A 72,089-nucleotide genomic window follows, 5' to 3' on the forward strand; every position below is an offset into this window, starting at 1 on the left:
GTGGGAGAGAGCGAAGTACAGCTGAGGCGCTTGTGTTTTGGGTAGGTGGCTGCAGCACAGGTGCTGGAAAGAAGCGTGGGTTGGTGGCAACTGGAGGCCACCTATGGGTTGATAGGCACAGCTGGGGCGACTGGAGACTGCAGAGGGACGGCTGCTTTGTGTGTGGGGAAGAACCGCCTGGGGCAGAGGTGCCAGGGTGATCGTGAGAAAGCAGTGCTGCTGGCGAGCTGAACCAAAGGTGGCGCTACTGTGAAAAGCTGGCGGGCTGGTAAATGAGGGGTGTGCGCTCTGAATTAGTAGGAAGGAGGAGGGTGTACTCTCTGCAGAATGTACATAGAATGTGTATATTGATATTTTGCAAATAAACAGAGCTTTCAGAAGGCAGCGCTCTGTTTGACAGGAAAAAGGGTGTGTATACATCAATATATTCTTAGTAATGTGTGATGCTGGGCTAAAAGTAAGAAGATCCTCATGGTTTGTTGGTTTTCTTTATGTAAAGTTGTTTGTGAATGGTGCCTATGCTGGCTTTTGGTGAAATCTATGTGTAACTGGTATTGGATATTGTGAAAGTTCCAGCTTCTGCTGGTGAAGTCTCTTGAAGTTCAACTACATACTCTCACAGCCAGAAGCCTCGCGCTTTCCCAGCGACACCGCCCACGTCACGACAACGTGCGTGCGAGTGTGTGTGCCTTTATGTGTCAATAGTGTGTATGCACACATGTCTATGTGAGTGCACCCTAATCTACTCTCACTCACTCTCTCTCTCTCTCATTTTATCTCTACCGAAATCTTCTATCCTTGGCTTGGCTTCATCTATGTCTATCTTAGAGTAACCACCTCTTTTCTCCATCGGGTACTCTCTCTAACGCACTCTCTCTCTTTCTGTCTCTCTAGCTTTCTCTTTCTCTTGAAGTCTCTCTAACTCTCTCATTTTATCTCCACCGAAATCTTCTATCCTTGGCTTGGCTTCATCTATGTCTATCTTAGAGTAACCACCTCTTTTCTCCATCGGGTACTCTCTCTAACGCTCTCTCTCTCTCTCTCTCTCTCTCTCTCTCTCTCTCTCTCTCTCTCTCTCTCTCTCTCTCTCTCTCTCTCTCTCTCTCTCTCTCTCTCTCTCTAGCTTTCTCTTTCTCTTGAAGTCTCTCTAACTCTCTCTCTCTCTCTCTCTAATTCTGTGTAACTCTATACCTCTCTCTCTCTCTCTCTCTATCTCTATTTCTCTCAAATTGGCCAACTCTCTCTAGCGCGCACACACACACACACACACACACACTCTATTTCCCTCTCTCTCTCTCTCTCTAACTGTCTCTAGTTCTCTCGAATTGGCCAACTCTCTCTAGCAAACACACACACACACACTCTCTCTCTCCCTCTAATTCACTCTCTCTCTCTCTCTCTCTCTCTCTCTCTCTCTCTCTCTCTCTTATTCTCTCTCTCTCTTATTCTCTTTTTTTAACTCTCTAATTCTCTCTCTCTCTCTCTCTCTCTCTCTCTCTCTCTCTCTCTCTCTCTCTCTCTCTCTCTCTCTAGCTCTCTCTCTCCCTTTAACTCTCTCTATTTCCCTCGAACTAGCCAAAACTCTCTATAACTCTCTCTTTTTTCATAATAGAAGATATATTACCAAAATTACTTTACAAATGGCGACATGGTCGCCATGTGATGTACTAGCTTTCCCTCACTAATTACTATGAACCACGAGTGTAGCTTGGAGTACCCTCATCCAATATATGGCCGTGTCATTCTCTACTAAATGAGCTAACCACAAGGAAGAGACTTGCCACAATAGAAGCCCTTTTCTATGACCTATGTGAGCTGTAATACCAACTTTTGCATCGAATATGAAGGCATTCATAGTTAACCAGATATGTCACAAACCTATCCACCTAAAAAAATGATAGAAAACTGAATGTTCTGGGTTATCCGGCCCAGTCTTTAACCTTTACAGGCCTATCTACGGAGTCCATATGCGAGAAAGGAAATCCCACACCTTTGCCACCATCGAACATGAAATGAAAAGATGCGGGCATGTTTCCAAGCATGTAGTACAAAACATACTACAAGGAACCCTCAAACACTCAACACATTTGTGTTGAAGCAACTATAGGAAGTGCATAAGAATGGAGTTATGAAGATAGCGACACAGGGTACAAAGTTATTCACTCTAGAATATGTAGCTCAAGTATTCCAATTGCCATTGGAAGGAGCTGTGGATATTCCTGTAGCGATTGATGCAGACATGGAATTTTATTTTTATCACAGAGTAGGTAAAGAGTACAAGTTGGCAAATTGCAAGGATGCTCACACCAGGCTGCATTTCAAATTTATCATTGAAATGACAATCCTCACCCATAAGCTTACATACATGTCCAAGAGGGCAATGGGTATGTATTTGTATGCATCAGCAGGGGAAGCCTATTGCATGGGTATGTATTTGTATGCATCAGCAAGGGAAGCCTGTTGCATGGGCTCATATCCTTTTTCATTAATTATAAATAGAGATTAAGAGTGTAGGTCCTTAGTCAAAAACAAAAATAGACCTATACGTGCAATTTCTGCATAACGAAGTTCTTAATAGTCTGCCAAATCCACTCAGCCAATAGGGGCATAAGAGTTACTCCCATGAGAGAAGAAAATGAAGAAGATTCATGTGATAAATCAACCATGGATGTAGCCACTAGAACGGAAGAGGAGATCAAGAAAGAAGATCAAAAGGCTTCTGGAAATCTGGATAAGATCCATAATTCAGATATCTTGAAGAATCAGGATGGAATAGGCCCAGCCAGAACAATTGTTTTTCCAGATGTGGTGGAAGAGGTGGACACATAATTATTAAAGTGCCACCAAAACCACAGATGTGGTTGCAACTCTAACATCGCATAAAGATGCACTATAGAATGAATTGAATTTATCTAAAGCTAAGCTACAACATACTAAAGAGTTAACAATGCTCTCTGCAATTCAGCAGAAAGTGTAAACCTTGGAGGCAGAACATGTACACTTAAATAAAATCATTCAAACTCTCATTACTGAAGTAACTTATGTTAATCAGGATAAAGCCAAGATGCAAGAGCAGATAACATAGCTTCAAATAGATTAAGAACTCAAAATCCAACATTTGTTAACTCAACATATATGAGCATGAAAAGGCAAGACAAGAATATAGAGCTAATCTTTAAGTTTTGCAAAATTGGATTAATACACTAGCTCTGCTAATGAAGACTTCGAGATTTATTAATTGTCTACTAAATGATGTGGATAATTATAAAGCCAAAATTTGGGAACTGATGGAAAGTGTTTGTGCTCGCTACATAAAATGATTCCAATACATTATCGATCATGCATGCTGCCCAGATAAACTTAGGCATAACAAGTCGGATGATCAGTTCAAAGGAGGTGGTGGATATGGAGCGGGTGGATCTGGAGGAGGTGGATCCCATAGGACCAACTAGAGGAACTAAGGATATCATAGGCCAGGTGAGAGACCAATCCTCTGATAGTAAGATGAAAGCTTTCTAAATCTTCAAAGAGAATGTATTATTTTCAAAGAGCATGCTCGAGCTTTCACCATAACTTGGAGCAATTCAAAAATGAAGTTGAAGCCTTAAGGATAACCAATCAAGAACTGGAGAAGAGGAATGCTAAACTTGATGATTAGAGAGTTCGAGATTTGGTAAGGATTAACAAATTACGAGAAAAGTTATTACTCCTAGAGAATTGCGAGATGCAATCAAAAAGCTTGATGAGTATGAGGAAGAAATCCAAAGGCTTCAAAGTCATCGTGTAGAGTATTCAAATCTCATGGAAAATAAAGGAAAACTTTTGGAAACACAAGCAAGTGAATTGAAAAAATATGTTCATGTCTTAGAGAGGGACCTGGAAAGGTGCACCTATATTCTGTAAGCAATGGGCAGTTGCCAATTCTGGCTAATTAGCATATTGTTCAACATATTGTAGCACACTTTAGGAAGTTTCACCATTAGATCGGCAACCATCTTCCCATGCTCGGGAGGATCATCATCAGAATCCATCACGCTTCAAAAGCAAGACCTCCGGCAGCTCAAAGAGGTTCTTTATCAACTCACACTCGCTCCTAAAGAAGAGGTGTCATTACTTGACTATATGGTTCTTTATCAACTCACACTCGCTCCTAAAAGAAGAGGTTTCATTACTTGACTATATGGTTAGAGTAACAATCCGGATGATGCTAAGTAGAATGAAGAAAATCTATAGTCAAAAAATTCAAAACAGAATAATTTTTTTCTAGATTATTTACTATCTACATTTAATTCTTACAAACAAGTCGATCCCTTAGCCCATATTATAGATATAGATTTGAGGGTTGAGGACACATATGATTGCCCTTATGAAACACTTGGGTGTTGGAATTAGCTCTTTATTTTTCTTTGCATTCGTTCGTTTCGAATAGAAAGGAACTAGAACTTGGTTTTTTGTGAAGAAGCTTCCTAAATGGGCTCCTTTAGGAGGTGGTACTCTTGCTTGCACTATGCATGCTTGTGGATGGCTTGTGGATTGCCTTCCCTCCTTAGGGCTACAAAAGAGATGTCATGATTGTCGCAACAATGATGGTTGTGGGAGTGTTTGTTGTTGGCCGTGGCCAACAGGGCAAGCCCACAACTCGGGGTTGACACTAAAAGTTTGAAAAAGTGTGGCATCGTCCAACATGGTTTGAGCACTTCCGATTGGAGCAAACCTAATGGTCCTAGTCCTGGTCCTGCTTCCTTACTAAAGCTTTGTCCAAAGATGGGGCTGTTCTTCAATGCCCTACTCACAAAGTTTATGGCATTATTCACTAAGCTTTTTGGTGAATCTGGGCTTGAAGGAGCATGGCATCTCCTGTTTCTAGGGTTTTGCAATTCCTCCACCCACGTATGTTTCTATTTGGCTCATCTCTTCCCAAAACTCCTCACTTGAGGTAGATTCAAAGGAGTCTAGCCTTCTTAAACACAGGGAGGCATTGTGTTGAGTACTGGCTATTTGATGGAATTGAAGACTAGGTGGGTTTAAGGAAATATAGTTACTTTGATATTGGCCAATATCAAAGTGATCCTTTAGTGCTCTGGTGGGCTAAAGGAGTAGGATCAATACCAATGTTATTTGGAAATAAAGTGGTAAGGAGATTCTACAACTCTTATATTGGCCACTCAAGGAGGTGGGTACTACACAAATTGCAAAAAATGTTTTTTTGGGAGGCTTTTTAATTAATTGGATCTCTCTTTGTTTCTTTTTGAATCTCTCTTTGTTTCTTTTTGCTCACATGACATCTAGTTGACTCACATCACGTTTAGACATCACGTCTAGTCGGGCTTACGTGGATTGAAGCAACTTGTCACTCGAATTTGGGTGGCTCATGTCACAAAAAAATGTGACTTGCTAGGCTGACACAGGTTTGGTGACCTGGGCTCACATAGTTTTGACATACTAAGCTTACACTAATTTGGTGAGCTTTGCTCACGTTATGCCTTATATGGGCTCACTTCATGCTTGCTCGGTTCACCTAGATTTAGTGAGCTTGGCTCACATCACGCCTCATGGATCCACATAAATTTGGATAAAATAAGCTCATGGGTCTGGTAGGCTCACATGGGTTTTTTTTTTGGCTTAGCTTACGTCATGCCTTGTGGACTCACATCATTCATGTAGATTTGGTGCGCTTGGTTCACATCACACCTCATGGGTTCGATTTGGATGAAATAGTCTCTCACGGGTTTGGTGAGACATCACGCTTCGGTAGGCTCACGTTTGGTGGGCCTCACGACTTGTATGCTTACATCATCGCTAGCTGGTTCACATCTCACAGCTAGTTGGACTCATGGATTTTTCATGAAATAGAGTCACTGATTTTATTTTAATGAAATAGGTGCACTTGGGTATAGATTCCAAGTGTGGTGTGTGGGGCTTCAGGCCTATATTAGGGTTGGTGAATAATAATTAGCCTTAACACTCTAATAATTAAAAAGGACAAGAATTTTCCTTGAAATAGAATGTATGACATGAAGATCTTTTGAAGACATGAGCATGTGTGTCTTTTGCAAGTCTTTAAGGTAATTTTAATTGATTGGTACACTATTAGGTTCAACTTCCCCTAGGCTCATGTCATGTCTTCGTGGTATAAAAGGAAAATATTTTTAGGACATGAGCAAGTATAAAGTTGTTGATTCAAAATATTATGTTTAATATAAAGGTCAATCAAATTCTAAAGTCACCTTTTTTAAAAATAATGCAGAGAAAGTTATTGACCGTGATTGTGTTTTATAAAATGGTAACCCAAATTGTACCACATAACATACATATGGTGCTAATTTCATTGGTTTGTGGGTATGCCTGGTTCTAAGCTTTTCTTTGAATTTAAACATATATACATGCCATTGAAAAAAAAAACAAGGGTGTTATTGTCAGTTTATACATGACATTCATACATTGGTTTGTGGGTATGCATGGTTCTAAGCTTTTCATTGAATATAACCATGTACACATGCCATTGAAAAAAACCGTCCTTGCACAAATACGAGCAAAATTTTGAAAAAAAAAGAAAAAAAAACCGTACCGTACGATATCGTACAGTATCGTGCCGTACGAACCGTACGATACGAATACCGGTACGAGAAACAACTATGATCTGTCATGGAAACAGTATGGGTGATGAAGTGTTTTGTGTGCGAGTGTTTGTTTCACTGCCCATCAGATTTCTGAAGGCCGGTTTCAGCCTCTGCATACACTGACGCAAGCCTTCGACACCGACCACCTCACGGAGTGCCTTTGCCTCACATCGACGCAAGCCTTCGTCCCTCACCGTGCTGCAGCTCCGACATCATCTTTGCTTCTACACCGGTCTTCTTCACAGAGTCTCCTCACATTAGAGGTCACTCACCATGTTATCCATTGAATATAAACATGTACACATGCCATTGAAAAAACAAGGGTGTTATTTATACATGATGCCATATGCAACCTTTAAAATAAGATGACTAATTATAATAGTTGTAGCTCAAAAAATGTACACATAACTTTGAGCAATTATAACAATCATAGCTCAAACTATGTGCACATAAGATGAGCAATTATAATAGTTGTAGCTCAAAATATGTACATAATAACTTAGTAATTTTACTAACCATTTGTGCAAATGCAAAAGTTGTACTTCTCACAAATGGAAAAACCTAACTAGATTTTAGTACACTGGAGAAAATTCCAAGTCGTGTGCTTCTTCTAACTCAATAATTTTTATTTTGGGTATGAAATTTGTTACGATGTCTTATAATGCTTTTCCGATCCATTTAATAACATGGAGTGATATCACCTTGATCACCTTAATTGCCTTGATCATCTTCTTGTTGTTCCAATGCCCAACTAATATCGTTTCAATGAGACGAATACCAGAATGCAAAGGCCAACAACATATTAAGGTTTACTTTCAATATTTAGAAACCACCTACCCTCCATTCATACAATACTTTTTCTAAAATATTATCTCTTATTGATTGGAATTGAGGTGACTTCTTTTGAAACTCATATTGTTCCTTTTATTTGGTTTAATCTTGATTCATATGTCAAATTGTTCATAGTTGTTTTGAAAATATGCAAAATAATAAGTAAGTGTAAGTTGTTACAAAAAGTAATAAGCAAGTGTAAGTTGTTACAAAATAATAAGCAAGTGTAGGTTGTTACATCAATCTCCATTAATATAAGAAAAGTAACTTCTACATGTAGGTATAAATATTTGCTTGCTAAGAGGGAGTAAGGTCCTCTTTAATGACAAGCTTAAAACTATTTAGGTATTCCCTCCTCACATTGAGAGGGGCCCTATGAGGAGAAATTTCACTAATAAAGGAAATCATCATCCTGTGTTTCCCTTCAAGCGTGCCATGCAATCTTTATGACTAGCCTTAGCCCAAAACTTTGCTTATATATATTATGGTTGTCTCGGTTGATCTCTTTTGGCATCTCATGTTGTAAATAACTTTAGAGGCTCTTATTTCTTTCTTTTGTTTTTCTTATTACATAAGGTTGTGCATATTTCTTGTTTATTGGAAACTAAAAAGAAAACAATGTGCTTGGTTCGGACTTGGTTTGAAATTGACTTGTGGATGATTTTGAAAAAAATGGCTACTTGAGTTGTCCCAAGTTGTACATTTGAAAGGGGAACTATGAAATTGTGACACCCAATATGTGATGATGTCATAAAGACAAGTGGCTACATGCATTTGTATAGTTGCATGGTTGTGGTCACATGGATTTAGGTCACGACAATGTGGAATTGTGGTGCCATATTGCCATGTGTTGTAATCTTCAAAGTGTGGTAAACACTTCCTTATACAGCATTGACACAAAAAAGGTTGCATGTAAGGTGTGCTTTGACGTGCAAGGATTATCATATCATAGAAAAGGCATGCATATGGCCATAAGATGTGTTACTAAGCCACGCGTAAACTAACACTCATGAGCTCATGTTGAGGTTGGGATGCTAGGAGATAAAGCTAGCATTCAACAGATGCGGGCTAGCGATGTCTTTCAACATGGCTAGTCTTTAAATATGCATTATTCATGATTGAGCTTAAGGCATAAGAAGTGGGAGAGAAGTTTAGAACTTATGAAGGTATCTAGAGTGTACCTTAATACCCATTTTTGATGTAAAATAAGGTTCAACTAGGACCTTAATAAAACCACTTTAATTGTAATCTTAGCCGAGCCTTAGGTTATTCTCTCACAAGGGTCTATAAAAGGGTCCATGATACTCTTGCGTGGCTACATAGGGAGGGGAGAGGTTGTTGCGGTTTCGTTTCTGGGAAGAAGGAGAGGCATGCAGCAGCGAAAAGACCAACCCTAATTTGATCCTAATCTCTTCCTCTTCCGATTAGACTCTGATCCGCGTCAGGGTCTCTGTTGCCAGGGCTAGCTGATCGCAGCAGCAGCAGAACATCAAACAAGCAAACCCTCCCCCTCCCCTCCCCTCCCCTCCCCTCGTGTACGACCTCCCTGACATACATGACAGGCCACCATTCCCTACACTCAAATTACCAGAGAGCCAACAGTTGAGCTGATTGTCACGGAACCCTCATCAACGGTTGTGTGGCGATCGCTTGGCTGTTTCAAAGAAACAAAGGGAACTCTGCAGCAGCAAGGACCTTGCCTGTGGGTTTACTTCTTTGCATCGGGAAAAACTCTAGTTTTCCATAGGATGCCTGCCTTCTTTTCCTCCATGTGCCCCCATCTAGCAAGAGGGGAAAATCGTCAGGAGAGCCGGGTTTAGATGCATTGACATGATACAAGAGTGCGGGCAGAGTTCCTGTTCGCTTACTCCGTGTTGGCATTCTCTACCATTCGTATCGTTTGGAGTGGCTGGTGGTGGTGTTGTGCAAGTCAGTTACCATCTGCAGAGAGGCTTGGTGCCATGTCTCGCTGTTATCCATACCCACGTCCGGGATATGAAAAGAAGGCTCCTGTGGAGCTAGGGTTGTCACCTAAGGTTTGTTCATTCTCAGTAAACCCTAATTGCATCATGCTTATGATTGCATCTTTACATTATGGATGTGGCATGCCAAGTTTATGTGGAGTTAGGGTTTTAGTGCTTTTTTAGTTGCCTTCAGCTCAATGAATGCGTTATAAATCACGACTTCATGGCTGTTACATGTGGAGGAAGGGTTGTCGCACAGCCTAGTTGCCTTGAGTGCCAGCAATATTTCACAATTTTGGCCTTGATCACCACATTATGGATGTAACGTGTCTGCTTGCAATGTTCTTTTGGTTTGAGTGGTGGTTGAAGTAGCTTCATATGTGAATTTTAGAACCTTTGGCTAACAACTTATTATAAGTTGCAGTTAGGGTCTAGTATTTCAAGGTAAAGAGTCCTATTTCACTTACTATGTAGTGCCAACCTGTAAATCAACTTGCTGTCCTTGCCTGTCTCTGTCTGTAGTATGTACTCGTGTTTTTTTATTTTCCTTGTTTCTTGCAAAGATCTTATATCTACCTTGATAAGGGGTTTGCATGCACTATACCCTTGCTTTTGCCTTGAACTTTAAAGGGACTTTCTATGTGCTAGTTAATTTGATCCGGACTTTTGTGTAAGCCTTGACTGTCACAAGTGGGATGAAGCACGTAGCCTTTCAGACACTAATACTGTAGGCAAGATGCATGTGATATACAAATCATGAAGCGTCTTGCAACAGCATTCCTCCCTTCGCGGATTATTAATCATTTGGCTAGTTTGGGCACGAGACCTAAGATATCTCCCATACCTTTAGACTTTATGGTATCTTTTATCCTCCCGTACCTTTAGACTTTATGGTCTGTTTTATCCTCTTGCTGGTGAGGGCTAGACAAGTCACACTTGAAGACATAGTGCTTATCATTGATCCTTGACTCCTCTTGGGGGTGATGTCGATTATAATCTTGCACCTCTTCTATGCATGGCTTGACTCCTCTTGGGGGTGATGTCGATTATAATCTTGCTGGTGAGGGCTAGACAAGTCACACTTGAAGAAGATGTAGTGCTCATCATTGATCCTTGACTCCTCTTGGGGGTGATGTCAATTATAATCTTGCACCTCTTCTATGCATGGTGCATCTGAAACTAACTAAAATCTGGCCCATTTCTATAAATTGCATGGGCTTTGCTCTGCCAGACTCATCAAAGAGGTTGTGTATTTTTTACAGCCCCCTCCAATAAAGAAAAGTTCTCGGCCTGTCTTCCACCAATGAGAAGACCTTATGCAGTGGGATTGCCCCTCAAGTATTGTTCCAAGAATGTATTTCCTGTATATTATTCAGGTAACAGTTGGAAGCAGCTGTTTTAGGCAGTTTATCAACTCAGTGACGAGAGGTGGGCCTTTGACTTCTTGTATTGAACTTATCCGACTAACTTCTCTTTCTACCACGTAGAAGGTTGAGAAGAGACTTTGTGCATGGTTGAGAAGTAGGCAAGAAGAGTGACAAAAAAATGCCACCTTGGGCTATTTTCATGAAGACATGCGCTAGTTGTAAGGCTGTTCAATATATTTTGCAATAACATACGTGTGCATTTGAGGTTGCCCTGTCCTCAAGTTTTTGAAGTTCTTGCATAGAAATAAGCTTTCATCATCTTTCTCTTTATTGATCATCTCCAAAGTAACCTCCATCTTCTCATACCTTCTAGCCTTGATTTTCAAAATGAGTTGAAGGTTTGTGTGTATAAACCAACTTCTCTGTGTTTGAGGTCTTCAACATGTTCCTTCTTTTTGTATGTATGAGAGAGAAAGTGCTCCAAATGCCTCCCACCACTTGACTACATGATGTATTCTTTTCTTCACTTTTGCACGAGAGAAGGCTTCAACTTGTTCCTTTTTTTTTTGTATGTATGAGAGATAAAGTACTCCAATTTCTCACATGTGCATTCTTTTCTTCACTTTTGCATGAGGGAAGCAACCCCCCTCCGATGTGTATACATCCAACTCGTTTGTGAAGACTCCTTGGTCTTCCACATTGTACCCACTATAGTGCTCTATGAGTATCATCCACCCATTTTGCACCTCCCCATTTGCCTCTTGTCCCTTTTCTCTACTTGTAACACGACACCTACAGCATGCAAGGGAGAGTGCATTATGTTCCATCAGTTAACACACAAATCCTTTCTCTCTTTAAGCTTATGAGCATCGACATCCTTCGTCTTTTGTATCTTCTCTATCATTGGATCTTTGAGCTTATAAATGAGTCCCATTATTGCTCCCTCCGTATCAGCCATGCGAAGAATCTTGAGGATGGTGCACAAAGTTTCATAATCAATTGCATCTTGCCCAAAAGAGCTTCCTAGTTTAGTCCTTGATACTTCCTTTGCGGATGGTGTGCGGGATCTCTTCGACGAACATTGCTGATCACAAACCACCAATCTTCTCAACCCATTGTACACCCTGTCATCCAACAAATTTGTCAGCACTATGAACATATACGCAAACCTGGCCTTAGGAGTTCCTTAGTGTCACTAACCCCTAATTTCTCGGATCATGTGGGACGTGATTATCTTGATTAATACTAAAGGCATGTCACATGCACTCTGCACTCTGGTGCATGGTGACAAGATGGCTCATCATCAGTACAACATTGTACATTATTAGTACCTTTTAGGATGATATTTGCCGTATGCCATGACCCCATTGTAATCCTCAGTCCATGATAAGTCAGGCACGAGCTATGTAGGTTATTCTTAGCCTTAGACAGTCAGTCAGTCAGTCCAAGTCCCTTAACCCACTTGAAGAGATGCATTCATGCATGTAGAGTCAGTAGAGAAGCCTTAGGGTTTGCATTAGAAAGCACTTTGCATAATGCATAGCATTCATCCACTGCATTTAGACCATTGCAGAAGCCTTCAGATATCATCTAGCATTCATTAGAATTTATCAAGTATTATTTCCATAATTTACAGCATTTATTGGGCATTTTTACATCATTTATATATCTTATCCAGGACAGATGCAGTCGGCCAGCTTTGTAGCTAGCCGACCAGCATCCTTTGTCCATATAAATAGCTGAGCATATAATCCATTCATCATTCATATCATAATCAGCATTGAAGAACTCAACGCTTGGAGCCTTCAGCACAAGGAGCATAAGCGATTGCAGAATTCAGCACATCAGCCTTCAGCATTTTCCTCATCAGCATATAGAAGCATCAACGCTTGAGCAATTCAGCCTTCCTTCAGTAAAACCTAGCATCTACAGCATTCAGCCTATACAACCCCTTGCGTTTTCAACATTCATACAGTTTTCAGCATCCTCATATGCATTGTTTTGCTACAGCCACTTGGTGAAGGTAAAACTCAGCATTCATACTCATTTTCAGCATTCATACATACCCCAGAATAGTCCCAATCAGCCCCTTCTGTCAGCCTCAGCATTCATACTCATTTTCAGCATTCATACATACCCCAGAATAGTCCCAATCAGCCCCTTCCTACATCCATTGGGAAGAGTGCATAGGCGTGAGATTGGTCATCATTGGTGCTTCTACAGCCGTGTACAGTTTAGCCCGACTCTTGGTCCTCAGAGATCTTGCGTTTGGCTTATCGTCAATCTCTTTAAAGTAATAAAGAAAATACTATTCCGGTAATGGGATAGGGGGTCCTTCAATGGGTAATTCGGGACCCCATATGGTGTATAGTTTCTCTCTCTCTCTCTCTCTCTCTCTCTCTCTCTCTCTCTCTCTCAAATCTCTTAAAGTTTGAAGTCTTAAAGTTGATTGCTAAACTCGCGAAACTTAGGATACAAAAGACGGTGTGAGCATTTGTTTGACAGGATCCTCAAATTACGAATACTTCCGTTGCATGTTACATTGGTATTCGATTCAGCTTGTCCACTCACATCGTATCCTAGCGTGAGAGCATCCTTCGATGGTCAGATTGCGTTCCGGCACGACCACCGACTTTAGCATCATGTCTACAGAGGAGAGTACCCATCAGCTGCTGCTGGAAGACGTTTCTCCCGAAGGAGACCTCTCTATTCTGACTATAGCAGACACCATAGCTCTACTCAGAGCTCAGAACTAGCTTCTCATGGAGTGTCTCCGACTCTTGGAGGTAACAGCAGCACGTCCTCCTCCGCCTCTAGTAACCCTCGACTACATCTCCCTCTTCTTTCAGATGGAACAACAAAGAAGAGAAGAGGAGGCTAGACGGAGAGAAGAAAAAGCAGAAGCTGAAGCAAGAAAGCAGTAAGAAAAAGCAGATAGACGGGACTACGTGGAAGGATCAAAGAAGATCAACATTAGGCTGAACATGCCGCTCGGGAGCACCAACGAGAACCTTATCGACAACGTATGTTACTCGAGCACCAAAGGAAAAAGGAGGCCATGCATCTTAGATTCCAGGACCTCTCTTCAGGTGCCAGCAGCTTGTGACATCGACTACCGTCATTCGAAGTCAACCGAATTTTAGTAAGTATGATGGTAAGTGTGATCATTTAGCAGTTAATTAGTTTATTCATCAATTTACTGCTCATTTTTCATTAGCTAGGATTACAGATCCTCAGGACAGAGTCCATGTAGCGGCTCCCCACCTTACGTGTGAGGCAGTCACTCGGTGGTGGCAGCATTGGTCTAGTCTTCATATAGACCACAGGTGTCACAGCTTTTAGGTGGGATATGTTTGTTCATGACCTAAAGACCAGATTCGTTCCGCCCCAGTATATAATCGGCATGGCACATGAGTTTTATGGACTCAAACAGAACGGGTCAGCAGTGCTTCAGTTTTCCGGAAAGGTTATTACTTTAGCATAACAATTAGGGCTATCTGAGTAGGCCAAGATGGATCAATTCATTCGTGGATTAGATCCAAACATCCGGTTCATAGTTCGCAACTTTGAACCCAATACATATGACTTGGCTTTGACTCTTGCTCAAAATGAAGAAATGAAGATGAACGGAGGCAAGCCCAAGCAGTCGTGACAGTCTAGTACCAAACCCGAGTAGTAGCAATCTACTGCACAGCTAGGGAAAGGTAATGCATCTTCTAAAGATGCTAAGAAGGACAACATTAATAGCTCTAGTTCAAGGGGTAAGAAGGATAAAGAATCTAAGCCTAAGAAAACCCACGAGGAAAAGGCTAAAGCAGGCATCACTGAAGGTTATCTTTCTCCAGAGAAGCAGAAGAAATACCAGTCAGAAAACAGGTGCTTTTTTTGTCATACCATAGGGCATGGTAAGAAGGATTGCCACAAATGGCAAGCGGAGCAAGCCTCCAAAGCTCCTTTTGCCACAGTTGCCACAGCATCTCCAGCTCCTCCAGCCCCGCCTACTACCACAAATGCGGTTCAGCTTTTACCTTCTATGCATCCTATGCCATCCGTAGTATTTGATGCTAAGCAGGAGGGTGAGAGCGATGCTGCACAGAAAAGCCTTGTCCAAGCTTATGGCTCTACTAAGGGCCGACAGTTTGTAGTCCTATTCGACATGGGCAGTTCTGAGAACGCCATCTCTCCCTTGTTGGCAAACAAGATGAGCTGCACATTAGTATCATATCATTTGGATGTGGACGGGTTCACACCTGGTCTCCGCACCCACATATCTCAGAAGGCACAATAGTTTGCCTTTGAAGTTCAGAAGGCCTTATTCCAACGAGATTTCATTGTCTTGCCTCTTTGGGGTGTGACATGATCTTAGAAATCCAGTGGTTTCGTCAATACGAGCCTATTCTCGACTGGGGGCATGACACTTTTACTATCTGTAAAGGTTAACTGAGCCTGTCATGATTCGTGGGGATAGAAGCCTTCTTGGTATCCCATTGATTTCTTACCTCCAGGCCCGACGAGCTATCCGCAAGGGAGCAGAAGGGGCACTACTTTATGTTCGTGCTCAGACAGCGTCTACCTCATCGATAGTACCTATCTCATCTTTAGTCCCACAATTAGCAGACCTCAAGTCCAGACATCAGGACATTATGCTTAGGGACGATCTTCCGCCCAGTCTCCCTCCATCACGTCCTGAGGACCATCATATCGATTTGGTCCCTGGATTAGAACCTCCTAGCAGGTTCCCCTATCGTCTTTCCAAGACTTTAGAGGGCGAGCTAGAAAGACAGTTATCTGAGCTCCTCCGAGCCGGATTCGTTCGGCCTTCTTCCTCACCATTTGCTGCAGCCATCCTATTTGTCCAAAAGAAGGACAAGTCTGCACGCCTTTGTGTAGACTACAAGGCATTGAATAAACTCACCATTAAGAATAAGTTTCCCATGCCAAGGATTGAGTACATTTTGGAGCGTTTAGACGTGCAAAATTTTTCACTAAGATCGACCTCAAGTGTCATGTGCATACAATGCCATGGACATTCTCAAGTGCTGGTCCAGAAGAGGCAGCCAGATAAAGAGTATGAACCAGATAGAGCTAGGACTTGGAGCACAAGGTGCAGTGTTGGACTGGAGAATGGACTTAGATCCCTGTCGGCTGTACCAGAAACCGAATAGGAGCTGTCGGTTGAGACTAGAAGGGCTGTTGGATGAACCAAGACAAAGGCGGCTACAGGCGCATGATGATTAATGAATTTTTGTCCAGTCAGCTGGCCGGCAGCAGTCGGCTAGCTCTCCATGAAGTTCAAGGAACTATATGTAGCAAGAGTTGCTCCTCATTCTTTTCATTCAACTCATTTAGGAGTTGGGTCTTTAGGGTCCCAGTTAGGGACAGATTTTGGTGATGTTCACCTTTTCCAAGAAGGCAGCCTAGGGCTGTGGACTGAGTACCTTTTTGTACTATGTTAATATACTGAATTTCCAGCATCTCTCTCTCTCTCTCTCTCTCTCTCTCTCTCTCTCTACTCTCTCTTCATGTTTGCGTTTTGCATCAGCATGCTTCCAGTAGTGTTTAGGGCTGAAAGAAGACTCCCAGAGCTTCCGCGTGTTACATTGGTATTAGAGCATCAGGCTCAGCAAAGCTAAACACTGATTCAATCCCATACGATGGTGTACAGGTCCAAGGTACAGGAAAGTACACGGGTACGAAGCCCAAGGCAAGGAACACAGGATCAGGAAGAGCTTCCAGGAGGTTTGTTGGTAGTGTTCCACAAAGCCAGAGGGGATAGCAGTCTTGTGAGCCAGATAGGTTCTCGGGCAACGATCTCAAGGGAGGATTATCCTCCAAGGGGTGATGTGAGAGTGCCAGACTCATTTCTCAGGAATGAAGACCAAGACAGTGTTCAGAACCTGGCCGATTGTTGCGGCCTGCGTGTACCAGCCCATGTGCAAATATGCAAAGGTACCTACCTGGCTGTGCGTACCAATGCTCTTGCATACTCTAACGCAGGTTCATGCAGCTGGCGTCCTCGTTCAGGTAGGCTGCAAAACTTTCAGGCACCACACGGCTATGTATGCGCAGCCACTTGTGCGCCACACCCACACAGACGATATAGCCATTAGAGCAAACAACCGGCGCTACTCTCTCTCTCTCTCTCTCTCTCTCTCTCTCTTACAAAAACACAGCCGACTGGCTTTCTCGTTTTCTCTCTCCAAACTGTTCAAACAGTTGCAAACATACAGCCCTTCTTCTTGCTAAGCAAACCAACCCTTTCTAGACCACAATCTCCATCATCACGGGCTCCTACGATGAAAAAGCAAAATACTGAATCTGAAAAGACAGTAGTATGCACAGAAAACAGCAAGCTTCTCGAACTCATACCTTTCTTAGACCTCATCTTCTCTACCTACCGACTTGCTTGTTCACGAGGCTTGCTCTGATACCACTGTCAAAACCCCAAAGGATCTCCTCGTAGAACGCTCCTAGTACAAGACTCAAAACCTGCAAACAAACGAAACGAACATGACGGGGGTGCAGGCCTGACTCACCTCCCAACCTTGACAGCCGTGGGCAAGCCCACAAGTCTTGGCTATCCCCACCGAGCCACGAGCTGAGCTAACTAGATAGACGTACCGACCAATCTCTACCTCGTGACGTCCCATACCGCCACGAAGTTACCCTTGCGGGCCTCGAGACTGCTGTCGGCCTCGGCTGCATGAAGCAGGTGCACGTCTGCACTAGATCCAGGCTCCTGACCATAGAGCTCTCACAAAGACACACGAGACTCTATATGACTAATGACTAATCTTGGCCACCCTTTTATAGGCTCTTGGCCGGTCATCGGGCGCCCGCCCGTTAGTCTATCCCTAACTCAGCTCGCCAATCAGCCTGCCTAGCTCCAAGCTTCCCCAACCTCGAACGAAGCTAGTCTTGTGTGTGTAGCACACGGTAGATACACACTGTGCACATGACAAGGAGGTCTGCACCACATTCAGCCTCGTGTCTCAAACTCACTCCCAGATTCGAGACGTCGCTTCGGAGTATTACCACACCCTACTCTCTCCCCCCCAGTGCAAGGTGGTCTGCCAAAGGGTCTGGCACCACATTCAGCCTCGTGTCCCAGACTCCCTCCGGGCATCATTGGATCTCCCTTTCTCCTTCAATGAGCTTCTGCTTGCCGTCGCAACACTCCTTCGCAACAAGAAGAGCCCTGAGGAGGATGGACTTCCAGTTTCTCTTCATGCAGCATTGGTACCTCTGGTACCTTATGAAGGCTGGCCTCCAGGCAACTTTCAACGAGGTCACGTAGTCTGGCACCCTACCCGAGTGCATGGTGGAGGGCCTGATTTGCCGATCTTGAAGGAAGGAGATGTCGGACTCCAGATTCACCAATGGAGACCCTTACCAACTTGGACATTTCCCAGTATGAAAGGGGTCTAGTGGACTCCAGGACATCTAAATATTTGGAAAGTACAAGCTTTGGGAATGGGGGATTATCCAATACAAAAGATCTAGCGCCTGAAGCTTGGTCTAGGTGCTCGAGATCGTTTCTTGGACATAGAAATGGGCATTCAAGCTCAAGTGGTGTCAAGCGAAAAGAATCTATGGCGAGCTCCTGAGGATTTGGGAGAGATCTAGTATTGAAACATGGTTCTACATGGTGCTCACATACATTTCCAATAAGGTGGAATACAAAGGATGACACTCCTAAAATCTAGAGGGATTACTATTTTTGGGCAACCCCCAATGGAAATTCCATTCGCGTCATTACGTCCGTAAGCTAGGCAAATGGGGGGGCTTGTTGAAGCACCTTTGACGTGATATTCTAGAGTTGAGATATTTTAGAGACGAAGTTAAATTGGGACATGTGGCAAGACAGTGGATCAAAGGGAGACAAGTGGCCTCACACTTGTCACCTCAGCTCTACACTTGTCGTTATAGCTTTTACTTTCCATTCTAGCTCATGGGCGGGACTTTGTTGAAGCACCTTTGGCAAAATGTCTACGACTTGAGATATTTTAGAGACGAAGTTAAATTGGGACATGTGGCCAGACAGTGGGTCAAAGGGAGACAAGTGACCTCACACTTGTCACCTCAACTCTACACTTGTCGTTATAGCTTTTACTTTCCATTCTAGCTCATGGGTGGCCCAAATCTATAAATTGGAGCCCTCTCTTCATTCTAAGCAAGGCAACAAGCTCTCTAGCCTCTAACATGTTGGCTGCCCATACACTATGATCAATGCTGTTTTTCTGTTGCAGCCACCTCTCCCTCACTATTGGCACCCTTTACGATGGTTTGTGACTCCAAATGTGCGATGGTTCTTTTCCAAGCCCCACTTGAGAGAGTCCAGCACAACAAGTTTGTAGCTGGATTCTTCCGCGCTTTACGTGATCTCAACCTAGCATTGATCCAGACTCCCCAATCCACCAAGGAGAAATAGTTCATTAACTTACCTCTAAGAAACAATAGGCAATATGTACCAAGGCTAGCTTTCAACTGGTATCTAAGTCTTTGCATCCTTAAGATTCTCTAGACATTTGGCAGCCATATGATCCTTGCTGCCATCAAAACACTTTCCATCTGGTATGAATACAATCAAACAAGATACCGTCTTTGGACCCTTCCGCCCTGCATAAGGAGTCCATAGAGAAGTGTCGGAAACTCTGGCAATCCATGTTCGAGAAGGATTCTTTACAAAGGCTCGAGTCTTCAAATAAGGATTCTTCACAAAGGCTCTTGCCACACTCTCACACACCAATGTATGGGCGATCTCGGGCAGGAAGCCTTCTTCACACAATCAAATGTCCCCAAATGCTTTTAGGAACCACGATCACAAATCTGATGTACAGCCTGTGTTAATGATTTTAGGGCGATATAATCCTTGAAAAAACAATTTATGCACTTTTCTAGGGTTTTGAACTGTCCGTACGGCCTTGCGATGGAGAGGGACAGAGATAGAGTCACTTCCTTGATGCATAGCAAACTTCCACGCCAACCTTAAGGTAAGCTTCCTTTTCCAAAGCTTTAATCCCCCAAAAGCTTTTAAGTTTTTGTCATGTGCAAGACATGTGCATGCTCATTGCAGGAGCTAATCTCTAATAGGCAACAAGAAAAGACAGAAGCTTAGGACATGAGCTTGGCTCAGTTGTGTGCAGGAGGAGAACCCCGGAAAGGAATAAAAGACTGTCAGCTAAAGTTGCCCAATCTAACCAAAGTTGTTGATCCTCCAACTGAGGAATATCACCAAACGGTGTAAGACCTACCCTCACCTTCTCCCATGACTATACATATCCACGTGGAGCCCGAAAATATTGACGGATTTTCTGAAAAGACAATAAGCGGCCTCTACATGGCAACAAAGCATCCATAATTCTCACTAGTCCCAATCAAAATTGAATTTTCACCGCTCAACAAGTTTGTCAGGCCACTCCAGAAGTCGTGAATAGCCAACACCTCACCTACCATAGAATTCAACTGCAACCGCTGATCTAAAGATTTCCATTTAGTGTGTGCCAAAACCTCCTTCCATGAGATCATCAAATGAGAAAGGAGAGGTGTAGCCACCACTCGAACCCTGTTAGGAACCATTCACTACATCCCACCATGTACCATCAATCCTAGTATTACCATGCACAAGTGCGACCTCCTCTATGAGGAGCTTGTCAAAATACGCAGCGGAGATGATAACCAAATCTGAGACCACAAGAGCAAGTAGAGTGCAGAAAATAGAAAGCACAAGAGAAGGAGAGAGATAGGCGTGTAACTCTTCTCTATACACAAGATTCCGCAATGAAAAGATGATACAATGATGTGGGGGCAATGGGGCCATTTTATATGGCCCCATAAATGCAGTCGGCCAGTGGAGAAGCAGGCCGCCAGCCTCACGATTGGGTCCCTCCAGTCGGCCAGCCAAAAAATCCTCCACGACCCCAACAGAAAAAGTCGGCCAGCTCCATATGCCTATGAGTGCAGTCGGCCGGCTCCATATGCATATGAGTGCAGTCGGCCAGCTTCTGTGTGATCCTGCCAGCATAGGGCAGCCACCCACACCATGGAGAAATGGAGAAAAATGGGGAAAAAATACGGGGAGTGAGGAAAAATGAGAAAACACCTATACAGGGCGGGCACACCCACAACAGAGGCCCTGGTGTCTGATAAAGACAGGAGATGACTTCTAACACCCCCTCTCAGCTCCTGGCTGTGAAACTAGGGAGCTGGAGTGCCGCCTGAGCGTAGCCTGAGGTAGAGACTTCGTGAAGAGGTCCGCCGCATTGTCCTCCGTCGAACAATAAGGTAGCAAGATGTCACCAGCCAAGATCTTCTCACGTACAAAGTGATATTGTATCTCTATGTGCTTGGTCCGGGCATGGAAGACCGGGTTCCGAGCAATAGCTATACAACTCTAGTTATCACACTAGATGACTATGGGCTCCTTCTGTGGAAACCCAATCTCGCCTAGCAGCCTCCGCAGCCACACAACCTCGCAAGCAGCACCACAAGCAGTCCGGTACTCTGCCTCTGTCGAAGATAGGACAATAGTTGGCTGCCTCTTACTGCTCCTGAGCCGAGGGTAAAATTGTAACCTGAAGTAGATCTTCTCATGTCTCTATCTCCTCCCCAATCTGAGTCACTCCAACCTTGGAGTCTGACTCCATCCCCTCCTGTGTAAGAGAGTCCTACATCCTTCGTACTCTACTGATACCGCAAGATCCGCAATCCTGCGTCCCACTAAGACTTCAATGGCGTCTGCATAAAAGAGCTCAACAGTCCCACGGAGAAGCTCAAGTCCAATCTGGTGTTCAGCAACCAGATCAATGAACCAACCAACTTCCGATACTGCGAGGCATCAACAGGCTCATAAGGATCATTAATAGTTAACTTTGTGTTTGGGTCCATCGGCGAAGTAATAGGCCCATTTGACGCATATTTGGTCTTAAAGACCCATTTGACACCAATGACTAACCGTTTCGATGGCCTCGGTACCAACTCCCATGTTTTGTTCTTCTCGATGGCATCAAGTTCCACTTGCATGGCTTTCCTCCAAGTATCCTGTGAAAGGGCTTCCTTAATGGAAGTGGGCTCCTTGTCCCGCATAATACGAGACATCAAAGCATAGTTTACCTGAAGAAGCTCGCGGACTCTGTGCGATCTTCGAGGGCCGTCCTCTGTGGTCCACTCGGAGGGTAACTCCGTGACACCTGACTCCCGAAGGGTGTCCAACAACCACCTCGGTACTCGAACAGATCGTGGAGCCTCCTGCCGTTGCGGCGGCTCTACTCCAGCTGCGGGCTCAACCTCCTGTACTGACTGAGGTTGATCAACTGGAACAATGGTGTGGGAATCATCATCAGACTCCTCTGGATCTCCAAGAAGTGGCGGCTCCTCAACAGTGGATACTGGAACATGCTCATCAAAGACCACATCCCGGCTAACAACAATCTCATTCCTCTCTGGATCATACAATCTGTATCCCCTGGAAAAATCTGGCTCAGCAGAGAGTAGGGTATGGTAAATTGGTAATACTCCGAAGTGACGTCCCGAATCTCATCAAGGATCGAATGCTCTCACTGCAGAAGTGGGGCCCAGTAATGGCGAAGAAATCCAATGATGTCCGGAGGGAGTCTGAGACACGAGGCTGAATGTGGTGCCAGATCCTTTGGCAGACCTCCTTGCACTGGGGGGTCTGGCTCAGCAGAGAGTAGGGTGGGTGGAGTGGGTAGGCACGATCGATCCATCTGGCCTTTTCAAGGAACGAATGCTCTCGCTGCAGAAGTGGGGCCCAGTAGTGGCAAAGAAATCCTGGGAGACTCTGTCCCCCGCCTGAGACCAAAAGGAGGCCCGAGCATGATATCTGTACTCCACTCTCTGCTCCTCCAAGGATGCAAGTGTGGTACAGGTGGTCTCAAGCTGAGCTCCCAACCCAAGGGCTATCTGGGGTCTGCTCCTGAAGGCGCTGAAGAGAGGTCTGCTCCTAATTGGTGCCTCAAGCTAAGCTCCAACCCAAGGACTATCTGGGGTCTGCTCCTGAAGGCGCTGAAGAGAGTCAAGGCTGTGGTGGAGGCCTCTCTCACTCTCTGAAAGCACTGAGCTGCTAGTGGGCTGCTGTATGGAGGAAATGGCTAACCTCCTGGAGGGCGCGGTCCAGGGTCTCTGCGGCACCTTTAGGGGGGAAGACTAAGTGGACCATTCTGCGGTTGAAAGAGGCAAGGCCAGAATTGCATATGTGCATGGGACTCACTAGAAATGTGAAGGGAGGCCTAGACCATAGCATGTCACAAAAGCACGATTGAAGGCAAAGCGTCTCAGACGAATGAAGATCATCATGCAATCCCAGTAGTTTGGTAAGATGAGGCCGAGAGCTGGCAAATGTAAGCCTTTTGGGTGACCATGCCCTATTCAGCGTGCTGCCAGAAGATGTGGATATGCTCCCTGCTACTATAGGCACATCATGGTCAGGCCAGAGTGGGGGTTTTTTTTTTTCGCGGGGGAGGGTGTGCGTGTGTGCGCGCAATAGGCTGAGAAGAGAAGCTCAAAGGCGGAGAAGTAGGAGGCAGTCCGGGGTGGTGGGGGTTAAGGGGGAGGGAATGGGGGGTGCTGGGGAAGGGGGTAGGGTGGGCAGCTTACCTATAGAACTTTTACTTCTAGCATAATTACTTAGTGCTGATTGTTTGAAGATTCCATTGTCTAGAACAAGCATTTGCAGCATAAAACAGAGTTCTCGAGCTGGCACATCCAAAATCTCTGCCCACAATGTCATATTATTCTCCACTTGAAACCTTTTGGTCATCCCGAAATGTTTGGTGTTTCTAAATTTTTTCTGTATGTGCTTTTTTGACCATGCCTGCAAGTTAAAGATGTTTATCGTCTTCGAAACTTCTTTTTGCAGTAGGTTTTGGCTTGAATTAAATTTTCCAGTGTGATTTTTCACCAGCAGGTGTATGGATTCTCTCTAAATCTCTTGTTCCTTGCTACATGCAAAGTTTTCTAATTTTTATGAACTTTGTAAGAGAGTACAGAAAGAGAAGCACAAACACAAGGACAAGAAAAAAAAGAGGAGAAAAGATAGTGAGACAAACGGTGACCCCCCACCACGTGGTGAGTTACAGAGCTATCCCCATTGTCATAAAGTAAGGAAACTTGTACTGGCATTTTCTTTGCTCCTCTTCACTCCACCATGCTCTGTATTAGCCAAGTGCATGATCAAATTGACCTTCTCTTTGATGTTTGATGGGTTAAAGGTTGGGAATTTGGGTTTATGTGCCTGTGCTGTGTCAGATAAGGACAAGCGATCCAAAAAGGTTCAACAAACTGGACTTGTCAATGAAGGGCTTATCTTGGCGAATGGAAGATTACCTGAGACAAAAGCCACCACTTCTGTCGCCGTGCATGAAAACACTATTCAAAGATTGCAAGCTGACAACACCAGAGATGAAGTGCTCTCAGCTGGTGTGCTGGCTATTAATAGTAAGGGACTTGAACCCAATAGTAAGGTCGGTAGTCAGCTTCCCTTGATATCAGTAAGGACTGCCTGTAATAGTAATGGTGCAGCTGCAAATGATCTAGCCCCTTCTACCAGAACCTCTTCAGAAATTGAGGTTGAGTTTAGGCATAGCCATGCCCAATTCATGCCCCATGTAGAGAAGGTTTGGTCTGCCGTTGATGATCAGGAGTGGCTGTTCCTCCACGATGATCAGCTTCAATCAGGGCCTAAGAAAAAGTTGGAAGAGGGTGAGACTCCACTGGTATGGGCAGAGGCAGTGCTTTTGCCGTCAGTTGGCATATATGCTTTGCCATACGTGGTTCCAGATTGATGAACCCATGTCTTCAATGCAGGTGTTAAGTGTAATCTTTCTTATCATGGTTCTACCTTTTTTGTTTTGGATCTGTTTGCACTTTATAAGCATGTTGTCATTTGATAAAGAGTGCTTTGCCTCAGGCATTTTTGCAGGTCGGCTGCTGTTCTGGTAGAGCTGAGTGGTTAGTGTGGCTATTTTTAATGAGTTCAAGGCCCCCAAGCAAATGCATACTGGTAGCTGCCTGGTCAGTGGCTTATATTTATGGAGTGTGATGCCTCAAAGCATATGCATGTTATGACGTCGGTGACTTTTCAGCCAGAGTCGGTTATGGTGAGATCAGCCAAGCTGATCACCACCTTTGGTGGGAGTGGCCATATCCCAACCTCTAGTTTTGTGTTTTTCGTGTGGCGGCTTTTCCACAGTTTGCAGGCACTGCCATGTGTATGCATTTGTCGGTGAGAATGGCATCTGTTTTCCCCCCCATCTGCGAATGCAGTTTCTGGGCCGTATCACGCTTGTAAGGCAGTTCATTGACAAAAGAAGCAACAAGCTAGTCGTCATGTCACCTCGAGTATTTTTTGATGTCATGCTACATCATCACCCAAAGATATTCCAACCACCAATGATGGAGTATTATCATGCTGTTTCAAGTGATCAAAGAGGCACTTGGAAGACTGTTGATTGTGCTGTTTTTCCAACAATGGAGCCAATGTATGTTGTTTTGAGGTGTCACAGAAACACTCAGAAGGCAGTGAACTGTGGTGTTCAGCTCTTTTCAACAATAGAGTAGATCTCTCGTTGTTTCAAGCAATCAAAGGACGTAAATATATTCCCACAATTATCCTTTTTGGATTGCTTTGAGATGCCCCTTGCTTGCCTTGTAAGCCAAGTGAGCGTTCATGATAGGAAAGGCACTTGGAAGACTTTATTTTATAGTTCTCCATGCCAAATCATGAAAATGAAGCAAAATTTCAACTTTTTCTTTTATACTTTTGGGTTTTTTTTCTTCTTCTTTTTTGTTGTTGGGGGGGGGGGGGAGACAAATATATGGACTGCTCTTGGAGCAAGAGGTTTGAAGGAATGCTTTGATGTTCAAGGGTGATTTGAACACTCATCATATGGACACTTTGTTCTAATTGATTGTTCATTCTTGTGTACAAAGGTTCCGTGTTTGAAAAGGCTCTAGACTAAGCAACCATGAACAGTTTGCTTTTTGTATGTACCTATGTGGGGCATTTTGTATTTTGTATCATGCATTTAGCAACGTGGGCCTCTTGGGATGGTTTGTAGTTTCCACCTCAAATGGTGGGTTAATGTGAAGAGAGTGCAACACTTCTGTGCATGATGTCTTTAGTATTCATGATTCAACTCACTTGACTTTAGATCTGTTGAATGCACGAAGCTTCCATGAAAAGTATTCTAATGAGGCAATTTCTTCCGTTCTCACATGATAGCAAGTCTAGCATCAACTCAATTTGCTAGCATTTAGTATAGATCATAAAATATTTAGGATATCATTGGAAGTTCTCTCTAGTGCATGCCTTTTTTTTTGTCAAGGGAAGTATCTCAACTAGGTGATGATTTCTATTCTCAGATGATAACAAGTGCAGCAATCGATGCATCCCAAGCAAGTATTAACATTTCTACCTGGCCTGTGCAAAGACAAACTTGCTTGATGATTGATTGAGAAAGTGGTTGGACAAATTAAGATGTAATGGCTGATGGCCCAATGCACAAAGATCATTGATTAGAATGTTTGGTGTGGACAATATATTATACACGCTTGTGAGTATGAAATTTAAGTTCATAACAAGAGGGGTAAAATGTGCCCTAAGTATATCATTCCACACCTTCATCAAAGAGAAGGAAAGTCTTGATTTATATGTTACTAAAAGAGCTCAGTTAGTAACATCTTTTGTCAATGGGCGTGCCCTTGTGTCTCCTTTCACTCCTTGTGAGCAAGAGTCCTTTTTGAGTAGTTAAACTTCTTTGGTTTTGGTACTCTCTTATCCTTTGCATTTGTGGAGAGAGTGCAGGTTCTCCATTGCAAATTTAAATAGTTGGTTTCTTCTTCCACTACAATGGAACTATACTCCTCAAAGTGGGTTTAGTATTCATCCCTTATGACATTTGCATGGTTTTGATATCTATGCCATTTGCATGGGTGTGAAATCGCCCCTAATACTCACATCTAATGTAGTAGGAATGACATGGGCTCACCCATGTTTGTTGGTTTATGATACTTGTTTTCTAACATGTTCTTTGTGCTCCATGCCATGTAGCAAGTTTACTTGGAGCTTCCTAGTATATTTTCACTTATCATCACACCAACAATTAGTTCCCCTTGCTTATGGGGCTTGATTTTTTTAACACCTACGTTCCCATCAAACAATCTTAAACTACTAGTTTTTCTTGTCTATTGGATGGTGGTAAGTAAGAGCCATTTCTCTTCGGCTTTATGGAGCGAATGCCAACTGGTGTTAGATATAACTAATGTACTTGGCATTGCCATACATCTCTATAATTTATTAATGATGGTTTTGAATGAGCACATGGGATAACCTTCAATGTAATGATTTATGTTCCATGATTGATCACGGTTGTTAAGGTGCAAAGCAATCAACATTTGAGCATATTGTTAATAATTCATTGATGTATGTTTTCATTGAAATGAAGTTTGTGTGATTTGTTTATGGGATTGGTGTGGAGGTTATCCACTCGACTGATTGATAGTGATGTTTTGTAGGTTACAACACACAATTTCGTGGTGCATTCTTGTAGTTGAGGAATTGTGGCACTTAGGATTGTTGTGTGAACTACACTAACCCAACTTGTTTCTCATACATGTTGTGGGATGACTACACAATCATAGTACTCTTTGTAGTTGGATTAGTTCGATAGTTTAGCACAAAACATCTCGTGTAATTCCTTGTTTGGGATTATATATTTGGATTATATTGCATAACCTTTTCTTTAAATATCATTATATATGATACCTTTGTGTAAAAACTTGTCATGATTAGGTGCCACAATACGCCTCTTCTACAATCCTGGATGTTACTTCGCTTCCAACTTAATAAATTGATACCTTGATTTTGCATGGGAGCTCCCATGTTAGTATATCTTTGATGATATATATCTTTAACCTTATCATTACACATAGGAGCACCCATGTTAGCATATACCTAGTTGTGTAGCCATATGCGGGTATTGAGAACATTTATTTGCTGGGGCTGAAGACTAGGTGGATTTGAGAAAGTGTGGTTTGATGCACTATAGTCGATTGTATTATCGTTTTTAATAATTAGTCTAGATTGCGTTTGTATCAAGGGTTTAACGGTCTCTAGTTCTTCATGAAATAGGTATGCAACTGATTTTAGATACATCTGTTCCGCTCAAGCTACAAAAATGATTTTTTTAAGTTTTGAGGTTTTGAACCTTTTTTTTCTTTTTTGTTGGGCTCACGTCTCTAGGTTCATGCCTCTAGACTCATGTGTCTAGGGTCACACCTACACGTTCATGTGTTTAGGCTCATGTCTACAGGCTCACGTTTGTAGGCTCATGCCTTTTTTGTATGAACTAGGCTTAGGTACTTTATTTTTATGAAAGAGGCCTACCTGGGTGTTTCTCGTTAATTTCCCTATCAGCGGAATGGCAAGACAACAGTCTGGTGTGACAGACTAGTCAGGCAATGCCGTGGGAGATGTGAAGACTCCCGCTAGAGGTTCTGGATTCAAACACCAACTCTCAAGTGGTCGTGTGGGGAAAGTACCAAACTTCTCTCTTGTGGGCAAGCTTAAGCAGCACAATGAATCCACCTCACTCTCTTCCTCACTCACTTCTCACTTATTAGAACATACGCATGAGCAGGAACATGTGTTCATTCACTACAGAGCAACATATGACACATAAGGGAAGAGTAACAACAAGTGTGCCTTTTGTTCCATTCCAGAAGCATTACAAAGTTACATAGAGGAGACCCAATACAATTCCCATTTGCTAGACTCTAACACATTAACAAGGTCCATGACATACCAGTCAATTAACATTGTGAGCTTATAAGACTACACTGTAGTACACAAACCGCGAGTTATCACACACATACCCTAGGACTCTCTCCTTATCCATCTCTCTTCTCTGTAATAGTTGATTGCTCTTTTAAATTGTGCCTTCTTGATCTTGGCAATGGCTCCATGGTGCCATACAAACCGCCGCCTTTACACGTGTGACACCGAGGTGGTGCTCACATCGTGTGTTGTGGGTTAATCGCTCCGCCAATTGCCACTGACCCTTCCGCTGCCATTGCACCGCCAGGTGCAACACCTGGCATGCTCGGTGTTAGAGCTTCTGCTTCTGGACCAGTTCCCTTGATAAATTTTTGCTTGAATTTTAAGAACATCTCTGGGGGAGTGTGATCCGGAATGTAAACTTCATCGGAGTAGGTGGCACTTTTTTGTATTTTCTTCATCTTTTCTGCACGTTCTTTAGAACAGCATAGACCCCTGTTGGTTGCATGTGATGGCTTTTGATCAAAGAGTCTCACCAACTGGTTTGAGTGGAGTTTTCCCCAGAACCTTTTTGGTCTACGATTGGTATGGGTCTCCATTCAACTTGGGCGGCCTCCTCATACTCTTCCGGGTTGTCTGATGATGGGCATTTTGCCTTTTCTGCCATTGCTTCTCCGGTGCCCCATTCCCATGTGTTGATGTTTGCTGGTGGTTGCATTCTGTGTGGAAGCATTCTCTTTCCCTCTGGTGTCTGTGAGAACAAAAATTGGGAGTACGGGTGTTCTAGGGGAAGAGGTTTCCTAGTGAGTATAGACTTTATTCTTTCTGCATTTCTAAAGTACTGCAACAATTCCATATTCGCCTTCAGCAATTCAAAAAACATTACATGACATGCTTCAAGGAATGGGTTATCTATGTTGGCCCATGGAGCTGAAGAATTGTTGACCAGACAGTCCTTTAGGCCTTCATTTTCTTTGAGTAAAGCTTGGTTGGCATCTTGCAGTTTTCGGACCTCAACCAACAATTCACCTATTTGCTTTCTGGGTACACCGACGTGATAGCATCTGTGCTCTGCATCTGCTCTTACTTTTGTAATCTCTGCTTGGAGTTTGGAGATCTCTTCCTTTGCTTCCCTCAGCTCTAATTTCCAATGTAATCTTGTTTTTTGGGTCTGCTGCATCCTTTCAGGTACTTGTCATGTTCTTCTATTTGTACCTCAAGGGCAGCTCTGTAATTCTCCCAATCTCGGAGTCCTTCCTTTTTGAGATGGCTTTCCTTCTCCATGCACTGCTGCAATTCTAGTTCTAGTACATTCAGCTCCTTGATGGTGTCCATTTCAAATTTTGTACTTCTTTCAAACTTTTGGGTTGTACTCCTCTGCGGTCTTTTGCCATGTCCCTTTCATAAAGTGCATCTCTTAATATGTCTCCATATTCCTTGGTAGGCATGGCCTCCTGCAACTGTTTTGCTGCAGTAACTTGTTCTTTTCCACCAACTTCTTTGCTTCCCTCTCCCAATGTTCTGCCTTCCAGGTGGTGGCCTTTAGTACCTGCATTAGACTCAGATCTTCATCTTCTTTTTGTTTTTCTTTTTGAGAGGTATTGGTGCTGGAATACTCATGGCCTACTAGCTGTTGGTGTTGCTGCTGTTGATGCTGTTGGTGTTGGTGTTGGTGTTGGTGTTGTTGTTGATGTGACTAATGTTGCTCCCCATCATTATCCTTGTCGTCCTCCAAGTCATGGATGGTTTGTTGGAGTTTGCATGACATTTGCTCCTGGATCTCCACTAGAGCTTGTAATGCTTGATCCCATACCTTGCTTAGTTTGGCCTTCGCTGTGCTAATTACTGCTACTTTGGCATCCAACTAAAGACACATACTTCTTCTTCTTCTAGGTTCTTCGGGGCTTGTACCTCTGACTGTGCTATGGCCAACGTTGTTGTGCTGTCTAGTACTTCGTCCTTCAAACCCTGAATTGTGTCGGCTCAGACTCTGGCGGCCTCTTCCAATTCCTCTTACAGCCTTCCTATCTGTGCTTTGAGTAATTGTCTGTCCCTGATCAGGGCTTTGATTTTTCCTTCACTTAGCCCCTGTTGGTCTACCAGTGACCTTTCTGCTAGGGCTATCTTCTTTTGCAGCTCCTCATTTTGTTGCGTCATTGACTGTAACTTGTGCTCTAGCTCCTTGGTTCTTCTTGTGGCACTCATCCAACAGACCATGCTACTTTTGATTAAGTGCACTTAGCAAGGTGATTGTACTCCGGGCCTTTGTTTCATATTCCTCTACTGTTGTAGAGAGAGTGTGTGAGAGGATCTTCTGGGCCATGGATAGTAGCCCTTTGTCTATGTGAAGTTGTTGGCTGTGCCCGATGACTCGGCCCTTCTTATGCCTTCTGTGCCAGTGCTATTACCCATGATTGCAGTTGCGTTGGTATAATGAGCTATGTCCTAGCACACATCTTCTCCTTTTGGGCTGCTTCTTCCCTCTTTTTCTGATGTTCCCCTTCTCTCCTCTTCTTGTCTACTTCCTCTTTCCTTTTCCTTTCTTATTCCTCCTTTCTTTTGTCTGCTTCTTCAGCTTTTTTCTTTCTTTCAGCTTCAGCAGCAACAACCTCTTGTTTCTTCTCCTCTAGTTCCTTTTTCTTTTCTTCTTCTTCAGCCTTCTGTTTCTTGACCTCTTCCAGGTTACGAAGCAGTTCTTCATTGACTCTGTTCTTCCTCTTTTTGCTCGCTTTCTGGACAATCTTTTGCCACTCCTCCTCATCGTCCACATCGTCCTCAAATGAGCTTAAAGTTACCTTGGGGGCTTTTGAATATCTTGTGGCTTCTTTGTGCTTCTGCTTGTCGGAGTTGTCTCCCGCGCTGGCGGTCTACCGATCTTGCCGCTTGGGCAATTTCCCTTAGGTGTGCATGAACTATAGTGGGATGTTTCTTGTTTGCCCAGGTGGCTGCCCTCTTGGCCAGATTCTCCTTATAAATTGCTGCCCAGTTTATCTTTTCTCCCGATTTCGCTACTCTGAGCAATCCGTAATTCTCGTTGGTGGACATGTCCTCCGGTTTTCCCATAAACATGATGTTTTGTAAGAAGAAGATAAACTTCTCCTGCCTGGTCTCGTCTGCTACGCCCTTCACTCGGTGCATGTTACTTGTCTTAGGAATCTCTTCTTCTACCCTGGGCTTCATGTTGGTGTCAAGAGCGCCATCCATAGGCAGAGCCAGCGCATGGTGCACTGCGTTTTCTGATATTTTTATTTGCTTCTTCCCCTCCCCATGCACAGTGTTTGTTTCCAGAAATTGATTAATGAGTTTTCCTCCATCTTCTCGGTCCTGCAACTCCTCCCATTGTTGGTCGAGAAGTTTTTTGAATCTACACCTTTTTGCCCATTCTTGATGCTCTTGCTTCCTCATGTCTAGTATGAACATGGGCATGCATAGGCCCTTCTCTATTTTTTTGTCAAACCTGAGTGTCTGGTTGATTTTTGGCATGGTGCTATTGTCTCTGAAGGAATGCTGCTTATGGGTGAGATTGTTTCAAGCGAGAGCGCAGAATGAGAACGCGAGTGTTTGTGTTCTTTTTGCTGGTGTTTCCTCTTCTTGGCTTCCTTTTTTGGGGTGTTGTCGTTTTCGGCTTCCCTATTTTCAATGTGATGTGACCTTTGATTTACATCATGGTGGCCGCTGCCTCGACTTAATGGAATTAAGGTGTTTTCGCCATTTTCTCGCCTTACCATTTGTGAGTGGAGATTTAATGATGCTATGACACTTGTCCTTCATGAAATTATCCACATGGCTCGAGCTGGCACATGTTTGGTCACTTGCTCTTTTGTCATTCTTTAGGCTCTGATTTGTTGCAATAACCAAGGATTTTGTGGTCTGATCATTTTTGTCCTACTGGCCACTCTTCTACAGTCTTGCGATTTGTGGGATCATCCGCATTGTCCTCCTCGACAAGTGAAATCATGCTATGTAGATGCTCCTGACTATATGTTGGTCTTTCGCTTCTTCTTTTTCCGATAGGACCTCCATCGGATGGCCCTTATCCTGAAGCCATTGACCATTTTTGGGAAGGCTGTACATCCAAGTTCTCTAGGGAAAAAGTATTTTGGCTGACCATGTCTTTCACTACTATGAATGGTCCTATCCACCTGATCTTGAATTTCCCCGGATGAGGTCCCACTTTGCATTGTAAACTAACATAGGGTTACCTTTTTTAAAAATTATGTGCTTGAGATGTCTATCTTTCCAAGCCTTCCTTCTTCGTTGCACTATTTCTGCTTTCATAGAGCTGATTTGTCTTTCTTCTTCTAAGGCTAGAAGTTCTTGTATTCTATACTCCAAGGATTCTTCCATTGGAAGCTTCTCTTGGATGGCTACTCTTAGACTGGGCACCACATACTCCATTGGCATGATTGCTTCCAAACCATAAACTAGTTTGAATGGTGTTTGCTTAGTTGCGACCTTGAATGATGTCCGGAATGCCCATAGGGCAGCATCTAACTTGTGGTCCCAATCATTTTTGCTTACATTTATGATTTTCTTCAAAATCTTGGCAAGCACCTTGTTGGTAGACTCCGCCGCTGGCCGTTGCATTGTGTGGATAGTAAGGTGAGGACTTCTTGTGATTGATCAGGTATTTCTCCATTAATCCCTTCATTACCTTGTTCATGAAATGCGACCCTTGATCAGGTATTTCTCCATTAATCCCTTCATTACCTTGTTCATGAAATGCGACCCTTGATCACTGACTATTTCTACTGGCAACCCGTGCCTTGCAATAATGTCTTTGAAAAGGAACTTCACCACCTCTTCTGTGGAATTGCTTCTAACAGCCTTGGCTTCTGGCCACTTGGTGAAGTAATCTGTTGTTGCTACAATGATGTACTCACATCTGCTGCCTTTTCTGGGTCCAATCCCCACTTCATAAATGGTGCTAGCGGTAGTATGGGTGTGATGGGCAATTTATCAAAATTTTCAGGCTGACCCATCCCTTGATAGACATCACAGTTCTTTGCTTTCATGTTGGCATCTCTCATTCCTATTGGCCACCATAAGCCTGCTTGTAAAATTTTTCGCGTTGTTATTTCACCACCCATGTGTCCTCTCGTAATGCCATGGTGTGCTTACCTTAGCACTGCTAATTGTTCATGATCCAGAACACATCTTCGAAGAATCTGATCTATGCTTCTTTTGTAGACTTGCTCGGCAATAATGGTGAAATTTTTGCTTCTCATGGCGATTCTCTTCTTCGTGTCAGAGCAATATACCCCTCCGGAAAAGACCCATCTTCCAAAATTTACATCACGTCATAATACCAGTCTTCTTCTACTCCGGATGATGCAATTGTGAACAAGTTGGCATCTGGAAGCTGATCCTCTACACCCTCCAAAGAAGGTTCTCCAGAATCTAGTCTGGATAGAAAGTCTGCCCCACTGCATTTTCTCTTCTAGGTGGTGAACTCAAGTTTCTGAAAGTAAGAGTATCCATCTTGCCATTTTCCCTACCAGGAAGGCTTTATTCACCAGGTAGATGAGAGCTTGACGATCCACATGGAAAACGAATTTGTTTCCCAAAAGGTAGTGCCAGAACTTGTTCACAATGAAGATCATGGAGAGGGCTTCTCGCTTTGTTGTACTATAGTTTCTTTCTGCTCTTGTGAGAGCCTTGCTGGCGTAATTGTATAGGCTGCATGTACCCTTTCTGTTTCTGCTGCATGAGTACATTGCCTGCTACTCTATCTGAAGCATTTACATAAACGTGAAATAGAAGATTCCATTCAGGATCATTACCGGTGTAGATGACACCATGCACTTTAGCCACCACCAGTGGAATGCCTTCTGATATTCGGGACTCCATTCATATTTGGCATCCTTTTTTGTAAGCGCATATATATAATGGATATGCTACATGAGCCAAGTATTTCTAAAACCTTGTATGCCACTTCACTTTGCCAAGAAATCTTTCAAGCTACTTTATGTTCTAGGGAGCAGACATTTTGGATATGGCCTTTGCCTTAGAGCCGGATCTATGGCCAATCCTTGGGCTGACACAATGTGTCCTAACAGTGTTCCGGATTTTACTACAAATGCACATTTGGTTTCAACCTTGTATTTCTACATCTCTGCAAACATAACCTTAAGTGATAGATGTGTTTAGCCTTATCCCCAGACACATTGAAATCATCCACAAAAGCTTTCATGAAATCTATCAGGTAGTCATAGAAGATTTCCTGCACCATTCTTTGGAAAGTTGCTGGTGCATTCTTCAAGCCAAACATCATGATAGTTGCCACAAAGACCCCCTATTCGGTGACGGAAGCAATATTTTTCCCGGTCTTCTGGAGCCATCTTCACTTGGTTGTATCCATTGAAACCATTTAAGAAGGAATACATCTCTTTTTCGACTACCTCATCTAGCAGGGGAATTCATGAAAGGGAGCGGAAAAGGATCTGAATTGGTTGTTGCATTCAGTTTGCGGCGCAATAGAAAAAGAATGAAACCTACCCTCAATGTCAATTTCTTCTTTTACTTGTTTGGCATAATTTGGGTTCATTCTATACCTGTGTTGCTTGACAGGTATAGCTCCTTATTTTAATTTAATGCTATGCTGGAAGAACTCAGGGGGGGTCGATTCCTTCCATGTCTTCATATGACCAAGCGAAGACATCTTGGTATTCCTTTAGCAGTGATACTAGCTCCTGCTTGAATTCATCTTCCAGTTCTAGGCTGATCTTTACATTTCTTTCTTCTATTCCACCCCCTAGATTTACTTTGTGTAGTTTCCGGGCTCACCTAGCTGCATTGCTTTCCTAGTTCTCTTTTTACTTTTTCACCCAATCCCGAATCTCCTGGATCTCTTCTTCTTGCTCCAAATTCTGAGCCCACTTAATTTCTTCCATTGCTTTCTCCTGCAAGGCTTTGCTTAGCTTTGAGCCTTCTGCTTTCCCAGGATTTGCTTCTAATTTCTTTGATTGATCATTAACTACCTTTGTGTTTCCGGCCTTTGTTTTTGTGTGTTGCCTTATTGCCTCATCCACATTTACCATGTACAACGGTATCAAGTTTGGGTGCTTCCCCATAGTAATTTGGTTTCCTCATCATCATCAAATCCTTCTGACATGTATGTTTCGGCATGGACTGGCCTCTGAGCAGATTTTAGTGGTTTCTTAGTCTCCTGTGAGATCCACGTACACCTTCTGCTTACCCTTTCTGATGATAATTCTGTTTCTACCCTAGTCTTGTTTTACCTTACCGTGTCTCAGCCAGGGTCTTCCTAGTAATACTTGGTAGGACCCGGTGTGATTTTTAGTAGTGATAACCACTAGATTGACCTTGAAGTCAACTTGTAGTGATTTTTAGTAGTGATAACCACTAGATTGACCTTGAAGTCAACTTGTAGTGATTTTTAGTAGTGATAACCACTAGATTGACCTTGAAGTCAACTTGTTTGATTCTCATTGAGACATTTTTGATAATTCCCTTTTGCACCACTATTCTGTTGTCAGCCATTCTTATGTTGAACTGAATGGGCTCCCACTTGAGTCTTAAACCTAATGCGGTTTCTTCTGTGACCACATTCACTCCAGATCCTCCATCCAGTACTGCATCATTAATAAGAACATTCTTGGCTTGAATCGTGACTTTAACCACTTTGTCATCTCTAGATGCTGCTAGTTCTTCTGCTTGCATATTGCTACATTCTGGGGTCTCTTCATTGTGTGCTTTAATTCCTGCTAACAAGATTTTGGCCTTGAACACCTTGGGCATAAATCCAGTACTTGTTTTAGCCAAACCCGTCTATCTAACAACAATGACATCACATTTGATTGCAAACAACGAGTCAGCATCTTTGTGGTTTTCTTCCGGGCATTCCTTGTTGTTGAAGTGCTCTGTAGGCTTGCTTCCGAAATATCTACAGGGATTTCTCTTGAGTCATCATTCTTTACTTGCCTTGCCTTCTTTCTATTTCTTTTGCAGTTTGGATTCTCACCTTTTCCTACTACTCTCCGAATCCACACCTACCTTTTTGTGGCTTTTGGGTGAGTCTTGAGACGAGCAATCGGGGTTATCTTTGCCTTAGATTTGATTGCCTTAGCCCTTGTTATGTCATGCACCTCCATTTTCATGTCTTCTACCTGCATCATGTTGGCACTTGGCAAATTCTCCTTAGAGCTGCATCAATTCTGCTTGCCTTTCTTCATCATGCTTTTTCTTCATGGCACATTCCACTTTGGTATGTTCGGGCTGTTGGCAATAATAGCATGTGAAGTTAGTGGTTCCTCCGGAGAGGAACATCCTTGGCCTCTTCTTGTAGAAAAATTTCAACAACCTTTGTTCCCAAACCTTCCCAATCTAGATCTTCTTTTCGCTCCTTCTATGTCGTTCACCATTCATAGGAGCTCCATTTTTCATGTTGTACATGCAGTTCTATGTATTGTGGTTGTACATGTTACAAATTGAACAAGTTGGAGGTATAATGCATTCCTCCTTTGAGGTGGCCTTCTTGTTTGCATCATTGTGAGCAGAACACATTTTTCTAGAAATCTACTCCTTTTCCCTTTTTCATTTCTTGTACTAGCTGCTTTACCTGTTGCATCAATTCTCTGGAACTTGCTTGTACCTTTTTGGACTTCTTCTTTTTGTCTTTCTTTTTTGCTACTGCCACTGGAGTGTCTTGCGAAGAGTCGCTTCAATCATCCTCTTCCGTGGTGATGCTCTTCTTGGGCTTCCTCTTTTGTCTCCTTTCTCAGCTTCTTTTTTCTACCCTTTTTACTACTTCCACCAATTCCTCAAACTCTTATTCAGTTTACGGTCACTTTGTGCTAACTCTGCTGCATGAATGTCTGGCTTAAGCCCTTCGACAAACCAGTCAGCAACAATTTGCATCGAGGGTCGAGTTCGCTCCGCCACTCTCTGCCTCAAACTTAATACCTTTGTTGCTTATGCTTCCACATCCATGTCCTCTTGATGGAGCTCTCTCATTTGATCACAGAGTTGAGTTGCAGATTTGATCTTGCGAAATCTTCCCAGAAAGGCGATCATGACTTCTTCATAGATCTGGAAGTGGTTGTCCTAGTATCTTGACACCCATTCTGTTGCTTTGTCCTTGAAGGTATTCATGAAGGCATCTCTGTGAATTTCACTCAGCTCTGGTTCTTCTAAATCCCGAGGTCTGGCCACTTTCCAGTATTGCTCAAACCTCCTTACATGCAGGTCTACATCTTCCCCTTTATTACCTGAGAACACCGAGAAATGTTGACGCCATGGCTTCTCCGGGGGTTTACTTGTGGTTGTCCTTCTTGGTTTGGTTGCTCCAGCCCTCTTGGATTTTTTAAACCTGGATTGTGTGCTACTTCTCTTTCTTGGCACTCCTTTTCTTGGCCCGGATTGTATCTGAGTTCTGAAGCTTCCTCTTGCTTGTGCAGGTTAGTAGATATTTCCACACTGTCTTCTTGACGATGCGAAGTATTCCCAGCTGGCGAGCTTCCTAGAGGGTCTCTTGAGAGGCATTACTTTTCACCTCTTCTAACTTCTTGCATATAAGAGCGGTATGCTTGAATGTGGTTGGGTTGTGCGGTGAGAAGCTCTTCCTGTTGAGTTTTCCAGAAAACTCCTTCCATACTGCAGTTTCACCATGTGTCTAATCCAAATGGGTGCCCTCTTACCCTTGCCTATTAGTGCGGATTGCCACCTAGAGTGATTTCTGTAGTCCCCATACTCTCCGGTAGTTCCCTAACAGGATCCCCAAGTGTTTCTTGCTAATTTTCCTATCAACTAAATGGCAAGACAATAGTCGTGTGACAGACTAGTCAGGCAATGCCGTGGGAGACGTGAAGACTCCCGCCCCACCACCACAGAGGTTCTTGATTTAAACACCAACTCTCAAGTGGTCGTGGGAAAAGTACCGGACTTCTTTCTTGTGTGGGCAAGCTTAAGCACAGTGAATCCACCTCACTCTCTTCCTCACTCACTTCTCACTTATTAGAACATACACATGAGTAGGAACACGTATTCCTTCACTACAGAGGTTCTTGATTTAAACACCAACTCTCAAGTGTTTCTTGCTAATTTTCCTATTAACTAAATGGCAAGACAATAGTCTAGTGTGACAGACTAGTCAGGCAATGCCGTGGGAGACGTGAAGACTCCCACCCCCCCCACAGAGGTTCTTGATTTAAACACCAACTCTCAAGTGGTCGTGGGGAAAGTACCGGACTTCTTTCTTGTGTGGGCAAGCTTAAGCATAGTGAATCCACCTCACTCTCTTCCTCACTCACTTCTCACTTATTAGAACATACACATGAGTAGGAACACGTATTCCTTCACTACAGAGAGCAATAGATGACACAATAGATCACACATAAGGGAAGAGCAACAGCAAGTGTGCCTTTTGTTCCATTCCACAAGCATTACAAAGTGACATAGAGGAGACACCCAATACAACTACCATTTGTCACACTCTAATACATTAACAAGCTTCATGACATACCAGCCAATCAACATTGTGAGCTTACAAGTCTACATTGCAGTACATAGACCACGAGTTATCACACACACACACACACACCCCAACACTCTCTCCTTATCCATCTCTCTCCTCTCTGTAGTAGTTGATTGCTCTTTTAAGTTGTACCTTCTTGATCTTGGCAACGGCTCCATGGTGCCATACATGCCGTCGCCTTTACACGTGTGACACTGAGGTGGTGCTCACATCGTGCATTGTGGGTTGACCTCTCTGCCAACAACCGCTTCTACTGCTGCCATTGCACTGCCTATTAATCCAATTCTAGGGTTAACAAGTGCTACCGCCATTATCTTACATCCAGGAGTCACGATAGATACACTAAAGGGTCATACATTCAAGATATGAAGCAATAGTGTCCAAAGCTACAACTTGGATGGGCGCCCGTAAATGGTGTGACGGTGTATTTATTGGCGATTCTTGCTTCAAAAGCATGTGGTAGCAAGTTAGGATGAAGTCCTAAGTGATGTACTTCATGGATATATTATGAGAGTAGTCATTGTAATAGCATTAGGCCTCTTATGAGCCTAAAGTACCCGCCACAGTTTAAGTGAGTGTGAACACTTATGGCCATGTATATAAGTGAATATCTCATAATACAATATACTCTCCCATTGTGCAATTGAGTCTTGCTCTTGCTAATCCTCTTGCTAATCCGTCTCCCTAATTCATGCTAGTGAGTATGTGTGAGTGAAGTGAGGTGAGAGGTAGTGCAACGTGGCGGTGTGATAATGCTTGTGGGAGGCGCGGTGTGGAATTAATTCTCAAGGAGTTGTAGAGCTTGGATACCTCAAGGGTTACAATCTTGGCCATTAAAAAGATCCTCACGACAGTTGCGGTTCACTAGGTAATCTCTTTTTGGATGTGTTTCAAGGAGGGTTGTTAGGGTGAGCCTAAACATTTTTGGCGCTGGGCCGGGGAGCCATCTCTTGGGTTTTTCCATCGTTTTTCCTCTAATCTATGCATTACCCATTGCCCATTATCTTGATTAATGGTTTCCCATGAAAAATATATGGATTTGATGGTGATTTGTGTGAGATTTAGTGTAGAATAGCTCTCTTTTTTGTTTTTGTAAAGAATGCCTTTTGCTTAATTTTTAGCTTAATTTGTTGTTTTTGGTTGTTGTTATTGTGGATTTTCATGTTCTTAGGGCTTGCACATAGTTTGTATCCATTGCATCAAACAATGCAGTAGAATGCAATTTTTAGTAAATGTTGTTTGTTTTGGTTGTTATTATTGTGGTTTGTCATGTTCTTAGGGCTTGCACATAGTTTGTATCCATTGCATCAAACAATGCAATAGAATGCAATTTTTAGTGAATGTTAGCTCTCTTAGTTTAAACATAGAACTAAGATCATTAATTTTAGTTTAAACATAGAACTTAGATCATTAATTTTAGTTTAATTGTTTGTTGTTGAAATTGTTTGGATTAGAGTGTTAGCATGCATTAGGAGTAGCTTAATCTTTCTAAAAAATTCTTAAAACCATCAAAAAACTCTTGAATCTGACTAGTTTTTTTTAATGGACTGGTTTTTGTCATTAAGGGTGATTAATCTTGTTCAAGAGGCAAAAATTTAGAAAATGTGTTAATTGGGGTCTAAATTGATCATACGAGTAGTCAAAATTGGTATTTTTGAGTATTTTGAGAGCATCTAGATGCAGTCAAAATTGATGTTTTTGAGTGTTTTGAGAGCATCTAGATGCATCAAAATACCTAATTACATCAATTTTTTCATTAATTGGAGAAATTTGACCCTCTTTTGCTTAATTTTATCTTAAAAGAGGAGACCATAATTAAGAGTCTAATTAATCTCCTATTTTAGATTAATTTACACATTTATTAATGCACAAAGATTAGTATTCCTTTGCTCTATCCAATGATGTGCTCAATCGTGTGAATTCATTAGGGATTAGTGATTAATTAGAGTTTTTGATTAGTGTAAAAGAGAGAAAGATTAGTGAAAAGATTAATCTTGGATTAATTCTTAATCTCTTTTTTAAAACATAACTCATTAAGGCTAATGAGCATTCAATGAGTAGATACTCATGAGTTGTTAAATTGTCCATTTTGGGGGTCATTTATGAAGGGTGTAAGGGGTGTCATAAAAAGGTTGCCTTTTTTAATTCTCATTTACCCAAAAATGTTATGGCTCACCCTAACCCTCCTTGAAACATATCCAAAAAGAGATTACCTAGTGAAACGCAACTGTCGTGAGAGGATCTTTCTAATGGCTGAGCTCGTAACCCTTGAGGCCTCCAAGCTCTACAACTCCTTGAGAAGCAATTCCACCCCGTCTCCCGGGCGAGCGTTGTCACACCGCCGTGTTGCACTACGGGTCCTCGTCCCTCCTCTCACCTCACTTCACTCACATACACTCACTAGCATGCATTAAGGAGAGAGATTAGCAAGAGCAAGTCTCGATTGCATAATGGGAGAGTATGTTGTATTATGAGAGAAATTCACTTATATACATGGCCATAAGTGTTCACACCTAGCCGGGTACTTTAGGCTCATAAGAGGCCTAATGCTATTACAATGACTACTCTCATAATATATCCATGAAGTACATCACTTATTAGGACTTCATCCTATCTTGCTACCACACGCTCTTTTGAAAGCGAGAATCGCCTATAAATACTTCGTCACACCATTACGAGCGCCCGTCCAAGTTGTAGCATTGGACACTATTGCTTGATATCTTGAATGTATGACCCTTTGGTGTATCTATCGTGACTCCTTGATGTAAGATAATGGGGGCAGCTCTTGTTAATCCTAGAATTGGATTAACATTCCCCCCTTCCTAATGATGATCGCGTCGTTGAAGACCTTTGGGTGGGGAGAATAAACAAGCTTTGTCGATGGCTTTGATGTTGAATGGCGTTCAATGGTCTTTGTTCCTTCGGGAAGGAATAAGAAAATCTAGTTAATGAATGAAGCGGTTAGTGGTGTATTGGGAATTCCTAATGGGGTGGGGGTTTTTGCGAATGATTGCATTTTTATGTTTGTGCATAGATATCCATTAAAGTTGGATCCTCTCCCTGGCAGTATGGTATTATCAACTTTTTGTCGCGTTGACCATCATGATGACTCTATCGATCCAGCAAAGCACAGTGGTGCTTGGGCAGCAACAATCCATTTATGCCCCAAGATTAAATCTACTTCCAACACATACTCAACCACGAAAAACTTGCAAGTGAGGGGATTAGTTTCAATATACATTGTATGTTCAAAGTATCCTAGACATGGCATGTTCAAGTCTTGTGTAAAGGTAATCCTTTCAGGATGTGCCGTGAGTGTTGGTTGTCCTAATAACAAATCCCATAGCTTGAGGGTCATGAGATTGTGTTCTTGTGTTGGATAAAGCTGTGCTTGAGCTGTGGTGATTTTATTTGCAAATTCCAATCCAACCAAAATCCTAGGGATCTTTTCAGTAAGATATGTTGGAAATTCTAGCTACTACAAGGTTTCTTCCTCCTGTAATTGTACATTGCATGCAGGAGTGTTCAAGGTGACTGTTTGCATGGATTCATCTAGTGAATACAATGATTCACTTATCCAAGGTCCGCCAATGATGACATCATACTCAAGGGAATCTAGGGTGACATGAAATGTAAATTCCATATCGCCCGATTGTTCGAGTAGTGTATCTAAAGTAGCCTGGAACTTCAATGTTTTGTTCATTGGTTCCTTTTGCAAGACTATTGCTTGTCGGGGTGAGTTTAGGTTGTCCCAATGACACCCAAGTGTTTATTGTCATGATGTTATGACTTGCTTGAGGGGCTAATCAATGCGCGTTTGCACTGAACATCATTGCCTGTAGTAGGGAAATCCAACCATACCATGATAGAATCTTCCAAAGGAACCATGGGTATTTTGGTTATTCTTTCAGCTTCAGATCCTGTGTCTGTTTCATATTCCCATTCACTTTCATCCTATGTTTGGGTCTCAGCTTTTTCAAGAGTACCCAATGCATACAATGGCACACTTGGCTCTCTATAATTCTTAATGAGGGCTATTTAGAGACTTGCGAATCCTAACAATCCTATTTTATGTAGTTCGTTATGTCCTTGTATAACTCAAGTTAAGCCATTAAAGGTGCAAGTAGTGATATGATGTTGGCTTTATCATGAGAGAAGAGCATTCCTCTCCGAATGAGGTTTTGAGAGACTGTTTTAATCTTGTAAGGGAATTATCGAATTCCTCACGTGCTTTCTCAAGCCTATAATTCATACAATCTGTCTCAAATGACTCTTATGTAGAGAGTATGTCTTCCTCTTGAAAGCGGTACTCCTCTAGGCTTTGAATCTTGGTTGCTCTATAATTCGTACAATCTGTCTCAAATGACTCTTATGTAGAGAGTATGTCTTCCTCTTGAAAGCGGTACTCTTCTAGGCTTTGAATCTTGGTTGCTCTTTTAGGATTGGCATTTTGAGGCTCAACCCTGTAAGACATTCAACCAAGCTAAGCATGCTCTCTTGAGCTTGCTTTTTGCATTCTACATATGTCATGTGATCATTAATTATCCGTTTGGGGTGGTTGGGTGGGTTCTAGTTTCTTGATTGGTCTATGTGGTGCACTGAATGAAGAACTTGTCTCATCCTCACTTAGTGATGTACTAGAACTTGTTTCATTCTCTGACTTTCTTTGGTTTGTCAGTTTTTCATTATGTTTACCGATGCGACGAGATCGAATTTCCTTTTGGGTTTTTGTATATTGTGTCGCACATATGGGTGGCGTTGAGGTTTGTGTGGTGGTCTTTGAGGTGGATGCTTCTGTATCATGTATAGCGTTTGGCTCTTTTGGGATTATGTTCTCTTTTGGGTTTACATCCTCTACATACTCCTTTTCCCTGTCTTTTAATTCGACCTTGGTTTCGATAATTTTTTGTAGTCCCTTGTTTTTCTTGGGTTTAGAAGGTTTTGTTTTCTCTTTTTTTTAGGTTCTATTTTAAAACATGTTCTTCTACCCATGTTGAGGTATTGTCTTTTACATTCCTTTTGACTGTTTGTCGTGCCTTGGCTTATAAGCGTGTAAGCACATTCAAGGGCACCGTGGACAATTGCCCGTTTTGTACACTTAAGATGTTAAGAGTTGTATTTTGTGAGACAAGTTGCATTGAAGCAACTCGTCTTGGGCAATCTTGGAACATGTGATCAATGCCACATCATTCACACATTGGTCGCAAGAGGGCGTCAGTGACTATGGACATGGAAGTTTTCCAAATTATGCAGTTTGCCACCTTGTGAGGTCCACGACAATAGAAACACTGAAGTGTCCGATTAATTGCTTCCTGAGCAGTTTCTACCCTTTGGACTGTTTCTGTTTGCATGGGAGATGGAGGTTTTGAGTCCATTGTGGATGAAGCGGGACACTTTTTAGTATCATGGTCAAAGGTTTTACAATATACGCAGTATAGAAGAACAGGTGCCTTGTATGCGCAATGAGGATTGGGATGGTCGTAGTGTAATACAAGGAATTTCGCTCGTCACTTTTATAGGCATTAAGGATGTTTGGTTTTGAAGGTTTTCATCCTCTCTTACAGATGTTGGCAGCTTCTGTAAGGTTTTAAACAAGGCTGCATAAAATTTTGGGAATGTCAATTCCGAGATCGATCTTTCTTTTGCCATTGCTTCACTGAGGAACATCTTGTAGCCTGATCATCTTCTAGCATGTTGTCATCTAAACGTATTGTTTCTTTACAACATTGATCGAATGTTTTTGAATTGGACACAATGATCAACTTGTGTAAGTTGTTATTCTTCAAGCCTATCATGAAACATCTCCTCAAATGGAACATCGTTTGATTTTTCCCATGACACAACGTGAGTCCAAGAGTTTAATCCGAAGGATAAAATCTCTAATGGATTCATTTGGTCGATGTTCAATTGAATAGAGTTTTGTAACTGCACTCCATCGATCACCTTATCTGGAAAAGCCATGTATAAAGGCTGATTTCAAGGTTTTGAAGTTGGTCTTGATTGTTGGCATCAATGCGATGAGCCATCGACTAGCTTTTCCCTCTAAGCATAAGTTCAACGCATGTACCTTAGTGGGACAGTTGGGATTTCCAAAGGCTTCACATCTTTGTTCAAACATTTGAATGAATTGAACAAGGTCTGTTGTTCCATCATATTTGCCCATAATTTTGAAAATTTGTACGGCCCTATTTCTGTATGAATCATTGAGGCCGTATGTGAGTGCTCTTGTTGGAAGAGACTCAGTGAGTTCTTGGGGCCACCCCCCTTCCTAGACTAGTCAGTATGTCCAAGGCGTGGGCATCCAGGAAAAGGGTTGGTACTTATAGGACTTGCAGGAATGTTAGGCAAGGGACCAAAGCCTGGTGGGATAGAAGTCATAGGGGGTGTAAAACCTGATGACACGCTTATTATAGGCATGGCCAATGGCATTGGGAGGTGAATTTGTGGCATGGATCTTAATGGCTCGAAGATGTCAGCCATTGGGTACCTCTGGCAATCCCTCCATTGTGGTCATGTCGGAGTGCCTAAATTCTCCTTAATGAGCAATCACCGTTTTTCTTTTGGCTGCTTTTTATACTTTCCCTTGGCCCGTTTTACAGCCTCAAGAAGCTTGGGGTACTCTTCGTTGGATCAAACGGGTGTCCATTTGCACTAATTAGCTTAGGCGCTATACGCACGTAAATGACAGAGGATATTTTTCTGAAAAAAACGTATGCTAAGATCTTCCCAGATGGAAGAGGAGGTCCTAAAACCTATTCTCCATCACTGTTTGAAGATGATTTTTTTTGATAATTTTTTCCCTGTCTCGCAACACATTTTTGAGAGTGTTCCAAAAGGAATTTTGAAAAACTCTGTATGAGGGATTTGTAGTATTTTTGGAGTACTACAACTTTGTCTCCTTGAGTCGTCCATGATTTTGTCATTTAGACCCTCAAAAAGTAGCCCGAATATGGCTCGTTGTCGTTTTCACGCTGTTTTTTATGATTTTTCGTGGTTTTTGGGCTGTTTCTTGCCTTGATTTTTGGGTTAAATTTTGAGGCTGTTGGTCGGAGGCCAAAATGGTCGATTTTGACTTCGGACAACCAAGTCCAAAGTCGAAGAGCTTTTTTTTCCCTACGTGAAATTGGTGTTTCATGCCATGAAACGGTTTTCACGTTGGACTTTACGAGAAATTTTAAATTTCTTTTTTTGGCCGCGTGAACTTGTGTTTCATGCCGTGAAATGGTTTTCACGTGGAAATTAAATTTCAAGATTTTTTTTTTTGGTGGCCGCGTGAACTGGTGTTTCATGCTATGAAACGGTTTTCACGCATGAATTAAACTTCACGTGGAAATTTAATTTTGTTTTTTTTACCGCGTGAACTAGTGTTTCACACTGTGAAATAGTTTTCACGCGTGAATCGGACTTCATGTGGAAATTAAATTTTGATTTTTTTTTGGTAGCCGTCTGAACTAGTGTTTCACGCCGTGAAATGGTTTTCATGTGTGAACCGGACTTTATGTGAAAATTAAATTTTGAATTTTTTTTTTGGTCGCGTGAATTGGTGTTTCACGCCTTGAAACGGTTTTTACACGCGTAAACGAGACTTCACGTGGAAATTAAATTTTGATTTTTTTTTGGTGGTGGCCGGGTGAACTGGTGTTTCACGTCGTGAAACGGTTTTCACGCGTGAACCGGATCTACTTCACGTGGAAATTAAATTTTGATTTTTTTAAAAACGGCGTGAACTTTTGTTTCCATGAAACGGTTTTCACGCATGAACCGGACTTCATGTGAAAATTATTATTATTATTATTTTGAGTCTAGTGAAAAATACGAATTTCGCTTTTGGGGAGGAATATTTTTTGAATTTAAAATGAAAGGGATATGGACATTTTTCCAAAAAAGATAAGTGGAATAAAAAAAATCAACCTTTTAATGACACCCCTTACACCCTTCATAAATGACCCCCAAAATGGACAAATTGACAACTCATGAGCATCTTCTCATTGAATGCTCATTAGCCTTACTGAGTTATGTAAAAAAGTGATTAAGAATTAACTTAAGATTAATCTTTTCACTAATCTTTACCTTTTTTTTATACTAATCAAGGACTCTAATTAATAATTAATCTCTAATTAATTTAAACAATTGAGCATATCATTGGATAGAGCAAGAAAAAGCTAATCTTTGTGTATCAACAATTGTGTAAATTAATTTAAATTAGGCGATTAATTAGACTCTTGATTATAGTCTCCTCTTTAAGGTAAAATTAAGTAAAGAGAGTCAAATTTCTCCAATTAATTAGACTCTTGATTATAGTCTCCTCTTTAAGGTAAAATTAAGTAAAGAGAGTCAAATTTCTCCAATTGATCAAAAGATTGATGTAATTAGGTATTTTGATGCATCTAGATGCTCTCAAAATACTCAAAAACTCCCATTTCGGCTACTTATATGATCCATTTAGACCCCAATTAACACATTTTCTAATGTTTTGGCCTCTTGAACAAGATTAATCACCCTTAATGACAAAAACCAGTCCATAAAGAGAAATTAGCCAAATTCAAGGGTTTTTTTATGGTTTTAAGTTTTTTTTTTAAAGATTAAGCTCCTCCTCCTCATGCTTGCTAACACTCTAATCCAAACAATTTCAACAATGAACATACAATTAAACTAAAATTATTGATCTTAGATCTATGTTTAAACTAAAGAGAGCTAACATTCACTAAGAAATGCATTCTCTTGCATTCTTTGATGCAATGGATGCAAACTAAGCCTAATACAAATATATGCAAGCCCTAAGAACATGAAAAACCATAAAAGCAACAAATTAATCTAAAAAGTAAGCAAAAATCATTCTTTTCAAAAACAAAAAAGAGAGCTATTCTACACCAAATCTCACACAAATCACCATCAAATCCACATCTTTTTCATGGGAAACCACTAATCAAGATAATGGCACCTGTTCTTCTATATTTCATATATTGTAAAACCTTTGACCATGTTACTAAAAAGTGTCCTGCTTCATTCACAATTGACTCAAAACCTCCATCTCCCGTACACCAAACAGAAACAGTCCAAAGGGTAGAAACTCCTTAGAAAGCAGTTAATTGAACACTTTAGTGTTTCTATTGTCGGGGACCTCACAAGGTGGCAGACTGCACAGTTTGGAATACTTCCATGTTCATAGTCATTGACACCTTGTGATGACCCATGTGTGAACAATGTGGCATTGATCACATGTTTCAATATTGCCCAAGACGAGTTGCTTCAATGCAACTTGCCTCACAAAATACAACTCTTAACATCTTAAGTGTACAAAACGGGCAATTGTCCATGGTACCCTTGAGTATGCTTACACGTTTACAAGCCAAGGCACAAGAAGCAGTAAAAAGAAACACAAAAAAATAATACCTCAACATGGGTAGAAGAACATGCTTTAAAACAAAACCCAAAATAGAAAACAAAACCTTCTAAAACCAAGAAAAACAAGGAACAAATAACTATTGAAACCAAGGTTGAATTAAAAGATAGGAAAAAGGAGCCTGTAGAGGACATAAACCCAAAAGGGGACATAATCCCAAAAGAGCCAAAAGCTATACATGATGCAGAAGCATCCACCTCAAAAGCCACCACACAAAACTTAAAACCCATATGTGTGACATAGGATACAAAAGCCCAAAAGAAAATTCAATCTTGTCGCATATGGGCAAACATAATGAAAAACTGACAATCCAAAGAAAGTCAGAAAAATGAAACAAGTTCTAGTACGTCACTAAGTGAGGATGAAACAAGTTCTGACTCTTCACTTAGTGCACCACATAGACCAATCAAGAAACTAGAACCCACCCAACTACCCTAAATGGATAATAATGATCACATGACATACGCGGAACGCAAAAAGCAAGCTCAAGAGAGCATGCTTAGCTTGGTTGAATGTCTTACAAGATCCCCGATTGTGATTGAGCCTCATAATTCCAATCCTAAAAAAGTAACCAAAATACAAAGCCCAAAGTGTTGCCATATATATAGGCAGTGATGTGTGTGAACACACTTAGGACCACCGGGGTACTTTTTCCCTCTTTAGGAGGTTTTTTTTCCCGTCTTATATATACGCCCATTATTCTAGGGCTAACTAATCTTTTGTACATTGACACAATCTAATACATTGTGTGTTGTGTGCATTCTTGCTTCTTCTTCTCCAAGCTTTGTGTGCTTTCCTGTAACTCTAATTCCAACAATTGGTATCAGAGGAGGCATCGGCTCGCAAGGCTATGCTGCTAGCATCCCTTCGACTCATGTTCTCCGATTGAGGTGAGCTTTCACGAGACGAGCACTTGCAGGTCCCTATACTCTGCAGATAAGCTCGTAGGGTAGTGCATTCTCAGAAATTGCATCTGAGGTCGTTTCGGGCTCCGTTTTTGCATTACAAGTTCTGTACAGGTGTTTTCGTCACTTTGTGTAGAAATTTTAACAGTGCAGTTTTTTGCAAAATAGGCATACGTATTCTATTGTGGACCGTGCTACATAGCACGAGTTGTTTTCTGTTCAGTCTTTGCTTCATTACTACAGGTAGCTTTTGCATCAGTTTCAGTCAATGTGGCCATGGCCGATAACAGCAATGATGATGATGACAAATTGGATGGAGACAGCAACTATCCCACTTTGGGCATATATGATGCAGTATGTTTTGGTTGCAAAAGAAGTGTGGAACATTGTGCAGGGTATGGATGTACGTCCAGGTTCTGTGGATGTAGGATCTGTTGAGGATGTTACAGATTCTAGCAGCTCTACTATTTGCTGCTGTTTTACCCATTGCTGAACAAGCTCGTTGGGATGGTAAAGATACGCAGGCTCATGCCTTGATTGCACTTTTTGTCAAACGTAACATCACTCCACATATTCGTTCAACTAAAACAGTAAAACAAGCTTGGGATATTCTAGCTGGTTTGTACGCAAGTCGTATAACGAGGCAGAAATCTTTTACCTGCGTAAAGAGTTAGAATCGAAGATTATGCAGGAAGATGATGACATGAATGTTTTTCTTGCTGAGATTAAAGATCTCAAGGAACAGTTGATTTCTACAGGTGAGATTATTCTTGATCATTCTCTTGTGCAGACTGTTCTTGATGCTTTACCTGAGTCATATCAGACTTTTGCTTCCACGTGGAGACTTGTTACTGAGGACAGACCTGATGTTGTCAAGTATGATACTTTAGTCAACAAGCTCTTGCAAGAAGCGTAGTCCAGGCAAAACACGGCTAGGCAGCGTGCAATTGATCAGGCAAAACACGGCTAGGCAGCGTGCAATCGATCAGGCATTTGTTGCTGCCTAGCAGAGAAGAAGTGGTAAGGCAACCCCTTCCATTGTTTCTTCTCCTATTAGTAGGTCTGCAACTTCTTCTCCTTCCACAGGTAGCAACAATAGGTCTGAGAAGGCTCTTGATAAAGGCAAGAAAAAAATCAGGTACAACTGTTGTAAGGCAATTGATCATGTCATTAAGAATTACCCTAAGCTAAAGGCTAAAGAGGCAAAGAAGAAAGAGTCAAATGCAGCCACAATAGCGGATGCTTCTACAAATGCAGATTCTGCAAATGTTGTGCAGGATACAGAATGGGCGTTTAGCATGTATTGCCAGTACGACCCATCTGTACACATGATGCATGTTTGGCAATTTTTGTTGACTCTGATGTATGGTATTTTGACAGTGGTGCTACAAAGCACATTACCTCGCATCGTGATATGTTCACTTGTCTTGAGGCCCTGTCCCTAATGGGAATACTGTCACATGTGCCAATAATGCTTCTTACCCAGTGAAGGGCGTTGGTAAAATTATGCTTACTACTGCAAATGCAGCGCTTTCACACTTTCAAATGCTTTGTATGTGCCATGGATAAAGAAGAATCTATTGTCTGTCTCTGCGCTTGCTAGACTTGGACTTGTAGTCAAATTTATAGATGACAGATGTACTGTTCATGATTTGACTTTTGGTGATACGATTATTGTATCTGGCACCTTGTTTCGTGGTCTGTATAGGCTCATCAATTCTTATGACAAGTGTGTGAAAGGTTCAGCAAATGCAGTTTCTGATGAAAAGGCAGTTTCAGATGCAAAACTATGGCATGCTCGTTTTGGTCATCTGAACTTTGCTAGTTTGCTGCGTTTGCAGAAATTTGATATGGTTGCTTCATTGCCCCCTCTAGAGGCACCATTGAAACATGTTTGTGAAGGCTGTATTGTGGGCAAAATGCAGCGTTCTACATTTCCAAAGGATGGTTCTGTGTGGGCCACTCGCAAATTGCAACTTGTACACATAGTGATGTATGTGGGCCTATGCAAACTTTGTCATTTGGTAAACACTTGTACTTCGTGACTTTCATTGATGATTACTCAAGGCATGCATGGGTATATCCACTGAAGGCAAAGTCTGAAGTGTTTTTGTGCTTCAAGCAGTTTTTACTTATGGGGTTGAAAATGTATCAAATTGTACTGTGCGCACCCTCCATTGTTCTGATCGAGGGAGGGAGTACATGTCTAAAGAGTTTGATGCATTTTTGGCTAGTCATGAGATAAATCTCCAATGTACAGTGCCGTATACCCCTCAACAAAATGGTGTTGCTGAGAGGAAAAACTTGTCACTTATGAGAGATGGCACGATGTATGGTCAAGAGCCAAGCTTTGCCACATGCGTTTTGGCTTGAGGCTGTCATGTGTGCTGCATATGTACTCGACAGGTGTCCCACTAAGGCCTTGCAGTCTGTTACTCCATACGAAGCTTGGCATGGTAGGAAGCCTTCTATTGGTCACTTGCATGTCTTTGGTTGCTTGGCCTATGCTTTAGTGCCTGTGCAACAACGTAGAAAATTGGATGATAAGGCTATCAAATGCATTTTTGTTGGTTACAGTGTGCTGAGAGCAAGGGTTACAGATTGTATCATCCACAGTCAAAGTGTATCTTGATTAGTCAAGATATTGTTTTTGTGGAAGATGCTGTGCAGCCTTTGTTATCATGTACCAAAGAGACAGGTGTGAGCTCACGGGATGTATTTGATACGTTGTTGCCTCTGTTTATAGGTGGGAATTCAAATGTAAGTCCTAATGAGGCAAATATTCAGCCTATGCAGATTTCAAACGACATCATAGATCAGCCTATTTCTGATGATGCAGATTTACAAGATGCAATTTATGAGGATAGGGCTGAAAATGAGCAGGCTAGAGGTATGCCTAAATGGCTGGTGCAAACCTTGCGTGATAGTAAAATTGATGCATCTATGTCTAGTCGTACTCGTTCAGGTTTTCAGCATGTCTCTTATGCATCAGATTGTTATGCTTTGGCTGTGTCTAGTATGTGTGAAGAGGAAGAACCTCTTTCATTTGATGAGGCACAAAAATCAAAAAATTGGTTGGCTGCAATGCAAAGTGAATATGATGTTATAATGAAGAATGGTATATGGTCTTTGTGTGATTTGCCTATTGGTAAAAAGGTCATTGGATGTAAGTGGGTTTTTAAGTTGAAACGAAAGCCAGATGGCAGTGTTGATCGCTCTATAAGGCTAGACTTGTTACAAAGGGTTATGCTCAAGAAAAGGGCATTGATTTTGATGAGACCTTTGCTCTCCCACTTATTGTATAACTACCATTCATAGCATTTATGCATTGGCAGCTCATAATGGTTGGAATGTACATCAGTTGGACATAAAAACGGCGTTCTTGAATGGAGATTTGCATGAGGAGGTGTATGTATCGCAGCCTCGTGGTTTTGTTCAAAGAGGGCAGGAAAACAAAGTGTGCAGGTTGAAAAAGGCTTTATATGGTTTAAAGCAAGCTACACGAGCTTGGTATGTACATGCATATTTAACTGCACATGGTTTTCAGAATAGTCCAACAGAAAGCACTTTGTATGTTAAACGTGTGGATGATGTACATCTAATCATTGCTCTCTATGTCGATGACATGCTGCTCACAGGACCAAATGAGAGTCATATTGCTGATTTTAAGGCTGATTTGAATGCCTCTTTTGAGATGTCAGATTTGGGGCATTTGCATCATTATTTGGGGATACAATTTAAGCAGTGTGATGGAGGTATTGCTTTGTGTCAGACAAAGTATATTGAGACATTGTTGCGGAGATTTGGCCTTGAAGACTGCAAGCCTATTGCTACTCCAATGGAGACAGGTTTGAAGTCGAGTCTTCATGATGCCGGAGATCACTTTGATGTCACACTCTATCAGACAACTGTTGGTTGCCTCATTTATGTATGCATTACGAGGCCGGAAATGAAAGTAAGTGCCAGGTCAATAAACATGAACGTCTTAAGGTTGGAGGACTACTCCATCCGCTGGAGATTCCTCAAGGGAAATGGGAAAGCATTTCTATGGATTTCATTATCGGTTTACCCAAGACGAGTCGAGGGAATGACTCGGTGTGGGTGGTATTGGACAAGTTAACTAAAATGGCAAAGTTTATCGCCACGAAGAAAACTGTTAAAACGCCAGAGTTGGCAAAACTCTTTATTGAACATCTCTACAAGCTATATGGCCTGCCCGCAGATATAGTGTCGGATAGAGATAGAAAGTTCAACAGTCATTTTTGGAGGAAAGTCTTCAAAAAGTTGGATACTACTCTGAGTATGAGTACGGCAGATCATCCGGAGTCTGATGGTCAAACTGAAAGAGTTAACCAAATTCTAGAGGATATGTTGCGTTCTTATGTTAGTAAGATGCAATCTAATTGGGAAGAGTACTTGCCTTTATTGGAGTTTGCCTATAACAGCTCCAAACACTCAGCGAACGATTGGATTTACACCATTCATGTTAATGTATGGATTCTAGCCCCGAGATCTCTGATGGCTGTAGGCCTAGAAAAGGAGAAGATTCAATTTGTCAATGATTTCCTTGAAGATATGAATGATATGCTCAGAGCCGCACATGAGAGCATTCGTAGCGCTCAAGATCGCACTAAAACTTATGCAGATAAAGGACGTAGAAAGGTAACCTTTGCAGAAGGTGACTTTGTATTCCTTAAGGTTCCTGCGCAGCGCAGTCAGAAACCATGAAAACGGGAAAGTGTGATAAAATTTCTCCGAGATATTGTGGTCCTTTTAAAATCCTTAAGAAGATTGGGGACGTAGCATATAAACTTGAGTTACCTCGGATCTTCTGCCTCCCTCTACTCTGATCCAATCAAAAACCCACGCACTGCGCCATCTTCTTTGTAAAACTATCGGTACACAAACCTATTCCTGTTGACAGAAAAAAGATTTGCAGTATACGACTTCACTGCAGGCGCGATGCTCTCCTCCCTCTATTTGCAATATACCACTTCACTGCAGGCGATGCTCTCCTCCCTCTATTGTGGTAGCACGAACCACTTTTGCCAACAAGAGAGTCTCTTCAAATGAACTCGATTCCTCTTCTTGAACCCGTGTTTTCGCCCTTGATTCTTCTAGATCTACCACTGTTCTTGCTATTTGATTTCACACATCTACGCCTTATCCTTTTGGCCACCACACTGCTTTTCATCATTTTGGATTTACCATACATTATCATATCATCCATTAACATATCATATCATGCTTTGGAGGGGCTCATTTTTCTCCTCACATATAGCTAACCCCCCTAGATGAAACACATTTATGTGTTTCACTGCACCTTTTCCGCCTGAAAATCTTCTCTTCCTCCTTAAACCACTTTATAAATCTATATGTACAGTATAAACAGCCTGATCCAGTTCTTGATCATCCACCTAGATCAAAAGAATATATCATCATCTTCCATAGCCATCTGGCTGACCTGATCCAGCTACCTGGATCAAAAAAATGCACACTTTCTTCAACAACCAACAGCAGGGTTCTGGCATTGTCAAAAGGCCGCATCACATAAACATATTTAATGTCCAACCCCCTTATTGGCTCCTCATCATTGTGAGTTCTAAGTTCTTTATCCAACTCAGAACACTTTGCCACTCTCTATACTTCCATTAGACCTTCATTCCTTTTCCCCAAGGCTTCCTTATCATTACAAAAAAGTGTCCCTGCAACAACCTATACATTATCCTCCAAACACCCCAAATCAACAACCTGTTGTATCTCCAAGTTAACATCCTGAGTCTCATCCCCAACACACTCTTCAATACCCATGTGAGCATCAGGCTACTCACCACCATCTAGACCCACATCTGCCTCAAACAAAACAAATATGCCTCCAAAGCTTCATCTAACGAAACACTCAGCACTATCCACACCTGTATCCACGTATTCATGCACATATGACTGTTGGTCTGTGCTAATGTCATTAACCCCGGTGTCAACATATAAAGGAAATTTTGACACAGAAGCGTGAATCTGAGCCAGAGTGTGACAAATAGCCTCTCCATAATCACAAGCTTTAGAGCCTGCACACTCTTCTCTATGAGCATCTAAAACCAAAAGATCATCTAAAACTTCATCCAGAAGGTCACCACCATCACTAGAATCTGCCCCTTCATATACCTAAGTATCATCACGTGGATGTGTCTTCCCCTTACTTTCATATGCTACCAAGTTCTGCAATGCATCATTTAGAATCATATCTAAGTCTTGGTCAATTTCCTCATCTAGTGTGCTGGCATCAAATACACCATATTTTGTTGGATATGTAGACTAACACACTACAAGATCTTCAACCACACCTACTCCTTTATTCTCAGTCACCTGCTTTTGCTCCAAAAAAACCTCTTCTTCATGTTTCACATTTAGACTTGGTCTTCTAGCATGCTTCTTCCTCTTCTCAAGACTGCTTGCTCTTGGTAACATGCCTAATGTACTGCCTCCACATGTGTATGGCATCTTTGGCGCAACACCTTGTCCCCTGCAACTTATCATTCAAGCTTTGAACAAAGCTAACCAATTGAAGCATCTCATGCACATGATCGATCTCATCAAAGAAAGAAACATAATCAAACCAAAGCTCCTCAAATCTGAATACAAAGTCCTTGATAGGTTCCCCATCCTCCTGGATCAAGTCTTCCACATCCAACCATATTGTATACGGATCATCACTAACTTCAAACCTACATATGAGAGCTTAAGCCTCCAGCTGCATTTGATCTCAACATGTAAGTCTCGCCACCACAAGAGAGCATACTCCTTCAAACCTTGTGTAAGGAAGAATGCTTTCCTCCCATCATCCTCCGAGCTGATATGTTGTCAACATATCGAACAAATGCATGTACATTCTCATGTCCATCACCATGAAAATACCAACATTTTCCATGCTCACTAAGGCTTGAGTCAACAAACCTAAGATGGATTACCTAAATCAAAGCCTTTTTGATCCTCAGTGGGGGCACCAAAACCATGTGTGGTGGGTGGGTGTGATGGCCTCTTTACACCACCAACAGGCACACAAGAAGAGAATGTAAGAGGAACAAAACTAGGGGGCATTCAAATCTCGGTTCCAAGGCGCCAATCAGCTCAACTCCAGTCCTCTATCCTCCAACTAATCACTCCGGATGCCTCTATACCCATCAAAACCATCCTAACCTACCTGTCTGGTCTAGTCAGTTGCTTTAGATATCCTCCTCAGCTCTCACCTCCAGAACCTCTGAACATTCACCTTTTAGCCTCTCCCGACCACAGCTTATTCACTAGCTGACCAAATCCACCTCTAGCTAACTCAAAACCCTCTGATTCTGCCTTCGAATACTTTTTTCTTTCCCTAAGTCAAAAATCTGTCCTCCGAAATTCTTGAATGTCCTCCAGCGTCAGCTGACCTTATATCCCCATCCCCCAAGACCTTCCTTGTCCCTCTACTAACCCTCTTTTGACCCCGGATTCTGCCTTAGAATTCTGACACAGAACCGTTTGCTTCCAAAGCTTTTACAGAAATAGTATACTTTCCACATGTGTCTTTAAACTGCCCTCATCTTGAATGGATATCTCACTACAAACCTTCTACTAACTGTAGCTAACCCATGCTGCCTCCGAATGATTGTCCTCGCAAGGATGACCTAAACTAATCTAGCTGAGCAGATTCTCTCTCCTATGGGGACCAGCTGACACGTCTAAACCCACTCAAACTAAGCTAGGATGCGGACTTATAACCACTTTGCTGACATCAACTACACCTAGCTGACTCTGGATCAACTCTTATCCCACTATCCCATTTGATTGTTGTCAGATGACCACTCTACCTGTCAGCTGAGACCCACAATCACTTTTCTCAAACACAAACAGATCCCTCTACTCTCAGCTGACTGTACTGAAGCTTAGCTAACTCACCGGTGGCTCGTACCTTCACAATAGATGCCGACTCAAAACCAACTCAAAAACAGTTTTGTCAAACATCAGACTGGTATCCTCAAGGGTTCAACCTCCATAGACTCAATGAAAACAACTCACATTTCACAACAAACTGCGAATCAAGAGACTTAGCATTAATCCTTCATGGACACAACCCAAACTCATTGTCTGTTCTAAATAGATCAAACACAACCACGTCTCAACAGCCCTAAGACATGGGGCTCCAAAAAAAAGAAAAAGAGAATCATAGAAAACTTTCAAGGGTCTTCCACAAGTAGACCTAAGTGATAGCTCTCTACAACATCATCTTCACCCGCTACAACCACCTTTCACCTAACAAGTAGCAGCTACCGCCGCGGAGCAAATTCGATTTAGATCAAGTCTCTAACAGAAGTTCTGCTCAGAGAACCCAGGAAACTCCTTGGCCAATTCTCCGATCTTCTGCCTTCCTCTACTCCGATCCAATCAAAAACCCACGCATTGCGTCGTCTTCTCTATAAACTGGATATAATTGTAGGTACACCAACCTGTTCTTATTGACAGAAAAAAGATCTGCAGCATACCACTTCATTGCACACGATGCCCTCCTCCCTCTGTTGTGGTAGCACGAACCACTTTTGCTAGGATAGTCTCTTCAAATGAACTCAATTCCCCTTCTTGAACCCACGTCGCCATCCTTGATTCTTCTAGATCTCACGCCGCCCAGCTCCCTTGGATCGCCCATGTTCTTGCTATTTTGATTTCACGCATTGGCGCCTTATCCTTTTTTCTGCCATGCTGCTTTTCATCGTTCTAGATTTACCATACATTATCATACGTACATACCATCCATCTACATATCATGCTTTCATTTTGCTCCTCCCAATGTGTATGGGCAATGAGGGCTGGAGGTGTGCCCATGTGTGTTCTCCTCCATGTGAAAACTCCAACTCTTTGTTGTCTTTGATTGTTACTTTTCTTTCTTCGACATTTAATTGTCATCTCGATTTTAGGGAATCAAGGTCCTACTGTAGGTTTCATACCCTCAAGAGCCTTTTCATATAGAGGTATTAGGGTACCTAATAGAGAATGGTCATGATGGCATTGAGGACAACCTTTTATCATTACACTTATTGAGGGAATCCAAGCGATGGGTCGTCGTACCGTGGGCCCTGGCCCTTCTTTTGTGGCCTCCTATCTTGAGATGTAACTAGACGTCGATGGTGGCAAGGTAAGTGTGCTTGTAATTTGTAGAGTACTTTGGTTGTGATTGTCCCCCAACTTGGTAAAACTTGATCAATGAGATTCATCTAAGTATACTTGCATTCCGTGTGCAAAATGTATGCCCTTAGGTTGGTTGAGCTGCATGCACATATGAGTGAGCATTGGGACTCTATGAATGGACGTGCCAATGTTTCTTTTAGAAAAATTTCCGGCGTTAGAATGGTTTGCCTCCCTTTTGCTGCCCTTGACCACATGCTGGCCCTTGCGGCAAGTAGTGTCGCCGCACGGTGCCACCCTACTGCCCGAGCTACCCTACACTGTGCCGCCCAGCAGCCGCTACGTGGCCGCAAGCCTGTGCCCGGTGTGTTGCGCCCGTGGCTTGGGCTTGCGTGCGCAGGAATTTTTTGAATTTATTTATTTTAGAAATTTAATACTTTTTTGAAGAAAAATTAGAGGGGTTTTTTAAGTAATTTATAAGTAAATTAAAAAATATAGTTAAGGAGATATTTTTGAATCAGAGAGGGATGGGGGTTTATAAATTTGGGAAGCGGGCTTAAATTAAAAATTCAAGGGGGTAAAATTTTTAAAATAAAAATAAAAAAGAAAAAAGTTAGGGGGTGTTAAGAGAGAGAAAGAGGGGGGCGAAATGAGGAGGTTAGGGGTGGGCCTAAGGGTAAAAGAGCAGTGGGAGGTATAAATATTGATTGAGCTTTGGTAGGTGGCAAGTTGATATTATGGCATGGTGCACAAAGGGAACTATTGTGGGACCGTGGTGCTCCCTTGAGCCTTGGGTTTTCTTGGCACCATGGGTGAGCGAGCTCTTAATCGATGAAAGCAGAGATGCGTGCCAGGCAATCAAGTATTGCCTCCTGTTGCTTGGTGCACCTCTTCACTCAGGGGTGGTGTCGGCTCATGAGTCAAGGTAGTTCCCATCCTTGCTTAAGCTTTAGGGGTGGCATTAGAGGCATGGGTTTGGGTCTCCAATCCATCTTGATTTGGCATTTTGATGACATAGTTGCAGAGCTTGTGTTGTAGGTTCTTTTTCAATGTTGAAACTCAAATATAGGGGTTCCTTCCGTAGAAGCCTTGAGCTTCTAGTAGCTTTATCAGGATTCATCAAGGTGTGGGTAGATACTAGAATGGAACTGAGGTTTGGGGCCACTGCTTACTCTCTTTGTTTTAGGAGATGGGGGTGTGGGCTACGAAAGTTTTTTGGGGCACGGAAAGAACTATATAGAAGCCTTGAGCTTCTAACATCTTGATGGGGATCCCTATATAGAAGCCTTCTAACATCTTGATGGGGATTGATAAGGATTCAGGATGCCGGATACGCCCATACGACTAATATGAGGAGTGGGGGCTCGGTAAAACTCCATTACTTGAGGCTCTTGCTTGGCATATTTTTGCTCATGGGTAAGCTTTTGGCCAGATGGTGGGCTCCAAGTCTTTATTGCTTGGTCCCAAAGGGTTATTATCACGTTGTCGGTAGCCGTGGACAATGTGGAGGGTGGGTGGCCTAATGAGGTCCATGTCTCCTAAGACATTACGTGCTGTGACTAGCCCCGATGTCAACAGAGGTTAGCCACACAGCTAGGTGGTCTTTGTGGGGGAACTCAAGCTCAAGGCAGGGGCTTACGGCCTCTGGGGTTCTTTTTGTAAGGGTGATCACCTCAAGACATATGTTTTTCTTTGCCAACCTCTTCCTTTTTCTTATGGATTTGATAGAGCATGTGTTGCATGAAAGGTCCATCCAGGGTCTCTACCTTCATTGTGCCTTGAGGAGCAACTTTTGTGACTCGGTCGAGACCTTGGCCTTTGTACTTGACTTGGCATTTGATCTTCTTGACATTGTTATACATGAGTAGTACCAGTCCCATACCTTCATGCATTTGTCCTTAAGTTGGTTGTCAAAAATCATTGCCTTAGTAGGGAGGGTTCATGCGCTGTGATCTTTTACTCATGCGGTGAGCAAAGGATCTTAGAATTGAGATCCTGACTGGAGCTTTTCGACCGCGATAGCGAGCCCTACAAGACGACGTCCAAGCTGGCCCCTTCCCGGAAACGTCAGAATATTACCTCGAGAGGAGCGCGCAATAACGAGATTAGAGAAGATGCTCCCAATGCGGCCCCAACCGTCCCTTTACAAGCTCCTCAAGGAAATGGTGGCCAGGTTAGCTTGGTTATCTTTTAAAGAAGAGTTTTTTAAATATTAGTGTTAATAAATGTGTATCTTTTCCTTTTAAAATAATGACATAAAATTGTATGAAGCTACGAATTGAGTGATGCTGTATTCAATGAATTGTATTGAAATTGTTATCTTTAAAGAGTGCAAGTTTTTCTTGGCTTTGACGCTAACTCTGTTCCGTGCTTGTGTAGCCGGGCAGCGTCATTTGCAAAGCCCGAGAATGGCCCAAGGTATCCCTCATACCATTGGGAGAATAAGGTTTATCGATTGAGGCGAGAGATTATGATGCTATCTAGTTCTGAGGGCCCAGGCTAGTGCGGTGAATAAGCCCACCCTAGTATGCAGACATCCCTCTAAGGGGCGGGAGGATTGAGCAATGGAGCCTGAGAAGGCGACAGGCCGGCTTGAGTCCTCGCCAGCGGCCGACGATGAGGTGTATGGTACCGTAGGGTTTTGCCCAGCATGTAGAGGCTGGAAGGCCAAATTCTAGATCATCGGCAGTATAAAGGAAAAAAATAAGAGAGCCGGTTTGGCTTGTATGGAATTGATTCATGTATAAACTTTTTTTATAAATCTTGTCTTTGGCATTATTATATTGTGGAAAAAGACTTTTTTAACAAACCTTGTGAAAAGGGCCTTAATTAAGGAACATATTTATTTATGTCAAACAGTGTGGTAGGATTAATTAGAAAACAAATTGACGCGTAAGTGGGGTGGAAAGTGGGAGGATGGAATGCCCGACGGCACCATCCTACGGACGGGTGGACCCGATTAGTCGGGTAGCTTTCCAATAGATTAAGTGAAAGCCCTACGCTAGATAAATAGGTTCTTGGGCAACTCTATTCTAGAAGACTAGGCCAGCGGCTATGCCTTGCATGGATGAGGAAAAAAGCATTGCCTCTAGAAATCAAGTCTAGTAGTTTTCCAATTTATGGTCAATTACCCTATGGGTGATTTGATTTTTAGAAGATCACGCTCCCCCTGCGGGATAGGACTAGGTCTTACCTATGAATCGTATCCTTGAATCTCTACATAGTCAAGGTGTTGATGAATAGGAAATTTTCTCCAAGTTAAGACTTAGTGGACTATCTTAAGTGTTTCCCCTATTTTGGAAGGGGGGAACCTTACACAAGACACAAGTTTAGGTTAAGTCAAGTCTACCTTTAATAAATGTCATTTCTTAGAACACAATATACGATCCAAAGTCTTTCTGTATAGCATGTTTCCATGGAAAAGCATTTTGATCCACCTTACCATTGTAACACTCTTAGTTTCAATATAAAATTCAACTTCAAAACAATTGACAATTATGGATTGAGAATTTTTTACCGTGATGGTAATGGTTGTTGTGGATGGTATGAGGAGTGGTGGGTGGTGGACTAATGAAGTCCACATCTCCAAGACAACACATGTGGCTAGCCTTGGTGTCAACCAAGGCAGCTAGGTGTTCTTTCTAGGGGAACTCTAACTCAGATCTCAGCAAGCCAAGGTTTGTCGAGCGGCACGTAAGCTCAATAAGGTCAATTCTAAGGCAGAGAAGGAAGCAAAACCCAAAGAGCTTGCTGAGCCTCTAGATGGAGAGATCTAAGGTAAGTGCTTGAGTACTTTAAGCCTTACAACATCGGGGATAGAGTGGTATATGGTGAGAAGGCTCAAAGAAGCCCGGGTGAAGAGCCACATGCCTCATATGATGGCCTCATTCGAGGTTAAGGAAATAAATCGAATTTCTCCGAAAGTGGTGGAACACAACATTATCTGCATGACTCATACGATGGCCTCATTCGAGGTTAAGGAAATAAATTGAATTCCTCCGAAGTGGTGAAACACAACATTCTTTGCATGAAAGTACGAAACCATCCAAATAAGAGCCTACCACATGAATCCTAAGTATGGTCAAATGATCAAACAAGCTTATTGTTGATGCAAGAATTGTGTATGAAATCGAGCACACCGAGTGGGTGTCATCGATAGTGATTGTTCCCAAAAACTATGGAAAGCATAAAATGTGTGTGTTAACCTCAAAAGATTAATGCCACCACAGTTTGCAAATCACTACTCCTTGCCCTATGCTGGAAAGAGTTATCGGAGTAGAAGCTTACAGTTTCTTTGATGGCTTCTCTGGCTATAACCAAGTGTAGATAGAGCAGAGAACCTACGTGTATGACGTCCACTAAAGGAGCTACAACATGAGTTGGAACCCATGCATATTTTATCATCGTTACCACAGACTACTTTACAAAATGGCTAAGGCCAAAGCAATGCAAAAAGTGGATGTGAGAGCTATTATCAAGTTCCTCTATGAGAATGTGATTACTTGTTTTGGTTGCCCACTAGAAATAGTGAGCGATCATGGTACGGATTTTAGTAATGAATAGGTGGAGTTCTTGCTCAAGGAGTTCCTTGTGGTGCATAGAAGGTCGACACCTTACTACCCACACGCAAATAGCTAGTCTAAAAGCACACAAAAACTTTGTGCACTCTTCTCATGAAGACGATAGAAGCATCGAGGATCAATTAGGAGCACAGGTTGCACGTTGCTCTATGGGCCTACTGCACAGCATATAAGGTAGCTATCAACATCACACCTTTTCAGCTTGCATTCAGGCTTGACATAGTCATGCCAACGGAACACTTGGCTCTAAGCCTCTGAATTGCGGCCAAACATAACCTTAAAGGAAACCATCTCACAGAGGCATTAGTGATCCACTGTGATCTACCTATGGATTGATGGAGGTTGAAAAATTACAGTGCAAGCAAGTTTGATGACCAACTCAAGGATAAGTGTATGGAGATAGGAGAAATGGTGCTAATGTACAATGTCAAGAATACCAAACAGAATCTTAAGTATAGAGGCCAAGGTCCCTATCGAGTGACAGAGATTGCTCCTCAAGGCAAAGTAAAGGGACGGAGATGGAAAGATACTTCAATCATAGAGCAAGGTGAAGCGCTACTATTATGGACTTCTCACCCAAGACACACTCTTCCAAATCCATAAGAAAAAAGATGAAAAACGAGGTTGAAAAAAAAAAGGACATGTCTTGAGGTGAGACCGCTCGATGAAAAAATACCCAAAGAGACCATAGACCCCCTGTTGAAATATACAAGTGAATAGGGTGTGTGCGGGAACAAGCCCTTGGCAAGAGGCTGTAAAAGAGAATCTATAAATGTGAGAGAAGCTGTGAAAAGGTGAGAAGTATCTACTGGGAGAGAATAAAGGGTAGCATGAGGAGATTTAGGAGGTGTGGAGATATTCTGGGAAGAGGTGGAGAGAATCAAGCAAAAGAGGTGGAGTGAATCAAGGAGAGATCAGTGGGATTAGATGCTTGGATGTAAACTCTATAAATTGAGGCATTGGCCTAATGAGAATTTGCTGGTTTTTGATTATCCGTGCCTACATTAAGCTATCAGTTAATTGCTCACTAATTATGTCTTAATTATCATCTAATTTCTTTTCTAATGATGTTGATTCTAGCATTTGATCCACCATAGCTCATCACATTGTTGCAAATTTGCTATCAGTTAATTTCTCACTAATCACATCTTAATTATCATCTAGTCTCTTTTCTAATGATGTTGATTCTAGCATTTGATCCACCATAGCTCGACACATTGCTGCAAATTTAACGTGGTATTAGAGCCTAGCCTAGAATCCATCAATTTGTGAGCCCATTATCTTGCTAATCACCTAGCTAATTAGGATTAGTAGATAATTAAGATTTTTACCTCTTTTTCAATTAGCCTCTGTACCCCCGGGGGTGGAGGAGCTCTCTCTCCCTTCACACATAAAATTGGCCCAAATCCTTTTAGCCAAGCATAGCTATAACCCTTGTGCTCTGGCCCATTCAAACAAAACCTCAAACCGTCGGCGCCGCACGACGCTGCTGTTCTACGTGATTTTGCAGGCGCCATTTTTCTGAGAAGAAATTGAGATTTTTGCTGCTCCAGATGCAATGGCTCTAATTCCTCTTGGCCCTAGGGGTTTTCAAGGGTGCTCTACAAGTTGGTGAAGACAGTTTTTGATTTGATCAAGCCTATAGTGAGATCCAAGCTCTTCATCAAATCTGCATGTGACTTTGGTAAAACAGAGAGTAAGCATTCAATGTTTCGTCAAATCTTGTGTTTCTTGGCTTAATCCTCTACTAGACTAATTGCTATTGATGGCCTTGAAAGGATTTGAGCTCATTTGAACTCTAAGGCCTCAGATCTGGACTCCCCGCATACTCTGTTTTCTGTACACAAAACAAAGAATTAATTTGCTAATGAATGATTAATCAGTACTAATCACTATATTTTGGTGCAATTGAGGGTTCAAATTAACCATTGGGTATCTGATACAGACCCCTATAACTTCAGATTGCAATTCGGAGATGGTTTGATACTCCAACCATTCCGTATAAATTTGTTACCCTTGGTTAATATAATTTCTAGTAAAATTATGCTGATAAATCTATTGTAATCATCACCTAAACACTAGATTGAGTTGTCAAAGGGTAGACACTACCCTTGAATCTTGAAATTGGATCAAGAGGTAAGACCCCCTTCACATCATCATGAGTACGACGGCACAAGAGAGATAGCCAAATTTAATGGGGAGCAGTTTTACACATAGTAGACAAAAACCATGTATCTGCTCATGAGGAAAAATCTGTGGGGGCTAGTTGAGGGAAGAGATGAATGCCCAGAGGTGAGAGGGAAAAATGAGTGGAAGATCAGGAATGAAAAAGCATTAGGACTTATCGCACTCAGTTTAAATGATGAAATCATTCATCACATCACAGGGATACAATGGGCAAAAGATGCATGGGATGAACTCAATAAATTATTCGACACTCAAGCAAAAAATTCAAAGATAAATCTGTTAATGCAATTCTACAAATTGGATATGAAGGAAAGTGAACCTTTAATCACACAATTGAACAAATATAAAAGCATTAAGCAATAACTGGCAGCTATTGGCAAAAAGGCAGAAGATGATGAGGCATTAGCAGTGCTTCTGAGAAGAGTGTGGACAAAGGTGAATATGAAAACATTGTAGCAATATTAAAGAATGTACTTGAATTGAAGCTACACGAGATAGAAGGATCTCTACTAGAGCAAGAGACCAGAGTCAAAGAGAGAAGAAATGACTGGACTCAACAGCAGGAGAAGAAAAAGCATTCTTCACCCGAGGAGGATTCTCTCGAGGACGAGGATGAGGAAGAGGCAGAGTAGTTGACAACTGTGGAAAGCCAAGACACATGGCAAGAGACTGCTACAGCAAACCCAGTGGAGAAGGAACGACATCAGCAAACTTCTTATGTTAAGGATAAAGGGATTGGGTGATCGCCGATGAGAGGCGCACCTTGAATATCAGCAGGGTAAGGCCGGCATGTATGGGCACCCATGTGTGAACGGCCAAGTCACCTATAAGAGTCAAATGTAACCCTAAAACCCTCATTCTCATGTGTTGTGAATACAAGAGTGCTCTTGCCTTATCTCCTTGGTTTCTTTCTCCTGCGTGAGAGAGAGAGAGAGAGAGAGAGAGAGAGAGAGAGAGAGTGAGAGAGCGATCGAGCACTGTGTAGCGGCACGACGGCGGAGAGGCGGTAGAGCGACGACGGCGGCTCCTTCTTCATTGCGACGCGGGAATCCTTCAAGGCGGCAGTTGAGCGGTGAGTGACACACCTTTTGCATTCTGTTTGAGCTTTCTTTCCTGGTTGTATGCTTGCAGCCATTCGTGGCTCGCATACGGTGTTCGGCAAGTCCCCAGCTACGACCTGTGCGGCAAAAGCGCACATTTTTGGCGCCGCTGTCGGGGAGTTGCCCTGCAAACTCTAGTTTACAGCTCGGGTTGCTGCGTGAAGTTTAATTTACACTGTAGGAAAGCGACTGTGTGTTTGTTGTTGAGGTGTTTCCGTGTTTTGCAATCTGTTTTTTTGTCTTCTGCATTTCTGTTTCTTTTGTTATTTTTCTGCTCCGCGTGGGGGCGTGTGTTTTGTTATCTGGTTTTCTGCATGTGAGGGGGAATTTCTGAATCCCCAGACCTGTGCTGTGTGCGAACTGCGCCGCGGCCAAGGCTGAACCCTAGAAAGAAACCCTAGAAAACTTATCTCAAAAAAAAGGAAAAATTTTAATTTTGAAAAAAAATAAAAAATAAAATTTTATTTTTAAAGAAAAAATCAAACGTGTGGAGAGGAAAGACTTTTTAATTGGAGAAAAATTTTTGAAAAGAAAAACCCCCAATTGACCCCGACCCCGGCCTCGGTCTCAGTCTTTTGATATATATATATAGGAGAGTGAGCCTCCATAGCTTTCTTTCAAGTGAGAGCTTATGGGAAGTTGTGCCCTATATGTAGCCCACTCCCCAAGGAGTAAAGTGAGCATGTGGGATAAAGCCCTCACCCTTTCCTCCACAAGCAAATAGGCTTTTGCCCCTTCCCCCATAGGGAAACGGACTGTTTTGAGGACCACGAGAGCTCCGGATAGGCAAACACGGTGCTGTAAAGCACGCTAGGACCCTTCTCGTTTGGAGCTATCACACGCCCTAGTCCAAGTTCGACCGTAAGTAAGGGGATCAGAAACGAGTTAAAAATAATCTAAAAACAAGTAAAAACGGGGTGCGAAATACCCAAGAAACCACTTGTGTGGACTTCAAGGGTAGTCACCCCAACGCCCGTATAGGGTACCCACGTCATATGCATCTACGCTCTGGTCGGGTGCTAGAGCCTGAGCCACTAGAAAGCATTTCAATCTACGTAGGCTCACACCATCCCTCCACGTTAGCATCTTGGCCTTCGGCTGGAACCCACCAAGGGAGTGCAACCCAAGATCCATGAATAGTGGATAGTAACTCATCCTCTGACTCAGAAGCCATGGAAGGGCACCCTACCAAGAACCCTGAGGAGACAAGCCAAAACATGCCAGTGTGGGCCCCACAACCCGGATCTAGCATGTTTAGTCATCTAATAGAGACCTTTAGTAGAGCTACACGCTCGGAACATGCGACAAGCGAAGTAAATGAAGAAGGAGGGGTAGTGGATTCGCCATTCACATCTCATGTGGACCCTACCCTCCCAAAGAGTGTCCATGTGGATATTCTACCCACTTTGTTTAATGAGGGCCCTACTGAGCTACCACCTTCCTATACTCTTCCTAAAGTAGAGGTCCCTAGAAGCCAACCCATAAGAAGTGACATTACGTCCACTTCAAGAGAACCGTTTGGCACACCAAGTCTGGATGGGATATTTCTCAATGAAAATTGGGAATATGATCTACACACAGAGACTCTAACGGACCTATACACGGGTTACACATACCATGTAGGTTGGTTAGAAGTCCTACGATCTACATCTAGCGCCACTAATCTAGAGGAGCAACAACAAATGATATGTGAGGTTATTCATATAATTATCCAAATTGAGAGGCAAAATAGGGGAGTGAACTTAGTTTCCACTGGCCCTATGAGATTTTTGGATACGGGCAAGGCCAAACAACCAACCCTATCACAATTGGAGACTCCCTCGGCGGTGAGTCCCATAGACCCTTTGTATGTTGTTTCGCCTGGAGTCTCAATGCAGGTTGAGCCCACGAGCAGTAACTTTAGCTTTCCAACCTTGGCTCAACTTTCCATTGGGGAATCCACAATGCCTACCCCAATGATGAGCATGACGGAAGGCGCACCTGTTTTATCGCTGTAGTTAGTACGACGCCGCTACCTAGTGGAACAGTACCTACAACAGTGCGTGCCAGTGCCTATCGACCTTATGTACCTATCGCGACTCATGCTCATGTAGCTCCTACGCCTCTTAGTATGCCAATGGCGTATGCTCCACGACCGCCTTATCACAACCCTTATCCAAGAGGAGCTAGGCCTAGCCACATATCATATCCTACGTCATTTGCCAACATACCCAGACCAACCCCAACTCCTATCAGCCAAGCTATCCTAGAAGTGCCTCCACCAGCTATGCCTGCTCACCTAGGTGATCTCACAGTGTTTGCTCAGACGATCGGACGATCTATTGCAGAAAACATGCGGGGTATGCCTGCGAGAGAACCTAGAAGCAAGGCAGTACAAGTGGCTAAGCTCACTCAAAACTTCAGTGGTAACGAGGATGTTAGGAAGCACATTGAAGTCTTTGAACACGTGTGTGATTCCTTGGAAGAGCACAATGAGGTGCATAAGTGTAAAGCCTTAGGCTTAACCTTGAGTGGGAAGGCCGGAGATTGGTATCGAACCTTAAGGGTTGAAGAACGCACTCACTACCCCACTCTCAAGAGATTGTTCTTGAAAGAATACATACGTGAGGGTGTACTTTGGGGAGTAGCATCTCAACTCCAAAAAGCTGAACGCGAGGAAGGGGAGTCAGTGAGAGACTTTATAAGTCGATTGAAGCATCTAAATTCTCGCTGCACTCCCGATGAGCGCTTCAATAATAACCAACTACTCGATAGATTCATCCGAGGATTACGCCACGAGGATATATACAATGGCCTAGTCATTAGAGGTCTTACAACGTGGGAAGCAGTCACTGCCAATGCAATCCAGTTAGAAGACAACTTGATGATTGCAAGTAAAAAGGTGTCTTCGGAGACAAAATCCGTTAGTTCGCAAGTATCTGGGCACGAGCCAATGACGATGAAACCTATTGCCAAGAAGCCCAAGATATCTGAAATGTCTGTGACCGACCTTACTAAGGCTCTCCAAGAATACTTTAGGGGTAATCGAGCTCCTCAAAATAGCCATATGTACCCAAGGAGAGAGCAACAATGGTGTTCGGTGTGCTTAGGACCACATAGCGCACGAGTGAATGTCCCACATTCAGAGTCAAATTCAATGGGAATTACAATGCATGTGGTAAGTATGGCCATCAATCTAAAGATTGCCTAGTACTTAAGCGAATGTTGGCAAATCAGGCACCACTAGCCTGGTCAAACACACCTCAAGTACCCGCGCTAATGCCTGCACAACCTGTCGAGCAACCGTCACAGCACATAGTTCCAAGGAATCCGAATGTAGTCCAGTCTGTGCCGTTACCACCGCCAGTGCTAGGACCACAACCTCCACATGGGGTTTGGTGGAAGAAACACAAAGAGAACTAGAGCCAAACCCAAGAAAAATCAAAATTCCAGACACAGTGTTTCCTACGCAAGTTCAGCCTCACAGGAACCATAAACCATTAGCTATACCTAGTATCATTCGGGAAGAAAGTGAGGATAGGACATTAGGAAGTGGGCAACCACCCTTTTTGCTTGAAAGAATGTTTAGTGAGGGAATGCCTGACCCCATCGAAGAGGAAGTGATTCCATCTTCACCAGTCCCTAGTCAAGGGGCGATGCCTCGAAAAGTACCGTTGAATGTGTCTAAGCTAATGGATTTCATGTCCTCTGAAATCAGAACCACGATCATATCCAAATTATACGGAGATCCTGAGCTATTCTTAGATGTTCGGGCATTTCTCAATGGAGAACTAAAGGTGGGGCTACCACAATTTGCAAATATGGATAGACCCGACACGCTTCAAGATGAAGGGGAGCATTGGGATCTACAACCCAACTTAGATGAAGATTCGGTCATTGAAATACCTGTCAACAAGTTGGGACAGTACTTTGAAGGTGACGAATCTAATGCAACCCTCTCCATTACTACCAAGGGATTAACTCTAAAGGGAATCCTCGATGGTGGTGCTGGAGTGAGCATTGTGACTAAAAACTGTTGGGAATCTATGGGGAGACCTCACCTCGAAGTCACAAACATAGTGGTTAAGATGGCAAACGGAACTATTGCTAAACCTATTGGAATGTTAAGGGACCTTAAGATCAAGGTTCTGGGATACAAGGTAAGACATACCTTCATTGTAATGGATTTCTCCAAGCATCCTATGTCATATCAAATGATCTTAGGACGTCCTTTCATGAGGGAAGCACAAATGGTGCATGACTGGTCGAAAAACCATGTCTATCTACAATTCCAGGACTCTGTCATTCGAGTTGATCTTGAGAATGGTCGTGCACATCCTTTAGGAAGCAAGGTTATCATCGATAATCGATCGGATACCACTATTCACTCAGTCCCATTAAGGTATTGCTATACATGCAAAAAAGAGACTAATGATGGGAAAGATTCTCCTTATATGGATGTTCTACCGGGTATGACTGAGTCGGATAACGTGGATTGGGTACACCTAGCGGCAACCATAGATACATGGGAAAATAGAGGCACAAGTTGGGTAACACCTGAGGGGCAAGATATGCCACCGTTAATGCCAATAAACATGATAGGTGTTTATTGGCATTAAGGTATTGCTATACATGCAAAAAAGAGACTAATGATGGGAAAGATTCTCCTTATATGGATGTTCTACCGGGTATGACTGAGTCGGATAACGTGGATTGGGTACACCTAGCGGCAACCATAGATACATGGGAAAATAGAGGCACAAGTTGGGTAACACCTGAGGGGCAAGATATGCCACCGTTAATGCCAATAAACATGATAGTGTTATGCACTTGACTCCTGATGGCGAGAAAGTGGCAAACTCCACTGACACTGAAAGTAGCGAAGACTCTGACCAATGCAACTCTGAGTATGAATCTCAAGAAGAAACTAACTTTGAGCCTGATGGGGGGGATGAATCAAATATTCACCCAAATGTGGAAGCAAGGTGCTCAAGGCCTAGGACAGTGACCTCCTGTAGTTCATCCGAAAGTGAAGATCGACCAAGTGAGTCCGAATCTGATAGAAACAAAAATCAAAAACTTGGTAAGAAGAAAACGAGACATAAGCGCCAATGCTATCGAGCTAATGTACACACTGCAATAAACAAGGAAAGATCCACTGCAGAATGGCTTAGTTATGTAGGAGCCATTGATGCGGAAGTTAGCGGATAATTGGGGACAATACCTCCAAAGTGTCATGTGGTGTATTCCGCAACCTCATGACGTCGCCCACTTAGAAATCGAAGAGAAGCCGAAACTAAGTTGTACTGCAAGAAGGCGGCAAAACCAAGAGTTGGCTCAGCAACAAAAGGAAGCGAAATTGAAAGAAAAAAGCCTGGCACAACAAGAACCAGTAGACTTACACCCCGCACCTGAGCATTTCAAATCATTTACCACAAGGGAACGTAAAGTGGTCTACACAAAAGCCCAACGAATGCCTACCAATGGGAGTAGCTGTGTCTACGATGGCCCTGCGGTAGTTAAGGAGATAGACTTAGCAGATCCGGGTGAGGAGTCTAAACCAGTTTTTATTGCTCAAGACCTCACCAAGGCGGAAGAAGCTGCACTTACGAAGCTTCTTAAAGAATTCAAGGACATATTTGCTTGGACATATCATGATATGAAGGGTGTTCCACCCTCGGTGGTGCAACACACAATTCCAATGATTAGCA

The 72,089-nt window shown here is 42.5% G+C and overlaps 1 protein-coding gene across 4 annotated transcripts; it reads left to right on the plus strand.

Moving 5' to 3' along the window:
- The first annotated feature begins 8,735 nt into the window (after nt 1-8,735).
- Nucleotides 8,736-25,558, plus strand: LOC147629175 (uncharacterized). Of its 4 annotated transcripts, none has more exons than XM_086812429.1 (4): nt 8,736-9,487; nt 23,781-23,868; nt 24,049-24,606; nt 24,722-25,558. In XM_086812429.1, the coding sequence occupies exons 1-3, from the start codon at nt 9,413-9,415 to the stop codon at nt 24,582-24,584; spliced, it is 699 nt and encodes a 232-aa protein (XP_086668555.1). In that variant the 5' UTR covers nt 8,736-9,412; the 3' UTR covers nt 24,585-24,606; nt 24,722-25,558. The 4 variants fall into 4 exon arrangements, with proteins under 4 accessions (XP_086668555.1, XP_086668554.1, XP_086668556.1 ...); XM_086812428.1 differs by having other exon boundaries at nt 8,738-9,487; nt 24,710-25,558; XM_086812430.1 differs by having other exon boundaries at nt 8,743-9,487; nt 23,790-23,868; nt 24,710-25,558.
- Nucleotides 25,559-72,089: the final 46,531 nt, after the last annotated feature.

The sequence above is a fragment of the Cibotium barometz genome, chromosome 18 (genome assembly GCF_041138505.1).
Source record: "Cibotium barometz isolate CiBa-2024 chromosome 18, ASM4113850v1, whole genome shotgun sequence".
Classification (NCBI taxonomy): Eukaryota; Viridiplantae; Streptophyta; class Polypodiopsida; order Cyatheales; family Cibotiaceae; genus Cibotium; species Cibotium barometz.

Excerpts from the sequence above, each read along its gene's own strand:
- LOC147629175 (XM_086812429.1), top strand. The coding sequence starts at position 9,413 with ATGTCTCGCTGTTATCCATACCCACGTCCGGGATATGAAAAGAAGGCT. Across the intron at positions 9,488-23,780 it reads AGCTAGGGTTGTCACCTAAG|AGAGTACAGAAAGAGAAGCA; the intron begins GTTTGTTCATTC and ends GAACTTTGTAAG. Across the intron at positions 23,869-24,048 it reads CGGTGACCCCCCACCACGTG|ATAAGGACAAGCGATCCAAA; the intron begins GTGAGTTACAGA and ends GTGCTGTGTCAG.